Below are 60389 nucleotides of genomic sequence, written 5' to 3' on the forward strand. Positions count from 1 at the left end.
GGAGAAAATCCTCAAAGCTGCCAGGAGAAAGAAAACCATTACCTTCAAAGGCAAGAATATTAGAATGACTGCAGATCTCTCTGCTGAAACTTTTCAAGCCAGAAGAGGGTGGTCACCGACTTTTAATCTCCTAAAGCAAAATAACTTTCAACCCCAGATCTTGTATCCAGCTAAACTGAGTTTCATTTATGATGGAGAAATTAAATACTTTAATGACATTCATATGTTGAAGAAATTTGCCATAACCAAACCAGCTCTTCAGGATATTCTCAGACCTATCCTCCATAATGACCAACCCAATCCTATACCACAAAAGTAAACTCACTCAGAAACTTCGGATCAAACTCCAATTTCCACACTGGCGAAAGGATTAAAAATGCCCACTGGACTTTTGAAAAACTCGATACCCAAAACTTCACCAGACTTATCAATATTCTCCATTAATGTGAACGGCTTAAACTGTCCTCTAAAGAGGCATAGGTTAGCTGACTGGATACAAAAACTCAGGCCAGATACCTGTTGCATACAAGAGTCACATCTTAACCTAAAAGACAAATACAGACTCAGGGTGAAAGGATGGTCGTCCATATTTCAGGCAAATGGTAATCAGAAAAAAGCAGGTGTTGCAATTTTATTTGCAGATACAATAGGCTTTACACCAACAAAAGGAAGGAAGGACAAGAACCGTCACTTCATATTTGTTAAGGGTAATACTCACTATGATGAGATCTCAATTATTAATATCCATGCACCCAACCAGAATGCACCTCAATTTATAAGAGAAACTCTAACAGACATGAGCAACTTGATTTCCTCCAGCTCCATAATCGTCGGAGATTTCAACACTCCTTTGGCAGTGTTGGATCGATCCTCCAACAAGAAGCTGAGCAAAGAAATCTTAGATTTAAACCTAACCATCCAACATTTGGATTTAGCAGACATCTACAGAACATTTCATCCCAACAAAACTGAATACCCATGGAACTTACTCCAAAATCGATCACATCCTAGGTCACAAGTCTAACCTCAGTAAATTTAAAGGAATAGAAATTATTCCATGCATCTTCTTGGACCACCACGGAATAAAACAAGCTGAGTAACAACAGGAATCTATATACTCATACAAAAACATGGAAGTTAAATAACCTTATGCTGAATGATAGCTGGGTCAGAGATGAGATTAAGAAAGAAATCGCCAATTTTTTGGAACAAAACAACAATGAAGACACGAACTATCAGAACCTCTGGCACACCGCAAAGGCAGTTCTAAGAGGGAAATTTATAGCACTGCAAGCCTTCCTCAAGAGAACGGAAAGAGAGGAAGTTAACTTAATGGGACATCTCAAGCAACTGGAAAAGGAAGAATATTCCAACCCCAAACCCAGTAGAAGAAAAGAAATAACCAAAATTAGAGCAGAATTAAATGAAATTGAAAACAAAAGAATTATACAACAGATCAATAAATCAAAAAGCTGGTTTTTCGAAAAGGTCAATAAAATAGATAAACCTTTGGCCAACCTAATCAGGAAAAAAAGAGTAAAATCTCTAATCTCATCAATCAGAAACAACAAAGACGAAATAACAACAGACTCCTCAGAAATCCAAAAAATCCTTAATGAATATTACAAGAAACTTTATTCTCAGAAATATGAAAATCTGAAGGAAATTGACCAATACTTGGAAGCACGTCACCTTCCAAGACTTAGCTAGAATCAAGTGGAAATGTTGAACAGGCCCATATCAAGTTCGGAAATAGAATCAACCATACAAAACCTCCCTAAAAAGAAAAGCCCAGGACCAGATGGTTTCACGTCTGAATTCTACCAAACCTTTAAAGAGGAATTAGTACCTATATTACTTAACCTGTTCCAAAAGGTAGAAAAAGAAGGAAGACTACCCAACACGTTCTATGAAGCAAACATCACCCTGATCCCCAAACCAGGGAAAGACCCAACAAGAAAAGAAAATTATAGACTGATATCACTAATGAATATAGATGCAAAAATATTCAACAAGATCCTAACAAACAGAATCCAGCAACACATCAAACAAATTATAGATCATGACCAAGTCGGTTTTATCCCAGGATCTCAAGGCTGGTTCAATATACGTAAATCTATAAATGTAATCCGGCACATAAACAAATTAAAAAACAAAGACCATATGATTCTCTCAATCGATGCAGAAAAAGCTTTTGATAATATCCAGCATCCCTTCATGATCAGAACACTTAAGAAAATTGGTATAGAAGGGACATTTCTTAAACTGATAGAGACCATCTACAGCAAACCCACAGCCAATATCATATTGAATGGAGTTAAATTGGAATCATTTCCACTCAGATCAGGAACCAGACGAGGCTGCCCATTGTCTCCATTGCTTTTTAACATTGTAATGGAAGTTTTAGCCAGTGCAATTAGGGAAGAAAAGGCGATCAAGGGTATCCATATAGGGTCAGAAGAGATCAAACTTTCATTCTTCGCGGATGATATGATAGTATATCTGGAAAACACTAGGGACTCTACTATAAAACTCTTAGAAGTGATCAAGGAATACAGCAGCGTCTCAGGTTACAAAATCAACATTCATAAATTGGTAGCCTTTATATATACCAACAACAGTCAAGTTGAAAAAACAGTTAAGGAGTCTATCCCATTCACAGTAGTGCCAAAAAATATGAAATATTTGGGAATTTATCTAACAAAGGATGTGAAAGATCTCTATAAAGAGAACTATGAAACTCTAAGAAAAGAAATAGCTGAAAATATTAACAAATGGAAAAACATACCATGCTCATGGCTGGGAAGAATCAATATAGTTAAAATGTCTATACTACCCAAAGCAATATATAATTTCAATGCAATCCCTATTAAAGCTCCACTGTCATACTTTAAAGATCTGGAAAAAACAATACTTCGTTTTATATGGAATCAGAAAAAACCTCGAATAGCCAAGACATTACTCAGAAATAAAAACAAAACAGGAGGAATTACGCTACCAGACCTCAGACTATACTACAAATCAATAGTGATCAAAACAGCATGGTATTGGCACAAAAACAGAGAGGTAGATGTCTGGAATAGAATAGAGAATCAAGAGATGAATCCAGCTACTTACCGTTATTTAATCTTTGACAAGCCAATTAAAAACATTCAGTGGGGAAAGATTCCCTATTTAACAAATGGTGCTGGGTGAACTGGCTGGCAACCTGTAAAAGACTGAAAGTGGACCCACACCTTTCACCATTAACTAAGATAGACTCTCACTGGATCAAAGATTTAAACTTAAGACATGAAACTATAAAAATACTAGAGGAGAGGGCAGGGAAAACCCTTGAAGAAATCGGGATGGGCGAGTATTTTATGAGGAGGACCCCCCGGGCAATTGAAGCAGCTTCAAAAATACACTACTGGGACTTGATCAAACTAAAAACCTTCTGCACAGCCAAGAACACAGTAAATAAAGCAAGCAAACAGCCCTCAGAATGGGAGAAGATATTTGCAGGTTATGTCTCCGACAAAGGTTTAATAACCAGAATCCACAGAGAACTCAAACGCATTAGCAAGAATAGAACAAGGGATCCCATCACAGGCTGGGCAAGGGATTTGAAGAGAAACTTCTCTGAAGAAGACAGGCGCACGGCCTTCAGACATATGAAAAAATGCTCATCATCTTTAATCATCAGAGAAATGCAAATCAAAACTACTTTGAGATACCATCTAACTCCAGTGAGACTAGCCTGTATCACAAAATCCCAAGACCAGAGATGTTGGCGCGGATGTGGAGAAAAGGGAACACTTTTGCACTGCTGGTGGGAATGCAAATTAATACATTCCTTTTGGAAAGAGATATAGAGAACACTTAGAGATCTAAAAATAGATCTGCCATTCAATCCTGTAATCCCTCTACTGGGCATATATCCAGAAGACCAAAAATCACGTCATAACAAAGATATTTGTACCAGAATGTTTATTGCAGCCCAATTCATAATTGCTAAGTCATGGAAGAAGCCCAGGTGCCCATTGATCCACGAATGGATTAATAAATTGTGGTATATGTACACCATGGAATATTATGCAGCCTTAAAGAAAGATAGAGACTTTACCTCTTTCATGTTTACATGGATGGAGCTGGAACATATTCTTCTTAGCAAAGTATCTCAAGAATGGAAGAGAAAGTACCCAATGTACTCAGCCCTACTATGAGACTAATTTAGGGTTTTCACATGAAAGCTATAACCCAGTTACAACCTAAGAATAGGTGGAAGGGGGAAAGGGAGGGGAGAGAGGGGGGAGGTGGGTAGAGGGAAGGGGATTGGTGGGATTACACCAGGGGTGCATCTTACAAGGGTATATGTGAAACTTGGTAAACGGTCTGTGAAGCTAGTGAATGATGCCCCATGATTATATCAATGTACACAGCTATGATTCAATAAAAAAAAATAAATAAATAAAATAAAACAGATTAAAAAAAAAGAAAGAAAGAAAATTTCCTTTTCCTAAATAAGTTTCAATGAAAGGGCATCTCTTTCTCTCTTGAGTGAGAAACTGAAATTAAAGAGTGACCTTTAACCTGGCAGCACGTGTACTTTTCTGCAGACTTTCTGTTTTGATGGTAACCCATACTAAAAAACAAGGCTCACATTCTCATGTTGTAGCTAACAGAATCAGTTTGTGTTCACAGATGACACAATTAACTTGTTAATAGGGAATCCCAAGATATTTAAAGACTATGTGAATTGGATTTATGTCTTTTCATTCCCATTGGCTTCACATCACAGAGTTTCATCATCAGCTGGCTGCATAATGAAGCTTCTAATTCTTCAATCACATGTCTCAAAATATTAATTTTTAAAAGTCAGTCATCATGGAATAGATCATTTTCCTTTTATAGAAGCAGTCCTTTAATGTGCTTCCTGTTATTCAAACCATACACTATCTTGTCCATTGAGGGGGTATACTGCTTTTTATTGTTAGCTTTGTTGCTATCTTAAGACTAGATGGCTGCATCGTGGCAGATCAAATTTTGGTAAATTTTTGCCTTTTGAACTCCAGCCTCCTTTTCTTGAAAAAGATGCATACTGATGTATTTTTAGAATAAACCATATGAGATGTTACTTCAGCATTTTTTGCTTCATGCTCCCTCTGTTAGCAGGGAGTTATCCTACAGAAAGCACTTAGGTGTTGGAGTTTTATCATACACAGTGGAAAGCAAAGGCAAAGGCTATTTGGTATTTTTTCATTCTTTTCTTTGACATTGTCAAACTTAAGCTAATCCTAAAGTAAACAAAGACATCATCATAATGGCAAGAGACATTTTCATTGTTTCTGCTGGTGAGAAGCTGTTCTGACCTAGCATGACAACAACTCATGAATACACATATAGTGCAGGTCTACAGGAATAGTACATAATAGATATCGAAATAATGCACCAAGATGATTTAGAAAATCAAATAAGAAATTACTGTTGTGTGTGTCTGTTTCTATGTGTGTATACGTGTGCACCCACATACACATTCACATGTCTGATTCAGACCTCCCTCTGACACTCTTTCATGAACATCAAGTTAAGAGCCTTGGTGTAAAGCAGTGAATAGTACCTTGACCCAGTCTGAAATCCAATGTGGTGACAAGGATTGACGTAAGCCCCATGATAATAGAAGCTCAGTTTATTGGTAGTTTTAGAAATGGCTTTTCAAGGACCCAGTTGTAGATATCATTTGAGCTGTAATTTCGAAGTTAAGTGGATGTTTATTAAGTTGAAGAAAGGAGAGAAAATATTCCAGACATAAAGTAAAAAGGTGCCACAACTTGGGAAATATGATGAATGTGGGTGACTCTATGTTGGAAACAGTCAAAAATTAAGGCAGAGCAAACCACTCAGACTTGAATTTTAACTGTGTTATTTATCTAGGTGACCTGGACAAATTATTTAATCTCCTTTGCCTTAGTTTCTTCATTTGTAATGTGGAAAAAACAGTTGGAGGTCAACTTGTATTAGAAATCTGTTGTTTTTCTAGATAGAATTTTTAAAATCTTTCCTTGTCCCAACAAATAGAAGAACACCTTGTTACCCAATTTGTACCCAGAACAGTACAACTCCAAAGCTAAAGCTAAATCTTATTACAGTGACAGTGTGTAACTGCTTAATTTCATATCATGAATAAAGAAGGATCAGCACCTACAGCTGAATTAGTAATACCTGAGATGGAATTCTAGTCCCAAGAATAGATTGATTTAAAAAATAAAATCAGAGGCTGGGCATGGTGGGTCACGCCTGTAATCCCACCACTCTGGGAGGCCAAGGTAGGTAGATTGACTGAGTGCACAGGTTCGAGACCAGCCTGAGCCAGAGCCGAGACCCCATCTCTAGAAATCGCCATGCATTGTGATGGGGCACCTGTAGTCACAGCTACTTGGGAGTCAGAGGCAAGAGAATTGCTTGAGCCTAAGAGTTTGAGGTTGCTGTGAGCTATGACGTTACAGCACTCTACAGAGGGTGACAGAACGAGACTATGTCTCAATAAATAAATAACCAGAGGAAACTTTCTCTAGCACTTTCTCTCCAAAATGTCAATATATGATACCATATTGCCTTCTGACTTAGTATCTGGGGGTGGTGGTAAGTACAGAAGCCTCTGAGAAGACCAGGCTGAGGTAGAGAGGAGATGTTGTTTAGGACCTTTGTCAAGTTGACCCACTCCAAATGCAACGCCAGTAACAAAGGTAGAGGAAATGGGGTCAGAGAGAGGAACTGAGGTAGAAGCTTGTTAGGAGAGATTTAGGAAAACCTTTATATTAAAAAGAGGAGAAGGATGAGGCAACATGGCCAAATGGAAACCTCCAGTGGTCCTTACTCTGTACAAACTCCAAGTTCAACAGCTACTCATGCAAGTAAACACCTTTAGAAGGACCAGAAATCAGACAAAAAATTTAAAGTAGTTGTCCTGAAGAAGCTCGATGAACTTCAAGACAACGCAGAGAAGGAATTAAGAAGCCTATCAGAGAAGGGTAACAAAGAGACTGACATAATAAAAAAAAGAAAAACCGGAGTTCTGGAACCTAAGAATTAAATTGACAATCTGAGCAATGCATCAGATTCTGTCAACACCAGAACTGACCAAGTAGAGAAAAAAGAATAAGGGAGCTTAAAAATAGGTTATTTGAAAATACACAGCCAGAAAAGAAAATGGGAGAGAAAAATGTATGTAGCGTATCTACAGAATCGGGCAAAGAGCTGCAAAAGGGAAAATCTAAGAGTTAGTGGTCTTACAGAGAAGGCAGAGAGAGATCTTCAACTGAAGTTGTAAACACTGGTGAATTAGTGACAACACAGTATTATTTGTTCTCTCGTGCCAGGCACAAGTATAGTATTCACTGATTACCAAGTTGTGACTTCTCAGGAAGTAGTATAAGTGTAGCATGAACTCTCTATATGTCCACCAAAAAAAAAAAATATCGTGTTTAACTTACATTTTCAAGGCTAGGGGATAACTATTTGAAAGTGACTACACTATCTTAGAAAGAATGCTTGGCATTTACCAAGTCATTTCTGAAACTTTCTCTATGAGAAGGCCTGGTAAAAAATCACATGAAGATGCATGAGGTTCAACTAAGAAAAATAACAATTGAATAGTCATAAACATAAGCTACTTGAATGTATGAAAAGTCATTATACACGGCTCACCGGATCTGTCGATGCTGCTGGTAGGAGCTTTCACTGCCATGGGAAGTCGTTGTTCCCAGTTGTCCTAGTATCAGGAAACATAAACTCAATGTGATCTTCAGAGAAGAGCGAGAAACCTGTCACCTATGCAAACTGTCGCCTCAAATGTTAACAAAACATGAGCATTGATCTGCTTTCTCAGCGTGATATTTATAAGATAAAAATTTTACTTCAGAAGGAAATTAAGAAATACATTTCTTTAGTGGAGTCTGTGTATCCTTCAATAAAAAAAATACTTTGTGATGCTAATGAGAGTCACAATCAGGAAGTATTTTTCAGTTACACGATAAATATGGCAAGGATATTCTTTATGAGTGGTACTGCCAGACTAAATTCTATGTTCCTAGACCAGTATCAAGTGTCCCCTTTTCAATACATAATCTCTTTTCATAGATTCCCAAGATCTACATCTAAAGGTACTTATTGGCCTTCAACTTAAGGAAAACCGAATTTTTTAGTAATGCTGGCACCCTCAGTCCTGACTAATTAATAATTAATCACAAGTAAGAGGAGATTTCTACACAAATTCAATACTGAGTTTGAACTTCCCTGTTCTATCTTTACATTGACACTTGACCCATGCATTGTTCAGGGGCACTGTCAGTGCCCATATGGATCCCCCAAGGTCCCTTGGGCTCTTTGTTGTGCGTCCCTTCCTCAGATTCTGTGTGCTTCTTTCTCTTCTCCATCCCCCCTATTAAATGTAATGTCTCCTTCCTCAGTAGAATGCAAGCTACATGAGAACAAAGCCTGTTACTGTGATTTATTACAATATCCTCCATGTCTAGAACAGTGCTTGGCATATAATTAATGATCCACTGTTTGTTAAATTGTTCAATCAATGTAACAAGTCAGTTTAGCGTTGCCTCCCACACCCCTGATTGGATCCCCTGTGCCATCAGGATAGAGGTGCCCACGCAATGCCTTTTTATAATAGTACATGCTTTCTTGGTTTTACCCCTTTTTGTCTTGCTTCTCCCATTCTCTTGAGTTATTTTCCTGAGAAAACATTTCTAACAAATCACATGAAACCTCATCTTTGTATTTGCTCCTACTGAAACTGACCTAAGTCCCATATATTCTCTAAATATTAAGAAACAAATTATAAAAAAGAAAGGACATTGACTTTTTCATGGAAATGATATCAAACAAAATACAAATTAGAAAAGCAAATTGGGAACACGTATAAAGTACTAATTTCCCCTAATCTGTAAAGAGTTCTTAAGCAAAACAAAATGACTCAAGTCTAACTTGGGAAAAGGTTATGAACAGAAAATTACAGCAAAGAAAACATGAATGGAACAACTTCTCTCAAAATATAATTATAATTACAGTGATAATAGAATATTATGTTCACATTACTCATACAGGCAAAAACTTCACAATGTATTATACTACTGGGTTAGCTACAGTGTAGGGAAATTAGCATTATAAATTTTGAAGGAAGTGTTATAATATCTCTTTAAGAATTAGCAAAATCTTTTTCACTTTAGAATGGACAGGACCTACCTTTGCTACCCTGATTGCTCTCTTTCCATTAATTCTTTTGGAATTCTGCAATATCACTCAGAAATTACTTACTTGTTTATTGTCCCGTTCCTTCTACTAGAACGCCGGCTGCAAGAGAACACACCCTGTTTTCTGCGTTTTGTTACAGTATCCCCCATGCCTAGAATGTAATTAATGGTCCACATCCCCTAACATTTGTTAAAGTGTTGAATTAATAAATTAAGCGTCTGGCATCTATGGTATAGTTTGAAATGTTCCAGTGATCCCACAACACCTCCTCAGTATCCTTTAAAAATGTGAAATTTTCACCTAGTCAATCAATAAAAACAAATGAGGGAGTCCAGTCTAAATGCACAAATATATAGTAATACTTAAGTACACGTATGTTCTTATAAAAGTATAGATATGTAATAGAAACTCCTACAGCATAAAAACCTAAATGGAAGTAAATTAGCGAAAGAACAGGAGCAAGAGAGAAGTACGTTAGAAGTGAGTCTATGGGACAGGAATTTAACGCATTGCTAAAGAGTAGATGCCACCTTGGCTGTAGCGTTGGGAACCTTCCTGTGGGTTGTAGAAACCATGGCCAGGGGGTATTCCTACAGAGGACGAAGAAGAAGGTGGAATCAAACCAACAGAAGACCTACAGTGTACACCAGAACACGTCAAGCAGACCCAAGAACGCCAGGCCACTGAGGACACGTGAAGGCATCAGAGGAGACCGGGAACAAGGAGGGCTTCGGGGCAGGTGCCTGTCCCGCGAGCCCTGGAGCGCATGCGCGGGAGGAATTGTGGGAAACCGCCGCCGCGGTCCTTCTGGGGAGCGGAGGTGATTGAGGACTGGCCGGCCTATGCTGACCTGTGACTAAAGTAATGCGAGGTCTCTGACTTTAGGATTGTTAGGAATGTGCAATGGGGTGGTGCGAGGTGGGGAAGAGTCTGCCGCTCTGGAAGCAGCCTAGGTCTGGCTCAGTTGGGGCCAGGGCCGCACTTGGCCGTGGGCAGGGCGCTCCAAGAGAGCGAGGGCTCCAGGGCACCGTTGGCTTTTAGCCGAACCTCCGGATTGGGATCTTGGTTCCAGCACACCTCTTTGGCACTTTCTAGAGTTTTCTGTCCTTTAGATTCTAGACTTTATTCTCAAACCTTGCAGATAGCCAGAAACAACCCAGAAGCCAGCGTTTGGGTGGAAGGAATGGCTGGAGCTGAAGAACCCACGTGGCCTCACTCCATCTGGTTTATTTTCCTCACCTGAACTGCTGAGCTGAGACCACCGGGAGCTTTGCCAATGGATCAGATGTGGTTCTGAAACCTGTATCCAGGGGATGAGGCTGGAATTTGCTTGCTCTGAGGTAAAAGCTCTTAAGTGGTATCTGTAAAGTGGGGACAATACTTGTGCCAACCTCAAGGGGTTAGAATTAGATGAGTCAATATATGTAGAGTACCTAAAAGCAAGAGAAAAGGAGTAGGAAAGAAGGGAAAGTAGAAATGTTTGTCACTATTCAGCTCGCCTAGATTTAGGACTGAGTCTAGACTCAAGCTTTTGAGTTTGAACCTTTGTTCAGGTTCCTCACTATGCTTCATAGCCCAACATTTCTATGCCAGTACTAATGAACTCAGACTTCGCACGTTAATTATTGTGTTTTTCTGAGGAAGTTTTATAACACATGTGGCCTTCAGTTAATCACTGTTGGCAGTTATAATAAGGTGCTATACATCACCAGGAGGTATGACACCCCATAAATATTCAAAGTTATCTCTAATTTAAGTAAAATGTTTATTTCTTTATTTAAAGGTCTTATGTTCTTCATTCTCATAATATGGCAAGTTTTAAATAGGAAGAGAGCACGTCCATTTTCCTGAGTAAAACTTGAGTAAAGTAAGTATATGAAACATAACTTAATTACCAGTCTAACATCTCTAATCATTTGGAGTAAATAATTCTTGAGTTAGAAAATTTTAAGATATAAAGCAACCATTTTATAATAGTCATCTAAACCAAAAACAGGCAAATGGTTTTAAGGAAAGAAAAGTAGTGTGTAGTAAAGTGGGGAGGGGTACTTAAATGCATACCTTTGAAGATATTTAGATGATGAGCCTTAATTCTTTTTTAAAAAGTGATGTCAATTGTAACTGTGAAGTATGATGGCTTATTATACAAATATAAAGATTTTTCTCATCCACACACTGTACGAGATAATGAAAACATGCAGTATTCCTTCTCTAGAATATGTTTTGTGTTCGTTTCATATTTTTATTTGTAATGATAGTGACTTTCCACTAGATGGTAGGTGGGTAAAGAGCAAGAACCTTACAATTAGTTCAGACTGGATTTTCTAGCTTTGGGCTGGTGGGAAATTACTAAATTTTTTCATAATGTTTATATCCTCATTTGAGAAATGAGCATGATAGTTTTTACTGCAAGTATTGCTGTATTATTTAAATGTCATAATTGTTTACTGAAAATACATTGATGACTTCATAATCAAGTTTTGATTGTCTGATTTTAGAGATATGGTAGAAATTGTTTTCCTGGCAACACTCTCAATAAAATGATAATGAAAGATATACTGTGTTTATTTTAACATGTAAAATTGTAACAAATATCACATATTTGGTTAAAAGAGGTATGTTATTAATACATGTTATTTATAGCTTGGATTTTTGAAATTATAGTTATTGCATGTTAAGAATTAAAAGCAAATGACAAGCTGCACACAACTGAGTAATAGCAATATTTTTTTGTCAACCATGAATGTTAAATGGTTAAGATACTACTAATAGATGTAACCTTAGAACACTCAATGCTCTGTCATGTTTATACTGAGCATGTGTCTTTTGAAGTTTCTTAACACTTTGAAATTAGCTTACTGTCTGTCTTCTCTGAGTATTTTATTTTGTTTTTAAGCAGAAGAGTAAGTCTTGTCCCCATTCTCCAACCTCATACTTGGTCCATAGACTTATAAAATTTGATGCCAAACAGCCTTCATGCCTAATAAATATTCCTGGGTATTTTCACAGATAATTTCCCAGAGCCTCTCAGAGTTCCTTTCTTTCCTGTGTCTTTTGCTAGTTGGTGAGTTTCAGGGACACTCTCATTTTGTCATCAACAAGCCAGACGCTGCTCTTCTGTTGCTCTGCCCCTGAGTTCCTGTTCTATCTCCTGTGAGAATCCTAGAGTGCTCCAATTTTCCTGATTTTGGTGAGAAGACAATCACAACTGTCTGGTCTTCTCATCCCTAAGAGTAAATGTGCCTTGATTTTTAAGGAGTAATGTAGAGGGACAGAGAGACCCGTGAATATTAATGGATCTCTGTAATGCCATTAGAAAGTTGAAGTTGTAGATAATTTTTTTTTTTTGTAGAGACAGAGTCTCACTTTACCGCCTTCAGTAGAGTGCCATGATGTCATAGGACTCACAGCAACCTCCAGCTCTTGGGCTTCCGTGATTCTCCTGCCTCAGCCTCCCGAGCAGCTGGGATTATAGGAGCCTGCCACAACGCCCGGCTATTTTTTGGTTGCAGTTCAGCCGGGGCTGGGTTGAACCCGCCACCCTCGGTATATGGGGCGGGCGCCCTACTCACTGAGCCACAGGATAATTTTCTTTTTTTCTGGATAGCATTTGTCATTCATTTCTGATATTTGGTATATTCTAGATATACTCTTTATTTTGATGATAGCAATAACAGCAATAATGGCCATAATGATGACTTATATCTTGTGATGTATCAAACATGCCAAGTAAGTGGGTTTGACTTTGATACTAAGAAACAAACTTGTTAACCCTTACAGCCTTGATGTTTGGTAACTACTCTTCCTTCTCATTTATGAAATAGAAGCACAACAAATCCTTTTTGACCAGACTGATTTGTAACCACTAAACAGTGTTTTAAAAAAGTCTGTATTCTATATTAACAAAGTAAATGCTGGCCAGGTGCGGTGGCTCTTGCTTATGTTCTAGCACTTTGGAAGGCAGAGGAAGAAGGATTGCTTGAGGCTAGGAGTGTGAAAGAGAGAGAAAGAGGAAGAGAAAGATCTCATCCCTACCAATAAAAAAGAAAAAATTAGTCAGGATTGGTGGCCCATGCCTGTAGTTCCTCTTACTTAGGGGGCTGAGGCAGGAGGATCACTTAAGTCCAGGAGTTTGAAGTTGCAGTATGCTATGATGACACCACTGTACTCAAGCTCAGGCCACAGAGTGACACTCTTTCTCAATAATAATAATTATTGTTAGAGTGGCACCGTTACTCCAAAATAACAACAACAACAACAATAATAATAATGATGTAAATGCCATTTACTTATATGTCACTTACTTATTCTACTAATCCAGTTTACAAAACTGAAAACTCTTCAGAAAAGACACAGGTTACAAATCAGAAAAATATTTCGACTGGGCTGAGGGAAGGAATCTTAAAATCTGACCTTGAATAATGGAGTGTTTCCTTAGTGAACTCCATGACAAAAATGCAGAGATGCAGTTTAATGAAATATACGCTAAAGCTTGAGTCAGTGTGTCTGTCCTGACGAGACAGTCCTGACGAGACAGTCCTGATTCAGGGAGACTTCCTTGTGTCCGTCCCTTCTCAGAAGCACAGTGTGGGGTGACACCAGGAATGAGGCACAGCACCTTCATCAGACTTGGCTCCACTGCAGTAGGAATTTGCTGAGTATTTCAATTTCATGTTTTTTTTTTTAAATTTTTATTTTTTTAAGAGACAGGATTCTTAACTCTGTTGCCCAGGCTGGATTTCGTCTCCTTAGCTGAAGTAGCCTTCTTGTTTCAGCTCCCAGGTAGCTGAGATTATTGACTCTTGCTATCACCCCCAGCTGGTAGAGTATTTCATTTCCATCAGAACCATATCTTAAGGGCTCACATATTTCGATTGCTTTTTTTTATTTCTTAGGGAAGTTTGAATGCTAATACATCTGTGAATCATTAAGTAGTTTTGGGCTCGGTATGTTTTTCACTACCTTTCATACAGAAGGGGGTATACGCAAGGGACAATATTATTAATAATAATAATAGAATTGATATCTATTGGGTACTTTCTGTGTACCAGGTGTAAGAGCTAAAAAAAATGCCTTCCCTGGTTTGTGTTCTGTGGCTGGAGCCTATGCATTGACATAGCATAGATTCAAAGGAGAAAAGAATATGAATTTTTAAATATTTTTACAGGCACATGGAAGCCTTTATATGACAAATGAATTCCCTAAGAAACATTTATGACCAAGACCTTATGTACTTTTTTGACAAATGGTAGAAGTTACTACACAAAGGAAAAGTGGTTTAAGTTTTTAGGGGAAGTGATCTTTGGAAAAGTGACTAGGAAAATACATGGGAAAATCTGACAGTTGGGATTATTTTGGTAAGTTTGTACTGATCCCTTTCAGCATTGACTCCAAGTCCCCAAAGATAAGAATGTTCTTCTTTTCCTGATACAGGGAGGGAAACTTTCACATGGGAAATTTTATGTCTTGCTTCAGGCAGAAAGATGGCAGTCGGAGAGCCCTTCCTAAAGCTGCTGTTAATCAATCGTTTTTAGCTAAAAATAGTATGCCAACGTGGCATGTTTGGGGGTGGAATATTTGTGAATACCCTTTTTTCCTTGTCTGAAATTTCATTGTAAGTTTCTCCTGCTAGAAGCTGAATTGGTGGCGGTGGAGAAAAGAATCAGTTTGATAGATCAGTAGTAAAAAATCATGAAAGGGAAAGAAGAATGTACATATTTTTCCGTGTATAATGTGCTTCCCTGTGTAATGTTCTCCCACATTTTTGGCCAAAACATTCAGGAAAAAAACTCCTTTTAATTCTATAAGGGAGGGCAGAAGTGGCCATACAATGGCATCTCCTTCTCTCATGAGAGGCGGGAGGGGCAGAGCCAGATACTGCAGAGATGCTGGGAGCAAACCCAGGTGGCAGGTGAGCGTGCTTACATGACCTGAGCACCTGCCTCGCCCTCGGCCCCTCCTGGCCCACGTTGGTCCCCACATCTTCTCATTTTCTATTTTTGCCCATGTCTGTTGGTAAGAACTTGGCCATAGCCACTCTGCTGTGAACCCAGGAAGGCTTGCTTCCCAGGAAGCTGGTGTGAAGACCCTAGGCTGGCCTTGCCTGCCCTTGCCTCCTGACAGTACATCCTTGCACTTTCTGGACTGCCTCTTTCTATTCTGAGGCTCCTGGGACACCATGATGAGGAGAAAGATTCCTGAGGGGGCACCAAGAGGGGATGGTTGGGGAAGGTCAGGCACTCAGGTCATCCGGACCAATCTCGCCTGCTGCCTGAGTTTGATCCTGCCTTTTCCGCAGCAGCTGGCTCCGAACTTCATGCCTCTGGAGAGAGAAGCAGGTGCCACTCCATGGCCACTTCCACTCTCCTTTTGCTGAAGTCCCAATGCTAACTGTCATGGCTACAAGTGGCATGCCCATTTCCAGAATGGCAGTGGTGCCCAGCATGACCAACCGGGTGGGCGGGAGGATTCTACACCTATGGTGCCTGCCTAGTGAGGTGTGCTCAGGGAGGACAGTACCGTGGAGGGGGCACGATTACTGTATTCAAGAGTGTTATTATGTATACAGATAGTGCTATGACTTTCTAGAGTTATGTTTCTAAATAGAAGAATTAAAGACATTTATAGAGATATGGAATTCGTATTACCCATTTATAGGGCATATCTTTATTTTCCCTAACAAATTTGGATAAAGTATGTGCATTATACAAAGCAAAATGTGGGGTATATTAAAATGAAGATAAATAAACAGAAAAAGACATATCTAAACACATTTCTCCATATCCCATTCAGCTAATCTCCCACCTTGGAGAATAGGTCAGTCTAATAAAGTGGTTGAGCCTCATTTGTCTTACGTAGAGGGTTAATCTTCTCTGTTGAAAGGTATAAAAGAGACACTATTTGTTCCATCTTATTCACATGGAATCAGCATTTTTCATCAGCAATTGTACAAGCTTCTTGTTTGGCAGTCCTGTGTGAAGGGTGTGGTGATTTTGGAGTACAACACAAACTGAACTGGTAAGTCCTAATTAGACTGCTTCCATTATTTCTATAATGATATTAGACTCTTGTTCTATTACCTGGAAAAGATTTAGGATCACCCTTTCTAAGTCATAAGTTCCAAAACTTGGTAATAAAGTCCTTGCCACTGAAAAGAAGTTGGGATAGCAGCACACAGCAGGTTTCCTATGCAGTGGCATCACATATGTTTATGTGGCATGACCTTTTAAAGGTAAAGCCTAAGTTTGTAATTTGCTAGCATTTAAGATGGAATGAAGGAGCCAGTATCTCAGTGCACATTTCCCAGACCATTCTGGTAGGATTTTTTTTTTATTATGATACCTTGTTGCTATGTAAAATGAAAAGACCAGTGTTGTTCATGGACAAGATCAGAGTGGAGCAGCCCTTCCCCGGGTCCAGTGTGTCTCACAATGTTTATTATTGGTCACATGGGCATCTGCACATCTCCATGTTCATATGCTGCTGTTGGTTTGTACGCCACAACGCCCAGCTATTTTTTGGTTGTAGTTTGGCTGGGGCTGGGTTTGAACCCATCACCCTCGGTATATGGGGCCGGTGCCTTACGGACTGAGCCACAGGCGCCGCCCCCTGTTTTTCTTTTTCTTATGGAAATGTGGTATATACTTGACCCTGGCATATATGTTTTACTAAACTTTTTTTTTTTTTTGTGAGCAGCAAATTCAAAGCTAAAGTTTTATTGATTCACGTGATTCCTCCTTGGTAACATGTGCTGAGAAGTGGTGAGCAGCTCTTTATCTTTTTCTTATTTGTCTCTAGCTACTTTCTTTCCTTTTTTTTTTTTATTAAATCATAGCTGTGTACATTAATGTGATCATGGGGCACCATACACTGGTTTTATAGACCGTTTGACACATTTTCATCACACTGGTTAACATAGCCTTCCTAGTAAATGTAGAATGTAAATGTCTTAACACAGTAACAGACAAGGCTTTTTAAAAGGGAAGTTGTCGGTATTGGGGCTCGTAACAGAGAAAATGTCCTTAAAAAGGATAAAAGTGTTTAATGTCTCTTCAAAAACCTTTTTTGAGAACTAAAGCCTAACCCTCTGCCTTAGTCCAGTGGTTGAGAGGGACGGGGGTGGGGGGAGTGCTATTTGTTCTTTGTGCCCAGAAGATGAGATGAACCCAGGTTGAGGTCATGAGATTGTCTTAGTTGAAGATCAGATGAATCTGGGTGGAAGTCACAAGATTGTCATTTTAGATATATGTGTCACCAGTCTCCAGCTCCCATGAACAGACAGAAGACTCCAAAAGATAAAATGTAAAAGGTTAAAAGCAAAGGTGAGAAGGAGAGAGAGAAAAGCCATTGTGAAGACAATGACGTATGTGTCTAGTACTGCTGTGTGGCATAAATATGTTCTGATCTTGTACTATGTCATGTCATTAGCTAGAGAGAATCAGGAGCAAGACATTTTATTGCTTAAGGATTCATAGTTTTGTTTTCACAATATGCACATTTTTTCTTCCTTCCTTCCTTCCTTCCTTTCTTTTTTTTTTTTTTTTTTAAGAGATGAGAGTTTCTATATTTTTCCCAGAAGGTAGTTCAGTGGCTGGCTGTTCACTGTGAGATGTTGGCAACGACAGCCTCACACTCCTGGGCTCAAGTGATTCTCTGGACTCAGCTTCCCAGATAACTGGGAGTGTACCATCATGTTCAGCTTTTCAAAATGTGCATTTTTTTCACCTGTGAACTTGGGTAAAGAAATAAACTTGTGCATTCTTAAAGTACATGTTCTTTTAAAAACATAGATAATAAACTACTTAAAACTCTGACAAGATTTTTGACCCTATCATCTTTCCTAAAGAAAAATTCAGTCTTCATGTAATTACTCCAACTAAAGGTCTGGTATCTCTATAAGCTTGAGGTATCTTAATTATGTAAAAGGAAAAAATACTAGTTTATCTCTTAAAGGTGAGCTCAAGTATTTTTATTTAGTGGTATTTACTTTCAGCATTGGTTAATGTGCTTAGCTATATTTGATGAGACTGGGTCCTCTTTACCTTTGGACAAAGGAAATTTATAAATGGGTGGCTTCTCTTGTGTTTGACTGTTATGGTCACTTGGATCTTTATTATAATACCATATGTGGAAGATTTAGTAACTATGGCTTTGGCAAAGCAGAGAAATAAAAGTTCAAAGTTGTCTGATCAAAGGAAGAGGAACACCAGTTATTGCTGATAGAAAGCCAATGGCAGAATCACAGCCCATGTTATGGCTATTATAATTTTGTGAACTTGTGGGGCACAATTGTGAGAAAGACTTTAGCTAACAAATGCAATGAGTGTAATCTGGTTCTCTGTACCCTCAATGAATCTCTAACAATAAAAAGTTCATATAAAATAAAGAAATGTGAACCCTCCCCAAATAGTAATTTTGTGAACTTCTTTATACAATGCACCAGTAGCAATAGAGGTGTCTGTTATTCTTCTTAAACTTTGATTTGACTTAGTAGTAAGCCCCTTTGCCTATTAGTGCAGGCCGCTGAGCCACTGTAATTACAGAAGAACTGGATTGGATCTAGGTTTATGATGGAGGGATGCTGGGCTGACATCTTGTTCGAACACCTTGATTTTAAAGTGTCATAATTGGCCATAATTTTTAGTTGCTGAAATTCAAAGTACATCAACTTTATGTTTTTAATTAATACTAATTTAGCATGCACAAGAGGAGAGACTGACAAAGATTCTCTCCTCCTTGAGAATAAAACCAAACCACTTTTTAAAGGCTCATCTGTGTATTCTCATCTGTTTAGTGATCTCAAATCTTGTGCTTTTTCATCTTTCCTTTTAGAGTCTGGCTATAGCGAGAATCTCTTATCCTTCATATCAAAGTGTCACCATTGGTTATGAATTATGAGCTTGTTGAAATTCAAAGTATAAGTTCATACATTTAATTCACCAATTAACTCATTTAGTGAGTTCCAATTAAATGGCTTTGAAACCTCAAGCTGTTGTCCTGGGTAGAGTGCTGTGGCATCACAGCTCACAGCAACCTCCAACTCCTGGGCTCAAGTGATTCTTCTAGGCGCCTATCACAACGCTCGGCTAATTTTTGGTTGCAGCCGTTGTTGTTTTGGCAGGCCTAGGATGGATTCGAACCCACCAGCTCAGATGTATGTGGCTGGCACCTTAGCCATTTGAGCCACAGGCACCAAGCCCCCAGACTGTCTTGTTAAGGAACAATTACTACTTCCCCAGGCTTCTTTTGCACTCTACCTGGGCATTCAGTGACTAATACATATTTTCCCTACACACACACACAAAAAAAAATGGCTCTGAAAGTTGAACAATAACTTCATATTATAATTAAAGGTATACTATATACATTCAGTGAACTCTGAGGCCTACAAAGATACTTTGGACATGAAATATGATTCCATTTTTCCCAAGAGTAATCCTCTTCCGAGAATAAGATGAATTACCTTCTTCTTATTTTTTTGGTGTAAAAAGTTTTTTTTTTTTTAATTATGGCATTAAGCAAAATTAATAAATTTTTATTCAGGGAATTTCACATGTGATTCTCCTGTTATCCATCTCAAAGGCTGGAGTCACTGAAGATTTACCTTCAAGACAGCCCTTTTTAATAGAACAGATCCTCAATCCACAGCTGTCCTGTTAGCCCAAAAGTTGCTTGCCATTATTCTTTTTATTTTCACGTCTTTGATGAAAACTCAAAATTCCCCACTTTTTAGAATAGCTCCATCTGCCTGGTTCTCAGTTTGACACCTCCTGGAAAAACGAATGTATTCAAATCATACTGGCTCCTAAAGCCATCATATTCAAGACCAGTACAGATTAGTGGGTTATGACAACACCTAAGGTAAAGACAAATTAATTAGGTCTTTCATACTTTTACCAATTTTCTTGAAGTTCTTTCCCACAGACCTAACAAATAGTCCTGCGAGTAAAGCGCCACAATGTCACTCTATGAGGCGTTTCCAATGATGTGTGGCTACAGAAAGCCCCATCAGGATAGACCTCAACTACTTTCTTATTGTTAATAAAATATCCTTAGTATTAACCCATTATGCATTTTTAAAATCCAAAGTATTAATATTTTACACAACACGTCAATGTGATTTCCTTAAGGATTCAACATTTAGAATTCATCTTTAATTTCATCTGTGTTTTTCTAGCTTCTTAGATATATTATTTCTTAATTACATCATGCTACAGTAGGACAAATTTACTGCATGAAATGGATGCGTGTGAATTATATCTTATGTTCCACCACAGCAATTAGACAAAATTTGATTTGGGGAACTGCTCCTAAGGGATTTCATTATGTATTTGCTTCTTTTTCTCTTTTACCCTCGCCCCTCCCCATCTTTAAGAAATATTTTCTTATAATTACAAATATCAAACATGAACTTCTTTGTCATTATGAAAATAGTAAATATGATTCATGTTATTAACTAAAGGGAATTTACTTTTATTTTTAGTCAATGTTGCACTTTCTTGAAAATAATACCTTAAGGTTTATTCTTCATCTGTATTACATTCCAGAAGTATGTTATTAATTTAAAAAAATGCTTAGCAATGGGGACTTATTTGACCAACAAACTCCCCAACTCATTTTAAATGCTAATAAAAGAAATTATAGCACAGGCTTAGTCACTCACATCTATAATCATAGCCCTTTGGGAGATCAAGGTGGGAAGATCGCTTGAAGCCAGGAGTTTGAGAGCAGCTTGGGCTATAGCTAGACTCTGGGTAGAAAAAGTTTACAAGAATTAGCTGGGTATGGTGGCAGGGGCCTCTAGTCCCCATTACTTGGGAGGTTGAGGTTGGAGTATTGCTTGAGCCCAGAAGTATTAGGTTGCAGTGAACTATGATGACACTGCACTGTATCTTGAGCAACAGAGAAAAAAAAATTATAACATTCTTTTTTATTTTATTGAAAACTGGTTTTTTTTTTCTTCTTCCTCCTCCTCCTTTTCTTCATCTTCCTTTCCCACTTTTTTTCCTGGCAACTTCATCAGGACCCTTTGTGCCATCAAACTTTCCTGTAGACTTGCAGTCAGCAACATTCTTATAACTTCTCCTTTAGCTTTGCTGCATTAGTGAATGTAAGGCTGCCACTTAGGTTATTCCACGTCTCACCCAGTTTTGATGGCCGCATGTCCAGTGGAGATGGCAGGGTTTGTGGATTTGATCTTGGGGTATAATTCTGAACAGAACAGGAAGAATCCAGATGGTGGCTTTTTGACTGCACTGGGGTCCTTCTTCTTCTTTCTCTCCTTAGCAGGTTCATAATCCTTCATTTCCTAATCATAGCAGACTTTATCTGCCTTTGCCATTTCATCAAATGTCTTTCCCAGACATCGCCTTCCACCTCTCAGAGCACTTCTTGGAAAATTCTGCAAAATTGACTGGGATCTCTGGTTTGAGACCAATTGACTGGGACTTCTGTATTTTTCTGCTTATATTCTACTCTGCACAGCTGCACAAAGAAGGCAGAGGAGACCTTTTCCCCTTTGGTTTTTTGGAGTCACCTTCAGCCATCTTAATGGCATTGTTCACTAGTCTGGGCAATGCAGGGCACGACTCCCTCAGCCTCATGCTAACTGCCTTGGTGAGAGCTGCCTCAAGTTATGGCATCTTACATTAATTTACCATCCTTGCTAATCAGACACTTGAATTTGCTGGGATTAAAATACTGAACACATACACATACGAACACACAATCCTGAACAGGAGCACTCATAGATTTCCCTACCCCATCACACAGTAACTTCTCAAAAGATTAAGTTTGTCTCTAATTGCCTGGGAAAAGGGCTATCTTTCTGAAAGATGTAAACAGTGGCACCCAGAGACAGGCTATAGAGATGTTCAGGCCAGATTTATTGAAAGGGGAGGGTGAAGGACCTGGGCAAAGATGGAGTCTTGGGGGGCAGTTAGAGACCACTTTTGTATGAGGCCTTGGGTGTGGGCATATTCCACAGGTTGCCTCTCAGGTCAGGGTTTTGGGCTTTTGAACTTATGGGGGGTGGGCTAGCCAGATCCTTTGTGTCTTTGTCTTAGGAGGGGAGGAAAAGGCGGGGGAGGGGGAAAGTACCACTTTGCACTTTGTGTGTGACCACTTCTTCACCCAGCACTGCAAAGCAAACAGGTTGGAGCAACTTCTGACCTAATGACATCTTAGAGGAAAACTTTTCAATTTTTACTTCAAAATTAAGTTGGCTTTTACTCTTTCTACTACATAGTCTAGTAGGCAAAGTTAGGTATGACTTTATCAGTGGAAAAGAAGCCAAACTCTGTAAAATAAAAAGGTTTATTCTGAGCCCAATTTGAGGACCATGGCCTGGAGCCACACCCAAGAAGTCTTGAGCAAGTGAACTATAATCCACTGTGGTTGGGTTATAGTTCGTTTTTAGACATTTCAGGGAGCTAGGAATTATACTAAAGTCCTAAATCAATATATGGAAGGCCTACATTGGTTTGGCCCAGAAAGGTGGGACATCTCAAAGTGTGTGTGTGGTCTTGTTAGGGTTATAGGTGGATTTAAAGACACTCTGATTTGTAATTGTGAAAGAAAGAAAACTGTCTAAAGCAGCAGTTCTCAACCTGTGGGTTGCGACCTACAGGAACTGTATTAAAGGGCTGTAGCATTTGGAAGGTTGAGAACCTCTGGTCTAAAGGGTTGGAATATTTTAATATTTGAAGCTAAGGAAGTCTGTTAATCAGAGATAAGCCGCCAGACATAAACCTAGACTCAAGTGATTTATTATATAAATTGAGGACCTGTGGTTTTCTCTTGTATAGCCTTAGTTCACAAAGAGTATCTGTAAGAAAGGAGAGGAGAATGAAGGCTTGTCTAACCTTCCTTCTCATGGGGAACAGCTCAGATGTAGAGTAGCCCTTTGGCCAAAGGGGTCCATTAAGTAAGGGGACGGGGGCTTAATATTTATTTTAGTTCATAACTTTGTAAAGAAGGATTAGAAATTCTGTAATGTGCTACATTTTTAAGCATTTTGAGAATTTCTGGCCCATTCAAAACATATCTGGGATGATAATGAGAAAGTTAAGGTGAATGGTGATTGCAGTTTAAGGATGTGATCAGAAGGAGCCAAGGAAGAAGCATAATCTAATAGAAGCATTATCTAATAATAAAGGGAAAAGGAAAAGAAGCAATGGAATGCCACATAAAACGGGATTAACTTCTTGTTCAAGTTTATGATATCCGTTTCTATCCAACTTACTTATAAAATATCATAACTTAAAAAGAAATTTCCTCGGTTGGGCAGGGTGGCTTACTTAATACCTATAATCCTAACACTCTGGGAGGTTGTGATGGGTGGATTGCTTGAGTTCTGGAGTTTGAGACCAATCTGAGCAAGGGTGAGGCCCTCTTTCTATTAAGAATAGTAAAATTAGGTGGCACCCATAGCTCAGTGGGTAGGGCACCAGCCACATGCACCGAGGCTGGCAGGTTCAAACCCAGCCTGGGCCAGGTAAACAACAATGACAACTGCAACAACAACAACAACAAGAACAACAACAAATGGCCAGTTCGGGAGGCTGAGGCACGAGAATCACCTAAGCCCCAAGAGCTGGAGGTTGCTGTGAGTTGTGTGACACCACCACACTCTACTGAGGGTGATAAAGTGAGACTCTAAAAAAAAAAAAAGGCCAGATGTTATGGTGGGCTTCTGTAGTCCCAGTTGTTTGAGAGGCAAAAGAATCGCTTAAGCTCATGAGTTTGAGGTTGCTGTGAGCTGTGATGCCACGGCATTCTACCCAGGGTGACAGCTTGAGATTCTGTCTCAAAAAAAAAAATAGTAAAATTAGCTGGGTGTGTTGGCACGTACCTGTAGTCTTAGCTACCTGGGAGGCTGAAGAAATTTTACTCAAAGTCTTCTTTCTTTCCTAGAAATATGTAAATTTTTGCTTTAAAAGAAAATAACTTGTGTTTTTAAACCAAACTGTAGTCTACTGACTTGCACTAAAGCATAGTAAAGTGAGATACTTGAGCAGAGAGTCACAGTAGCAGAAAAAGACATTTTTATTGCAGGGTGCCAAGCAAGGAGAACTAGCAGCCAACGCTTAAAATTTAAACTCCCTAATAGCTTACAAGCCAGGGTTTTAAAAGAAAGCAGTATATTTCTGAAAGGTGTAAGCAGCAGCACCCAGAAACAAGACCGGAGCAGAGATGTTCAGGCCCAGTTTATTGAAAGGGGTGGATGATCAGCTGGGGCAGTGCAGATGTGGGAGCTGGAGGCAGTTAGAAAGCCTTTTCATATGGGGCTGGAATGGGTGGGTAATTCTATAGCTTGCCCAAAAGTTAGGGTTCTTTGGTGTGAACTTCATAGGGGGCGGGGCTTACTAGGTCCTTTGAGGAGGAGAAGGAGACGGAGGAATGGTTTGTGTCTGGCTGTGTTAGGTCACCCAGCCATTTCATACAGGCCTTGCCCCCCAAAGGGATACACTGAAGAGGGAGTTATATAGTTAGATTCAGAGATTTTTGGATTATGGAAAAGGACTTTTAAGATGAGTGTGGCAGGCTCTTAAGGGGAAATTTAGAACACAGAATGGCAATCAATTCCTTAATTCTTTTTTGTTTGCATTATCCATCTGGTGGGGATTTATGAAAAACAACTCAAGAACATATATTAAATTTTCATCTTTTAGTTTCGATAGGAAACCAAGACACCGGCTACCTTAGAGGGGCATTGTTTTTGTTAGGCTGCCCATTCACTTCTTAAGGCTAGCCAGCTGGCCAGGTAGTAACAGGGGGAATAGCGTAAAAAAGAATAACAACGTTTGCTGTCTCTCTAAAGCCTCTTCCACTCTTTTTTGAGAATTAAAACTTGCATCTCTGTCTCAGGCCAGTGGTGAGGAGGGGCAGGGGAGTGTCCTTTGTTCTTTGTACCACAAGTGATAGATAAAACAAATTGTCTGGGTGAAGATCATGAGATTGTCTTAGCTGAAAATGCAATAAATCAGAAGCAGTGGCTGAAGCTGAAAACACCCCCTTTAAAACTTTGTATTTCTGCTCAGAGAGAGGATGTTGGCACCTTATGATGGGAATCTGCCAACCTCCTCATTTGCTGCCCAGTTAATAAACTTCTCTTCCCTCCTCAAACCATTCATCCTTGTTGTTCTGATGCAGCCTCAGGGACAAGTGCTGAACTTTCAGTAACAAGTTCTTTCCCTGAAGGAACTCAAGATTTTCCTTTACTTCCAAGCTTATGGAGCCTGCCAAGGATTGTTTTGGTATTAAATAAGAAAACAAGTAGTTCTATACAAGGCATATAGTAGTAGATGCTAGTTAATACTGGCTGAATCAAAGTATCTTGCATTTGGTTGTGATAAGGCAGGACCTAACTGTAAGTGTTTTCTAGTAGGGAAACAAATTCAGTGAGATTAATTGAATTTCTCTCAGCTACATGATTATTAAATAGCAAAAACCAAGTTACAATACCAGTTTTCTGACATGGTGAATTATTAAGTCTCTTTTCCCTTATTTTTATTCTTGTTTCAGTCTCCATATCAGCTCTTCCCCATCTGTTCCATCCTCTTGACTCAATGCAAGAGTAAAGATGTTATATGGTCACTGATGAATTAAAACTGAACTTTTTCTTCTGTGATGAATGTGGAAGTTCTAAGGATAAACATGCCATAGATGATTTCAATTGAAGCTCATGGCCCAGAGGTCCTATCCTAGGACCTGAAAAGATGAGACTTTATACTCTAAGACCACAAGAGATCTTTTGAGAAGGAATATATGCATATTTTATCCTTCCAATAAAATAGCCATGTTCTTACTTTATTTAAAAATACAAGAAGTTACATTTGTGAAATTCTCCCAAGGTAATTTGAGCCCTTCTAGCTATTTTGAATAATTCTAATGTCTCTAGTGATCTTCAAGAAAGAGAAAAAAAACAGGAAATATAAGGTCAGAGAAAGGTGTATGTCCTTTGGCAAAATCTTTTATGTGTCAGAAAATTACATTAAAAATATAATTCTACTAAGTATATTCCCAATTTTTAATAGCAGTTTTTCCCAAATTCTTAAATTTCTTTACCAAGGATTCTATTATTAAAAAATCTATAAATACTTATAAAATCTACATATTTTTTTCTTTTTTGTGTGTTTTTAAAAGAACTGAGAGTGCCACTCTTACTCTGAGGAATGAATCGGATATTCTTCTAAGAGTAGGTTCATGTGACATATCATTTAAGTGTCATACTTTTTTTACTTATGCATGTTTTTTAATGTCACTTTAATCTTAGATTCACATTCTACTACCATGACTCCTAAGTCATCTTCAGTATTATTCATATTAGGTATAGTCCTTCAACTTTAATATGACATTCAAAAACAAGAAGTGATAGCTTCTCCACTTTATACAAAACAGGTCTAACAGACATTCACAGAACATTCAACTCCAAAACTATAGAATGTACACTCTCCTTATCAGTACATGGAATATTTTCTGAGATAGACTAAATGTTAGGCCATGAAGTAAGTGTCAGAAAATTTTAGAAATTGAGATCATCATTTATTTTCTCAGACCACAGAGAAATAAAAGTAGAAATTTATATAAAGAAGAATTCTTAAAATTATACAAATAGGAGAAAGTAAACAGTGTGCTGCTGAATTGAGTCAATGATGAATTCAAGATAGAAATGATAAAAATTTTAAAATTAAGTATCAGTGGTCAGGCAGCACCTGTAGCTCAGTGGGTAGGGTGCTGGCTCCATATATCAAGGGTTGAAAGTTCAAACCCAGCCCCAGCCAAACTGCAACAATAACAACAACAACAACAACAAAAATATCCAGGCATTGTGGTGGGCACCTGTGTTCTCAGCTACTCAGGAGGCTAAATATCAGGGGTGACAGAAGTCATCAAAATCACTGGTATACAGTAAAAGCAGTGCTCAAAGTGAAGTATATAGCAGTATATGCTTACATGAAAAAGAAAGATCACAAAGTAACAAATCATCAATGAAACAAAAAGTTGGTTGATTGACAAGATAAGCAAAATCAATAGACCATTAGTTAGATTAACCAAGAAAAAGGGGATTCAAGCAAGCTGAATCAGAAATGAAAAATGGGACATTATAACTGATACCGTAGAAATACAAAACATCATCTGAATGACAGTGAATTATTCTATCCATGCAAATTAGGAAATCTAGAGAAAATGGATACATTTTTTGGAAACATTCAACCTCCCAAGCTTGAAGTAGGAAGCACCAGAAATCCTGAACAGAATAAATACAAGTAGCATCACTAGTGACTGGAAATCATTTGGCTGGAAATCATTTGTTCAGGGAACTGCCTTCAAAATGTCTTTGCAGAAATTTTCCTGTTGAAAGAAAGAAGCTGGTCTGTCATTAGGTTGAATCACTAATGAAAACTTTCCCTGAAAACCAAATCCCTAGTGCCAAGGGATTCACAATTTGATTTTATTAACTTATTTACTTTTGCTACACCACCATTCAGTATACTGCATATTTTATTTATTCATCTTGTTTACTGTCCGTCTTCCCCAGAATCTAAGCCTGAGATTTCGTCTGTTTAGTTTACTGTTGTATTGTTCGTATCTAGAATGGGAGCCTGGTGCACGGACAGTGCTCAATAAACATTTCCTGAATTTATATATAAATGATCATTAAATACCCATGCCTTCACACAGGTGTCCCAAGATCACCAGGAGCACACCTGCAGTTGAAGGAGTTGGTTTCTTGCTTATTGTGGTGATGGAGAATGCAAACCATGGGGAAACATGAGGTGTCTCAATAAGAGAATGTTAGAAAGACCCTATCATCTGAGTTAGATTTTAGCGGGTGATTGGGGAAGAGTCTAAGAAAGAAGGGATTTGTCCCAGATTTCACATTGTCAGAAAGCAGAGGCATTTCTGTGATTAGGAAAAGAATAAATAGTCATTCATTTAGCAAGAGAGAGGGATATTTGGTATTTTGTGGATTTTATAGTGACATTTTTTGTGCGCTTGGACAAAATTCAAAAGTGACCTTGCTGTGTCTCATTCTTTTGTGGTCACAGAGTAAACCTGACCAAAGTAGATGTTCTCGGATTATCTAACAGGAGCACTGTACAGCTAGCTATGAGTACTGCCAGCTTCTGAACCCTGGAGGTTACTCTTCTTTTTTTTTTTTTAAATTTATCATAAGCAACTACACTGCTGCGGAGGAGTGACAGGAGAAAAAAGGAATAAGTAAGAGATAGAGGCTCCTTTGCGAACTGTGTGTCTGTACAAGGTTGGCCTGTCTCTCACAAGGCGACACTCCGCCCCCCCATTTCACTATCTCCTTCTCTGTCAGGAAGAGAGAACAGGAATGAGGTGAGGTCCTGGGCCCTACTTGAAATAGGGCCCTTTTTTGTGCTGCTTTGTCACATTCCCCTGTGTGGGGTTAAAAGACTAGAACTACGAAGCCAAGGTCAATGTAGAAGTGACCAAACTTCCCCACTGTGACTTTTCCTTCCACCAGAAACAATGTCTGAGGAGACAACTACTTCCCTTTACCCTGTGGCTTTCATAGATATGTCGTTTGGCTGGAAATCATTTGTCCAGGGCACTGCCTTCAAAATGTTTTTGCAGAAGTTTTCCTGTTGAAAGAAGGGAGCTGGTCTGTTATATATGTTCCCAGAATAGCCTTACTCCTAAGAAAGGAAAACTGGGAGATAAAATGTAAGGGACCAGTCCAAGTTAAACTTCTTACTCATCCATACCTTTAATATCTTGCCATCTCTTCCTAAAATTCTATATTCTAAGATTTGTTTAAAGGATAAAATATTTGCAGGAAGATTATGGAAGAGAGAAGGGAGAAGAAAAGCACATTTGCTACAGGTGGTGACACCTTTTTCACGTGGACAGTCGTACAGATTACTATGCTATAACTACTATTCAGATACAGGTAGAGCTCAGCAGATGTGCCTACATGTTGTGGGTGTGACACAGGAAAGTGGACTCCAGACTGGGGTCTTGCCGAAAGGCCAAGAGGGTTCTTCCCTTTGTGGATGAAAGGATTCAACCATGGGCCTCAAGTTGGAAATGAAAGCAACATTTAATAAATAAATAAACAACAACAAGACTACTCCATAGATAGAGTAGCACCTGTATGATGTTGATAAACTCTGTTTATGATGGTCTCTCATTTATATACCAATTAAGGTATGGAATATTCACAGATTTTTCTAGAACAAGGGAGGAGCGTTCCCAGAAATCCAGGGCTCCTCCAATGTGCATTCCATATAAGGTGACTTCCAGGCATTGTCATGGTGACTATAAACTGTCATGGTGTTGGTAAGAGGTTTTTTAGTATACTATCAATATTGCATTATGAGCAGGGTGTAATGAGCTCCAAGGGTGAGCAGAAGCAATTTTCCTCACTACCTTGGCTCTTACTGGCCTTAAACAGTTTCTTTACGGCATCTTGTTTTCCTGTTTCTGTCAGAGACCTTGGTTAGGGTCTTGCAACTTTTTAATGAGTTGGACCTGCTTTTTTCCTAACTCAGTGGGGGTGAGGAAAAGGGGTTTTGAGGAATTCTGAAGCCAAGGATGATTCTGGAAGGGCAGGCTTGGGGAGATTTCCTGCTTAAGGAGGCAGGTCAGGGCAGACAGCCAGGGATTGCATGGTGGGGGTAGGAAACTCAAAAAAAGAGTATGAGAGATGCCAGAGAAGGGAAATCTCCTACCAGCAAGCCAGGTTTAATTAGGAGAGGGACAGAGAGTGCACCAGCACCATGACCTGGCTATGTGGGAAACAGAAAGCTGAGACACACAGCAGGCAAAAGACAGAACTCTACTTACCTATTTTGCCCATCTTTATTATGTACCCACACATCTTATTAGGGGCTATGTCTGCCATCTGCCATTTACCAGGTACCCTGTAGTTCTAGGGAATAAGGAGAATAGTGATATTCCAGGGTAGGAGAAGAAAGTCACTTGGAAATCTTGTAATAAATGTATGAGGATGTTCTAGGGCAGTGAGAAGGGGGCCGACCAACGGGGAAATGATAACAGTAATCAACTGTGTTTTAAATAAAACCAAACCAAAATAAAGAAGCATTGGAGGAGATTATTTTTTGCCTCGAAATAGTCTTCTCTAATAAGAAGTAAATTTTAAACTTAAAGAAAAGCTTGTTCCCCTCCTATTAATTAACCCATATGCAAATGCACTTTTCTTACCCTGATGGAGAATATAATAAACAAAGAGATGGGGAAGTTTTGAGTACTTCAGTTCTTTTCATGATTGTAAAATAGACTCCAGTGACGATACTTCTATCTTCAAACCATAATTTAGACCTTCAGTGTAATATATTTTATTCTATGAAGTGGGATAATCTTATTTAACTTTGTGTTGTGGAAGAGTACAGATATTTATTCAATGAATGCAAGAAAATATCTACCTTGGCGGTGCCTGTGGCTCAGTGGGTAGGGCGCCAGCCCCTATACCGAGGGTGGCAGGTTCAAACCAAGCCCCGCCAAACTGCAACAAAAAAATAGCTGGGTGTTGTAGCAGGTGCCTGTAGTCTCAGCTACTTGGAAGGCTGAGGCAAGAGAATCGCCTAAGCTTAGGAACTGGAGGTTGCTGTGAGTTGTGTGATGCCATGGCACCCTACCAAGGGCAATAAAGTGAGACTCTGTCTCTACAAAAAGAAGAAAATATCTACCTCTACAGCACTTAAAAACTGATTTTTTGAGTATATCCATTTACTTAGTAGTTAAATGTCTTTGAATAAAGTTGTGTAAATTACTTAAAATTATTATTTTCCTCAGTGTCTTTGGCCTGAGAAATACTATGAGATTTGTCTGGGGACACCTGGTGGTTAACATGATAATGACTAATGACACTCAACACGCCCCCCCCCCCACACACGATGGTTTTGCGGGAGGAAACTCATAAAGCCACATATTACGTGTAAATAGCCTCTATCGATCAGAGTTCCTGGTTATGAACGACTAAGCCAAAACTTTACTCACTTAAGTAGAAAAGTTCTGTCCCATGAGGCCAGTAATACCATGGACATCAGGTTCCAGATGTCCCCAAAGGTCTGAGGCTCCTTCCTGGACCCTGGACCCCTGGGAACACCACCTTAGCCTCTTGAATCTCAAGAGCTCAGTTCAAAGTCTAGAGTAGGAAGCATCTGATTGGCCTGCCTATGGTCATATGCCAACTTCAAGAAAGGCTGGGACAGCATCTGGACATTTGGATTATTAAATTGGAATATGGAATCTGCTTTCTACAAAGACACGTACAGTGCAGAAGTCACTGCAGAGGTTCCTAACCTGAGCCCTCAGCCAAAGCATAAACGTCAACTATAGACCCTGGGCTCGCTAGGCATTAGGCATAACCACCATGCATTTTCATCTTCATAACAGAAGACTACAAAGGTTTTATGCCATCAAACTCTGATAAATTTTTTAAAAATAATAGTTTTGTAGTAGTTTTCCAAAGATTTGACTAAAAAGGAAACTTGATAAACAGATAACCATCTTCTTCTCTCTCCTACTGTTCAAGCACCTATCTATTTTCTGGGCTTAAGTGTTCGCTCTAAAATATTCTTTGCCACTCTATCATTTATCTTCTCACCTACTCCCTACTTCCAGGAGTAATTGATCTAATAAATTTTTGTGTAGTACTTAATAATGTGATATCAGGCAAGCCTCTTCTTTTCTCAAAGCCTCAGTTTCCACATTTATGAAATAAAATGTAATTATTGGCCTTCTACAATCATTACAAGATTAAACAAGATAAATATTTATAAATCACTTAAGCATAATATCTGTGATTTGATGGGTTTTACAATGTGGTAGTGAATATTACTTTACATCTTTATTTGATCATGGGCTCCTTAAAGTCAAGGAACACTTATTATTCATTTTGTTTTATGGACACACACAGCTATTGGTGCTCCATAAACATTGAATTGCGTTATATATCCCTGAAGACAAGCTGAGTCACTATACTTGCTTCTGTGTCTCAGTTTATAGGTGTTTTTAAGGCTTTTAAATAAAATACACTTCAAAATATGAATATATGATGATAATATCTATTTAATATTTGATTATTTTTCCTCAAAATTCTCACTAACAAAATTAAATCTCTTTGCAGGTTTTTTTAAAGTTCATTAAAGCAGATGATAACATGAAATTTTTATCTTTTCATGAAATATCTGAAGAAAAATTAAGGCTTTATGTTGTTCAACCAACATAAAGGAAAGTCTTTTATTCTGAAGCCTATCTCTTCTCTAAAACCTGCCCAGTTTCCGATTTATCATAGCAAACCCTTTACAGCTGCCTGGAATGCTCCCACAGCTCAGTATTTGATAACATATAACTTAAGACTAAATATGAAAATGTTTCATGTGATTGGACAAGGCCAGGGGGAAAAATGTCACAATATTTTATGTCAACAGATTGGGATACTATCCATGGTATACAGCAAAGGGGTTTCCCACTAATGAGAGATTTCACCTGAGCATAAATTTGAAACTACATCTGGAAAGAGCTGAGCAAGGACTTACTACTTCGCAGCTGAAGATTTCAGTGGCCTTGCTATTATAGCCTAGGAATATTGGTGACCACAGTAGGCCTGACATTGGAACACAATAGACAGTCTACAGACAAAAGTCAAAAAGCTTATTCCTAATAAGAATGCATCAGCTACTGATCACTGAATATTTAGCCAAAGCAACCTTTGAAGAAAGTGCAAAAGTGTTCATGAAGAAAACAATCAAATTGTTAAATTTACTTACAAAAAAAAAAAAAAAAGGAAAACCATCAAACTGGGAATTAAGAGCTGACCTAAAGGCTTATATCCTGATTGCCACAATTATATGTTTATGCCTCAAATTATACTGGGTCCTGCCTAGAAGAAGAAGTTTTGAGGAAAAATGAGCTCCCAGAGCAGGACTCAAAACTGGGCTGTGGAATAGCAGTGCTGCTTTGTACACTTGCATGGGTGTCAGGAACTCCCTCAGAGACAGGACAACATGTTGCGCTTCTCACAATTTCGTGCGCACTAATCTATGAGGGGCTCTGCCATGATGTGCCATCAGGGTAACTTCTAAAATTGCCTGTGTTTGTCTACACAAGGCTAGGGTACAGAGATGAGCCTTTGTTTTTTCTTTATAAGGTAAGAAGCTTCTTGCCCAGTGGTGGGGGATTTCCTCCCTATCTGTAAAAGAGACATTTCTTGGTTATTTATAGTCTTTGAAAAATCTATTCCAATTAATAGTCTGTTCATTAGGAACATAATTCTTTCTTGACCAGTCATCCATTTAGACTTTCTCATTTATCCAAACTAAATTTGATTTTCTTATATATATTCTTTTAAAGAATGAAACAAAAGGAGAAAGAGTTAAAGTGAGATAAACTGTGTACTTTCTGCTTCCTATCTTTGAGTGCGCCCTCACAACTGACAGTTTAGAAGGTTATTGAAATGAATGGCAGAGAATAGGTTAGAAAACGATAGGACAGAATGTTTTAAAATGGAGTTCTTTTTGCTCATCCATGTGTAAGTGGAATTGACAATATTTCTTTCTTTCTTTTTTTTTTTTTTGTAGAGACAGAGTCTCACTGTACGGCCCTCGGGTAGAGTGCCGTGGCGTCACACGGCTCACAGCAACCTCTAACTCTTGGGCTTACGCGATTCTCTTGCCTCAGCCTCCTGAGCAGCTGGGACTACAGGCGCCCGCCACAACGCCCGGCTATCTTTCTGTTGCAGTTTGACCGGGGCTGGGTCCCAACCCGCTACCCTCAGCATATGGGGCGGGCGCCCTACTCACTGAGCCACAGGCACCGCCCGGAATTGACAATATTTCTTCTTCTGGCCTTACTATCTCAAATATCAAGAAAAAAGTATTTTTCTAAGTGGATAATACTAATTTGGATAAAAGGTATGAAGAAGGTAAACAATGAATATACTTAAGGCTATTGAACTGTACACTTAAAATTGATTAAGATGGGAAATTTTATGTTATGTGTTTTTACTACAATTGATTTTTTTTAATTAAAGAGATGTGAAGGAGTTATAAATCTGTTAACAGTAGATATGTCTATGAAGTTAGTCATCTGGGTTATTCTTGCCTATATAACCACAACTAATGGAAAGCTGACAAAAGTGGTATGAATTTCTAAACTTAAATACTTAAAATCATGAGCAGAAAATTTTGTAACCCTAAATTAAAATTTACAGATAGAAGTTTTATTCCGCCTGTTTATTTTTACTAACATATATGCTGCCAGACACCTCATATCCATCAGAAGGGTAATTTTTATTTTTTATTTTTATTTATTTATTTTTTTTTGTGGTTTTTGGCCGGGGCTGGGTTTGAACCTGCCACCTCCGGCATATGGGACCGGCGCCCTACTCCTTGAGCCACAGGCGCCGCCCAGAAGGGTAATTTTTAAAATAGATAAACTTTCTACCCTGTTTTTCTTTGCTAATCTAGTCAGTTAAATGGAAAGTTGTAAGGGAAAGTAATTGTTACTCTAATCTTTAGATTTGCAAAATCCAAAGTTTATGTGTAAACTTTCTACATTGAAAAGACTGGAAACTTGTTTAGTTCAGGCCTTCACATTTGTGATGCAGTGATATGTTAAGATATTCTTGGATATAAGGGTTTTAGTATCTTTTGATGAAGGCATAGGTCTTTCTTCTCCATTGCAAATTTCAATCATTAGCTTGTGTTGGAATGCAAAGACATTTTAAGTGTAAGCCATGCTATGGGGGAGGCGTAGGAAACACACGGGTAGAGGTTCTGCCCTGACCAGAAGGTATCTGTGGAACATACATAAAGTAGAGTTTATTCATGAGGGGAGAAATGGCCCATGTGTACAACATGTGGTAAATACCAAGTCTCTCACGCCATCCGTGAGATGAAGAAGGAAAAAGTCTTCATTGTGAATATAGTCATGCCATCCAGAAAAATCAGAGATAAATAATTAAAAGAAAAATGATGGAAAATCAATACTATCTGGCATGTTTAAAAAAGTAATCTAAATACTTACAAAATAATCTTGACACTAGAATTGAAAGTTAAATATCAGCTTCTTTTATGAAACTTCTCCTTCTATCTTTGACCAAATATTTTACTTTCTTTAGTGATAATACATTTACTTTTAGAAGAAACAATAAGCTGTTCTTTTTTTTTCTTTTTTTTTTTTCAATAAGCTGTTCTTTTTTTTTCTTTTTTTTTTTTCAATAAGCTGTTCTTTTTTTCTTTTTGCTTTTCAAACAGGCCCTTGCTCTGCTGCTCAGGCCGGTGGTACAGTGGTGCACCCACAGCTCACTGTAACCTTGAACTCTTGGGCTCAAGTGCTACTTCTGCTTCAGCACTTTAAGTGAGATTAAAGCTACACGCATATGCCACCACATCTGGTTAATTTTTAAACATTTTATAGAGATGGGGTCTTACTATGTTGCTCGGGATAGTCTCCAACTCCTGGGCTCAAGAGATCCTCCTGCCTCAGCTTCTCAAACTGCTAAGTTGGCAGGTGTGAGCACCTGGACCTGGGCAGAAAAATAAACTTTGAGGGGCAAGATGTTCACTTGAAAAGACTAGATGACTGGCACATTGTGCACCTTCTAGCTTGGAATAAGCGTCTTTCTTTTATAGCTATAGCCTCAGAAATGCTTCTGTTTTCTCTCAGGAGAAAGGAACAACAGTTTGTTCTCATCCCATTCGCCACCCTTTCCCTTTCTGAATGACAAGTTATTTCCAAATCTTTAAACCGTCAGCATGATTGTATCCTGTCAACCATAAAAATCTGCTGCCCAATTTTTAAAAACTCGACATCCGTGTGTACCACACTCTAAATGATTGTTATTGGCTTCCATATTTTACTTTCCCAGGGACATCTGCATTTAGAATATGCACACTACAGTTAAGATTAGAAAAAAGATTTGTCAGTAAGTAGCAAATCTCTTAACTTCCTTGGACTTGAGTGCTTCACTGTCTTCATGTACAGTGCAACAGTATTACTTGCCGTATCTACCTAGCAGAAGTGTTTTGAAATCAAATGAGAAAATACATATGAAAATGTGAAGAATTACAGAAAGATGTGTGGTGAAGCTATCATTTTTGCCTCACCCTGTCCCACCCACCCCACCCCACTCCGCCATGCCCCATCCCGCCTCGCCTTGCCTTTTCTTTTCTTTCTTTTTTTTTTCTTTGAGACAGAGTCTTATTCTGTTGCCCAGGTTACAGTGAGGTGGTGTCAGCCTCACTCACAGCAGCCTCACATTCCTGGGCTCAAGTGATCATCCTGCCTCAGTGTCCTGAGTAACTGAGACCACGGGCACCTTCCATGATGCCTGGGTAGTTTTCTATTTTTAGTAGAGATGGGGTCTCACTCCTTCTCAGGTTGGTCTCAAATGCCTGAGCTCAAGGAATCCTCCCACCTCAGGCTCTCAGAGTGCTAGGATTACCTTGAGCCTGGCTGGCTATCACTTTTTTTTTTTTTTTTTTTTTTACAGAAATCATCACCTTCACTTTATTTTTTTTTTATTTTTTTCTTTCTTTTTTTTTTACTGTTAAATCATAGCTGTGTACATTAGTGCAATCACCTGTACCCATTCTAAGATGCACCATAGATGCGGCCCCACCCATTACCCTCCCTCCACCAAAACTTCCCCCCTTCCCTTCCCCTTCCTTGGCCCTTTCCCCATGGTCTTGTGCTATAGTTGGGTTATAGTCTTCATGTGAAAGCTATAATTTAGCTTCATAGTAGGGCTGAGTACATTGGATACTTTTTCTTCCATTCCTGAGATACTTTGCTAAGAAGAATATGTTCCAGCTCCATCCATGTAAACATGAAAGAGGTAAAGTCTCCATCTTTCTTTAAGGCTGCATAGTATTCCATGGTATACATGTACCACAATTTGCTAGTCCATTCGTGGGTCAATGGGTACTTGGGCTTCTTCCATGACTTAGCAATTATGAATTGGGCTGCAATAAACATTCTGGTACAGATGTCTTTGTTATATTGTGACTTTTTACTGTGACTTTATATTGTGACTTTATACTGGGTATAAACCTAGTAAAGGAATTGTAGGATCGAATGGCAGGTCTATTTTTAGGTCTCTAAGTATTCTCCAAACATCCTTCCAGAAGGAACGTATTAGTGGGCATTCCCACCAGCAGTGTAGAAGTGTGCCCTTTCCTCCACATCCATGCCAACATTTCTGGTTTTGGGATTTTGTTATGTGGGCTACTCTTACTGGGGTTAGGTGATATCTCAGAGTAGTTTTGATTTGCATTTCTCTGATGATTAAGGATGATGAGCTTTTTTTCATGTGTTTGTAGATTTTGCATCGGTCTTCTTTAGAGAAGTTTCTCTTCAAGTCCCTTGCCCACCCTGAGATGGGGTCATGTGTTCTTTTCTTGTTAATACATTTGAGTTCTCTGCGGATTCTGGTTATTAGACCTTTATCGGAGGTATAACCTGCAAATATTTTCTCCCATTATGAGGGCTGTCTGCTTGCTTTACTTACTATGTTCTTGGCTGTGCAGAAGCTTTTTAGTTTGATCAGGTCCCAGTAGTGTATTTTTGATACTGCTTCAATTGCCTGGGGAGTCCTCCTCAGAAAATATTCACCCAGGCCAATTCCTTCAAGAGTTTTCCCTGCACTTTCTTCAAGTATTTTTATAGTTTCATGTCTTAAGTTTAAATCTTTTATCCAGTGAGAGTCTTAGTTAATGGTGAAAGGTGTGGGTCCAGTTTCAATCTTCTACAGGTTGCCAGCCAGTTTACCCAGCACCATTTGTTAAATAGGGAATCTTTTCCCCACTGAATGTTTTTAATTGGCTTGTCAAAGATCAAATAACGGTAAGTAGCTGGATCCATCTCTTGGTTCTCTATTCTGTTCTAGACATCTACTTCTCTGCTTTTGTGCCAGTACCATGCTGTTTTGATCACTGTCGATTTATAGTACAGTCTCAGGTCTGGTAGCATGATTCCTCCTGCTTTGTTTTTATTGCTCAGTAATGTTTTGGCTATTCGAGGTTTTTTTCTGATTCCATATAAAATGAAGTATTATTTTTTCAAGATCTTTAAAGTATGACAATGGAGCTTTAATAGGAATTGCATTAAAGTTATATATTGCTTTGGGCAGTATGGACATTTTAACAATGTTGATTCTTCCCAGCCATGAGCATGGTATGTTTTTCTATCTGTTAACATCTTCGGCTATTTCTTTTCTTAGAGTTTCATAGTTCTCTTTGTAGAGATCTTTCACGTCCTTTGTTAGGTATACTCCCAAATATTTCATCTTCTTTGGCACTACTGTGAAAGGAATAGAGTCCTTGACTGTTTTTTCAACTTGACTGTTGTTGGTATATATAAAGGCTACAGATTTATGGGTGTTGATTTTGTAGCCTGAGACATTGCTATATTCCTTGATCACTTCTAAAAGTTCTGTAGTAGAATCCCTAGTGTTTTCCAGATATACAATCATATCATCTGTGAAGAGTGAAAGTTTGATCTCTTCTGACCCTATGTGGATACCTTTGATCGCCTTTTCTTCCCTAATTGCAATGGCTAAAACTTCCATTACAATGTTAAAGAGCAATGGAGACAATGGGCAACCTTGCCTGGTTCCTGATCTAAGTGGAAATGATTTCAATTTAACTCCATTCAATACGATATTGGCTGTGGGTTTGCTGTAGATGGCCTCTGTTAGTTTAAGAAATGTCCCTTCTATACCAATTTTCTTAAGTGCTCTGATCATGAAGCGATGCTGGATATTATCAAAAGCTTTTTCTGCATCAATTGAAAGAATCATATGGTCTTTATTTTTAAGTTTGTTTATGTGTTGAATTACATTTATAGATTTTCGTATATTGAACCAGCCTTGAGACCCTGGGATAAATCCGACTTGGTCATGGTGTATAATTTTTTTGATGTGTTGTTGGATTCTGTTTGTTAGGATCTTATTGAGTATTTTAGCATCTATATTCATTAGTGATATTGGTCTATAATTTTCTTTTCTTGTTGGGTCTTTCCCTGGTTTGGGGATCAAGGTGATGTTTGCTTCATAGAATGTGCTGGGTAATATTCCTTCTTTTTCTATATTTTGGAAGAGGTTTAGTAGTATAGGTACTAGTTCTTCTTTAAATGTTTGGTAGAATTCTGATGTAAAGCCATCTGGTCCTGGGCTTTTCTGTTTAGGGAGATTTTGTATAGTTGATGGTATTTCAGAACTTGATATAGGCCTGTTCAACATTTCCACTTCGTTCTGGCTAAGTCTTGGTAGGTGGTGTGCTTCCAGGTATTGGTCGATTTCTTTCAGATTTTCATATTTGTGAGAGTAGAGTTTCTTGTAGTATTCATTAAGGATTTTTTGAATTTCTGAGGGGTCTGTTGTTATTTCATCATTACCATTTCTGATTGATGAAATTAGAGATTTTACTCTTTTTTTCCTGGTTAGGTTGGCCAAAGGTTTATCTGTTTTATTGATCTTTTCAAAAAACAAGCTTTTGGATTTATTGATCTGTTGTATAATTCTTTTGTTTTCAATTTCATTTAATTCTGCTCTGATTTTGGTTATTTCTTTTCTTCTGCTGCATTTGGGGTTGAAGTGTTCTTCTTTCTCCAGTTGCTTGAGATGTTCCATTAAGTTATTGACTTCCTCTCTTTCCGTTTTCTTGAGGAAGGCTTGCAGTGGTATAAATTTCCCTCTTAGGACTGCCTTTGCAGTATCCCAGAGGTTCTGGTAATTCGTGTCTTGATTGTTGTTTTGTTCCAAAAATATGGTGATTTCCTTCTTAGTCTCGTTTTTGTATCCAGTCCACCAACCTATGCTTATTTGGAGGACAATTTAAACCATTCACATTAATTGAAAGTATTGATAAGCCTTTTGAGAGACTGGTGGACATTTTTAATCCTTTTGCGACTGTGGAAGTTGGAATTTGATCAAAAATTTTACTTTCCTTTTGGAAAGAGATATGGAGAACACTTAGAGATCTAAAAATAGATCTGCCATTCAATCCTGTAATCCCTCTACTGGGCATATACACAGAAGACCAAAAAGCACATCATAACAAAGATATTTGTACCAGAATGTTTATTGCAGCCCAATTCATAATTGCTAAGTCATGGAAGAAGCCCAAGTGCCCATCAATCCACGAATGGATTAATAAATTGTGGTACATGTACACCATGGAATATTATGCAGCCTTAAGGAAAGATGGAGACTTTACCTCTTTCATATTTACATGGATGGAGCTGGAACATATTCTTCTTAGTAAAGTATCTCAAGAATGGAAGAAAAAGTACCCAATGTACTCAGACTTACTATGAAACTAATTTAGGGTTTTCACATGAAAGCTATAACCCAGTTACAACCTAAGAATAGGGGGAAGGGGAAAGGGAGGGGAGGGAGGGGTGAGGTGGGTAGAGGGAAGGGGATTGGTGGGATTACACCAGCGGTGCATCTTACAAGGGTATATGTGAAACTTGGTAAACCATCTGTAAAGCTAGTGAATGATGCCCCATGATCATATCAATGTACACATCTATGATTTAATAAAAAAAAATTTTTGCGGGGGGTGGGTTTACTTTTGTGGTGGAGAATTACGCTGGTCTTTATGGAGGATAGGTCTAAGAATGTCCTGGAGAGCTGGTTTAGTTGTGGCAAATTTCTTCAACATGTGAAGGTCGTTGAAGTATTTAATTTCTCCGTCATAAATGAAGCTCAGTTTAGCTGGGTACAGGATCCTGGATTGAAAGTTATTTTGTTTTAGGAGATTAAAAGTCGATGACCATCCTCTTCTAGCTTGAAAGGTTTCAGCAGAGAGATCTGCAGTTATTCTGATATTTTTCCCCCTTGTAGGTAATGTTTTTCTTTCGTCTGGCAGCTTTCAGAATTTTCTCCTTCATATTAACTTTAGTGAAATTGATTATGATGTGTCTGGGGGATGTCTTATTTGGGTTGAATCATGCTGGAGTTCTGAAACTGTCTGCTATCTGAATTTCGGAATCTCTTGGCATGTCTCTAAAGTTCTCCTTCATAATCTCATGGAGAAGAGACTCTGTGCCTTGTGAAGCCACTTCGTCACAATTGGGGATCCCTGTAAGACAAATATTGGTTTTCTTCAAATTATCCAAGAGCTCTCTGAGAGAGTGGTCTGTTTTTGCTCTCCATTTCTCTTCTTCTTTGAGGGTTTGGGAGCGTTCGAAAGCTTTGTCTTCAATGTCAGAAATCCTTTCTTCTGCTTGCTCCATTCTGTTACTGAGGGATTCTACTGCGTTTCTCAGATCTTTGAGGTATGCAACTTCTTGTCTCAATGTGTCGAAATCTTTGGTCATTTGGTCTTTGAGTCTGTTGAATTCTTGAGATAACTTTTGGAATTCTAATTCGATCTTATTTGCTATCCAGATCCTGAATTCAATTTCTGACATCTCAGCTATTTGTTTGTGCATGGGATCTGGTGCTGTTTCTGCCCCATTGATCCTTGGGGGAGTTGATCTACTCTGATTATTCATATTGCCAGAGTTTTTCTGTTGATTTTGCCTCATGATTGTTTTTCACCATTGTCTCTGGCTGTCCTCAGAGTTGGGCAGGTGTCTGTCCAAGATTAGACCCCAGCGGGATCACTCTATTGTTGCTGGATCTTTGTAGGGAGTGACCCTGTGTAGTTCCTCTGGGGATACTCTAGCTAGGAAGTTCTGGTTGTGGAAGCAGCTCTGGTTTGTGACACACCCAGATCCAGCAACAGGGCTGGGGGTGGTGAACACGGTTCTGGGCGTGCCAGGCGCCTAGTGACTTTGGCACAGAGAGTCCAAGGCTCCAGCAGTCTCTGGTCAGGAGAAGAGCTCTGCACAGAGGCAGGGAGGGCTCCAAAGGGCACGCAGCTACCAGAGTCCCTGTCCAGATGAATGGGCTAGTGTGGAAGCTGGGAGGACACAGGAGGGAGGACGCAGGGTTGCGTGGCTCCCGCAGTTCCTGGTCAGGGAATGTGGAGGCCTGGTTGGTGCGGGTCACCGGTCGGGGGTCACTGCACAGCTCTTATGGAGGTCTGGGTGGCGCTAAGCCCAGGAGTTTGAGGTTGCTATGAGCTGTGACGTCACAGCACTCTACCCAGGGCAACAGCCCAAGGCTCCAGTGTGCCAAAACCGTCTCACTCTGCCCCTAAGGATTAAGGCTGTAAGGCAGCTCAGTCCTCGCCTTTAGGCTGCTCAGTCAGTAGGTTACTTTGACCCGCCCAATCCTTGCTCTGAGACCCTGAGGGTGGAGCTTGCCAGGGCAGTTCTTTCACAATGGCTTCCTGCGCCCAGCTCAGTGACTCAGTGTGGGGCCCCAGACAATGCCCAAAGTTCTCCACACTCCTGCTCAAGCTCTCCCCAAGGCAGTTCAACTGAGTGCCAAGTCCAAGAACACTGAAACAGGTAAGGCCTTTCCGGTTTGCAATCTCACTGCTGCTTGTACTTACGGTTGCTGGCATGATGAGGTCGATCGAACACATGCAACCACTTGCCAGTTTTCCACTGTTTTTATCCTCCTCTGGGGGTCCAGAAGTCCCTTGCTGGCTCCCTGTATCCTCAAAGGGATGATTATAGGCAGATCCCACCGGCCAGAAATGCCTGGAGTCTTGTCTCCCCAGACTTGCTGTTCCCAGTTGCAGGTAAGCTGTTACTCGGCCGCCATCTTTAATCCCCATCACCTTCACTTTAAACATGAGCTATCTAAGAAGGGAATCGCAGACAGCAGCCCTGGCTGGGGTAATAACACGAAGGCAGTAAAATCTTATGTCACACAAAACATGCCCACACTATCTGTGTATAAATTCAACCTCGATATAAATTGATGCTGTGCTTTTAAGAAGTAATAAAAGAAGTTTATTGGAGGAAAAGTTAGCTATGGATTCAAAGATGTTTATCCCTTTTATTGATTAATACTCTCTTTGGTAACAAAGGGAGCTCAGTAACTCTCTAGGTCTCCACAGTGGGCAGCTTGCTGACATGCAAGCATCAGGGACTGATCCCATGTGTGGAGAGTGAGTCCTCTGGGTATCCCCACCCTCTGCTTAGGAAACTCTGATTCCAGCCTGAGGGTCTTGGTTACAGGCCAGGCAGCCCTCCACCACACTGGGACCCGCTTTGTTCCTTTATCTCTCCTTTCATGCGTCACCACGCATGTAGCTTATGCTTTCAGGTGGTCCCAACCCAAACCTACAGGCATTTACTCTGTGACTTCCCTCACCGGGTAATGAATGTCATTGCTTTTCTGATCCCCAAAACATGGCTTTTGATTCTTTCAAATGTATGAATACTTTGTGATTCATTCAACACCCTGCACTCTGCCAGTGACAATGAACTAATTTGAAGAGAAACTAATTTGAGAACTAATTTAAAAGAAATGAATATCAACCTCAAAAGGTGTGGTTCTCTCCACAAACATCAGTAGCATTTATACTTCCTGAATATGTGTATAAATAACCTGTAAATATAAAATGTAAATGCTGTGTCCTCTACATTTTTGATGGCAATACCTTAACCCAAAGGAAGGCTGTTGAGGATTTCTGCCCCTCTATCCCAGCATGTGACTATCACCCCAGTGGATTCAGGGAAGTGTCAAAGTGATCAGAGTGAGGAGTTCTGCTCCCTTGTGTCTTTACCAAAAGAGGCAATGGACATGGACCTACCAGAGTCTTCAGTCTGGGTGTTGCAGGATGGCTCTTTCTCTGTCCCTATTCTTCAGACCTTTGATGATTTTCACAATTCTGTCATTTATATTAGCTTACTTGAGCCTCACAAAACCTCTGCCCCTTCCTGTCACTGTCAGTTTTGACCTGTTCAGCAGATACCATGGCCGTGGGGAATGAAAATGAATCTGAAAGGGAAATTAGTTAAATGAGAATCTCTTCCTGTCTTAAAGTTACCAGAAAATTGCCCAGTAAGCAAACTACAAACAAACAAAAACTTTGAACACTGAAATTGTAAAACTTCTGAGTGTTGGATGATAAAAGTGCCAAATAAAGGAATTTGTCTTTTAAGTATTGCTGTTAATGTAAAGTACCCCAGGCAAAACACAGTTTAAAGTTCTGCTTTTATTTCCCACCAAATCATTCAATTACATTTTCTAGAATATTATAATATATTCAATGTATTTTCCAGAATACTGGTGGAAATTCGTCCTTACAGTGGAAGAATATACAATAATTTAATGAACTTAACTTTTAATTTCCCCATAAAACAGCCTAGATCCATGTTGATCTTTGAACACTAACAGAATAATTCTTTAAGATTACATAACCAAAATTCCCACTGCTGAAATCTTCCTTTCATTTCTCTTCACCATATTGGGGAAAATCTCGGGATCTTTCTCATGGATGGATAAGTCATAAATGAAGCTCAGTAAGTCAGGTACTTTGAAATTAAACATAGATAGTTCCAGAAACTAAATCCTGGACCAAATTAGGACTTGCAAGCCCATAACACTGTTTGTTTACCTGGACTTGGGATGGAAATGGCTCAAACCTATCTGAGTCAACTGCAGAGAAGTTCCACAGCGTCATGCTGCAAAATGGAAGAGCACCCTAGTTAAAAGAATTGAATTTGGAGAAGGAAAACTTTCAGATTCTGTCTCATATGCCTAGGACCAGGTTAGTGGGTTTACACCTCTAATCAGTTTCAATTAAATAATTCATAACTATTTACAGGCTAATTGTCTTCAAAATAATATCCTGCAGGGCAAAAGTATAAGTTTTTCTTTAAAAATATTTATTTTTTTGTATGTGATCATAGAATGTGATTTGGGCATTGGTCATGCAACTTCTGTGTTACTCTAAAAAGGTAGAGGATAGACTCTGTTGGGGATATCTGTACACTTAGTCCCAGCCTTATTATTACTGAATTTAGTGTCTGATCATAATTTCTGGTGGGTTGTCTTACATTAAAATTAACAATGCACTTTACTCTCTTCTATCAGCACCATAGGAGAATGTGCTGCCTTGGGTGCTGCAGGTTTCATTATTAGGCAGGAGTGAATTTAACTCTATTTAAAGTAAGCTGGTACTTTGTAGGGATATTTAATATTTTTTAAAGTGTTTGCTCTTATACAGCTCACTCTGCTCAAAGGCCTCCATGGTAAACCAGGTTTAGAATAAAAGTTCAAATTAGTGAGGGCTCAATAAACATTCCTAACTTTCATAAAGATAGCAATCATAACGCTGACACTTGCTGAATACTTAACTATGTGCTAAGATTATGCTAAAAGATGTTTTGGTTTAGGATTTTCTCAACTACTGCTCCTGTGAGGTAGTGACTTATCATTCTCATTTATAGATGAGAAAACAAGAGAGGGAACCTAACTAGGGTCATAGCTACTTAGCACAGCTTGCAGAGGAGCTGGAATGGACAGTTTGACACTGAAGTTCTTGAGCTTAATCTCTCCATAAAACATTGACCACATCCTTAAGTTAACCTAATTTTCATAGACCAGACATACACGACACGTACATATGAGTACAGGAGGCCTAATTCCTTATGAAAACCACCTCTGTCTGTTGACCAGTTTGTCATAGTCTCTTGGGTGATCAACTTACAGAGTTTCTCCTGTATATCCTATCTTGAGAAGTAGAAACAGATGGTAACTTTTTAATTTTCACATTGAAGTTGTTTTTTGTCTACAGGGAAATCAGCTGAGAATTAAAATCATTTAAAATAAGATTTATAGGTCTCTTCAAATTTCTCCCAGCTGAGATATTTACTCTACGAAGTCTTCCTAGTTTTCCCCAATCTACATTAATCACAATCTCTTTTGTATTTCCAGATGTTGTTTGTTTATATATTTATGGTACAGCACATTTTGCCTTGAATATAAAACACGTACACTTAATGTTTTTAAGTTGAATTTTTTGCAAGTCCATGATGAGTTGATATTACTCTTAGAATTTCACAGGCTCAGTTCCACTGAAAGGTCATTCATGAAACTATTTGTGACTAAGTCCATCTAGAAGAATGACGTAGAAATGGATAAAATCAATTTATGACTTTCTCAATGTGACATTGACTCTTTGGTCTCTATGTGGCTCATGAGAATAGCAGCATCAGGAAGTTGGGTGCAAACCTAGGTGACCTCTATTTAGAAGACATAATGGGAACCACACACAAGAATTACCTAATCAGCCTTCTAGGCTTTCTTGTGTTTGAATTATACAGGGAAGACATAAAGGTCTTGTACAATTTGCTATATTAAACTATTATAAGTGTAGGTTCCAGGAAAGTTGACATTTTTACATAATTATCAGAAAAATGGAGATTACAGGTTGATGTTCAATAAATGATAGAACATGATGATTCAGGGTCTAACACAACCACAAATGGCACAATATACAAAGTGCCTCAAGGACAGCAGCCCTGGGATGATTTTTAATTTGGTTTGTTCCTTTCATTTTCATACACATTAACCTGGGAGCTAGAAGTGGAGAAAAGTTGCTAATCAGAGGAAGGCAAGGTCTCCTATGTTGACTCTGGGCCCGTTTGCAAGTGCAGCTGCTTAGCCTCACTGTAACAAATCCTCCTTCCCTTGTCCCTTACCCTTCTCCCTTTCTGGTCTGGGCACCCTGGGTTATAGTGCCCAGGAACGTAAGAGTTCACTAATTGGAACCAAACTGTTAGGTTTTATTCAAGTCCAAATTGCTCCCTTGTGGGCCTGGAAACTCTAATCTTATCCAGAGTAACACTAAAATCCATTTGTTTCTACATCTCTAGGCCAACTGTACAAAGCTGAAGCAATTTGTGAGTTCTGATTTAGGGAGCTACATTGTCAACGTGACCAGAGCCGCAGAGGTGTGCAGCCTTCACCTGTGCAGGAATAATGGCAGGTGCATAAGGAAGATGTGGACAGCTCCCAGTTACCTCCACCTGAACCCTGCAAGTTACCACATAGAGGCCTCTGTGGACGGGGATTTTACTGTGAAAGGAAAAGCATCTGATACAGACTTGGCAGTGATGGCTGAGAAATTTTCCTGTCATTGTTATCAGGGATACGAAGGAGCTGATTGCAGAGAAATGAAGATGGCTGATGGCTGCTCTGGGGTTTACCCTTTTTCTGGCTCACTAATAACACTATGTCTGCTGGTTTTGGCAGTCTATGGGAGCATTCAGTTATGGAATAATTGATTTTAAAGGGAATTGTGTGACTTCTAGTACTCACTTAGGAAGGACATGAAATTTATAATGATATTTTCCGTTATGAATTCCACTGAGAGGTACTCCAAGTGGACATTATTAATGTCACTTAACACAGATGGAAGCCTATTTTTTTTTTTTGCTTCCAGTTTGGCTAAGAAGATCCGGGAGTAAAATCAATGCACTCTTCCTTACTGGATTGTTTTAGTTGTAGTTAACTAAAATAATATATTTTAACCTCTGTAAGAACATACACACATGAAAGTGTACATATAAATATTGTTATTGATTTCAAGGTTGTTTTTTGCAGCATGCAGTTTATTTAAGGACAGATAACTAAGTTATCATCTGATTCAACAGAAGAGATCTATTACCTGGTCAATCAGTCCACCAAAGTGGACCAAATCAGAAGCTCCCAAAAAACAGATACTGGTGCTGGTGTGGAGAAAAGGGAACACTCATTCACTGTTGGTGGGACTGCAATCTTGTTCAGCCTCTGTGGAAAGAAGTAAGGAGAATCCTCAAAGAAAGGTACACCTATCATTTGATCCTGTAATCCCTATTATTAGTTACCTACCCAAAAGAAAAAGAAAAGACATTTTACCATAAAGACATTTTTGCATTCGAATATTTATACACACAATTCAAAATGGCATAGATGTGGGAACAACCCAAGTGTCCTTCAACATATGAATAGATTAACAGATTGTGGTGTATATATATATATATATGCACCATGGAATACTATTCAGCCATAAAAATATAGAGGTTTTGTATCTTGTTATGACCTGGATGGCTTTGGGGAATAGTCTCCTAAACAAAGCATCACAAAAATGGGAAAAGAAGCATCACATTTACTCAGTTCCAATTTGAAACCAGAGGATTAACAAATACATGTTCACCACATAGAAAAACTAAATTCCAATAGGAGAGAGAGAAGACGGTTCAGTAAGTTCCCACCCAAGGCATACATTGCATGGGTGTATGACATACTTTATGGGTGAAATACACAATTACAATGCAGACTTTAACCTTACAACAGAAATTTACACAATCTAATTGTATGTATCCTCAACATGGTTCACTACGAAAGTTTTGAGACAGACTTGTGTTATGGTCCATTTTTTCACTTCCAAGAAACATAGTTGACAGCATCCTTTCTGATTCACCCAGGCAAGTTTTAACTTGCTTGGCTTGTTGGTGTTGCTGGGACGGTTTCATTTGTTTCTGTCCCAATGAATATTATGTGTCTTGATTTTTGTTTATCTCAAAACTTTCATAATGACCACTGTATTAACTTGAAATAAGAAAATAAAAATAGTTACTGCAAAGTCATTCACAAGCATTATTGTTCTATTTTTATCCTCGCACGTTTGCCTATGAAATCACTCAGTCCAAGTTGCCTGTGAAGAGTTAATGGGTTAGAGTGAATAAATCACATGGCAAACTCAAATAGCCAGTTTGTAAAAGAGCCCAACCTGGAGTTCCAGATGCTGAATTTTCGTTCCATCATAATTTTGTCTTACTCTTATAATCGAATCTAAATATATCTGTTTTGCTTTTGACCATGAATTTAAAGCATTTTTAACTTTTCTCAACTTGAGCTGCTGCTACAGGTCATATTCAATCTCCAGATCTTCCAGCTGCACATTATGTGTGGATTTAATTTAGTTCGCTGCTTCTGCATAGGAAACCCACTTCCTGTTTTTTTATTTTTGGGGATTCATTGAGGGTACAGGTTACACTGATTGCATTTGTTAGGTAAAATCCCTCTTAAAATCATGTCTTGCCCCCAAAAGGTGTGGTACACACCAAGGTCCCACCCCCCCTTTCCCTCGCTCTCCTCTTCCTTTCTCCACCTCTCCCTCCTTCTTTCTCTCTCTGCTCTCCCCTTCCCCCACCTCCACCGTGTCCTTAATTGTCCTCATATTAAAGTTGAGTACATAGGATTCATGTTTCTCCATTCTTATGAAGCTTAACTAAGAATAATGTGTTCCACTTCCATCCAGGTTAATACAAAGGATGTAAAGTCACCATTTTAAAAATGGCTGAATAGTATTCCATGGTGTACATACACCACAGCTTGTTAATCCATTCCTGGGTTGGTGGGCATTTAGGCTGTTTCTGCATTTTAGCGATTGTAAATTGAGCTGCAAGAAACAGTCTAGTACAAGTGTCCTTATGATGAAAGGATTATTTTTTCCTTCTGGGTAGATGGCCCAGTAATGGGATTGCAGCATCAAATTGGAGGTCTAGTTTGAGTTCTTTGAGATTTCTCCTTACTTCCTTCCAAAAAGGTTGTATAAGCTTGCAGTCCCACCAGCAGTGTAAAAGTGTTCTCTTTTGTCCACATCCATGCCAGCATCTGCAGTTTTGAGATTTTGTGATGTGAGCCATTCTCACTAGGGTTAGCTGGTATCTCAGGGTGGTTTTGATTTGCATTTCTATAATAAATAAGGATGATGAGCATTTTTTCATATGTTTGTTAGTCATTCATCTGTCTTCTTTAGAGAAGGCTCTTTTCATGTCTCTTGCCCAATGATATATGGGATTGTTGACTTTTTTCATGTAGATTAATTTGAGTTCTCTATAGATTCTAGTTATCAAGCTTTTGTCTGATTCAAAATATGCAAATATCCTTCCCCATTGTGTAGGTTGTCTATTTGCTTTGATTTTTGTCTCTTTAGCTATACAGAAGCTTTTCAGTTTAATGAAATCCCATTTTTTTATTTTTGTTGTTGTCGCAATTGCCACAGCAGTCTTCTGCATGAAGTCTTTCCCCAGGCCAATATCTTCCAGTGGTTTTCCTATTCTTTCTTTGAGGATTTTTATTGTTTCATGCCTTAAATTTAAGTCCTTTATCCATCTTGAATCAATTTTTGTGAGTGGAGAAAGGTGTAGGTCCAGTTTCAGTCTTTTACATATGGATATCCAGTTCTCCCAGCACCATTTATTGAATAGGGAGTCTTTCCCCAAGGTATGATCTTGTTAGCTTTATCAAAGATGAGGTGGTTGTAAGATGTTAGTTTCATTTCCTAGTTTTCTATTCGATTCCGAAAGTCTATGTCTCTATTTTTGTGCCAGTACCATGCTGTCTTGACCACTGTGGCTTGTAGTACAGCCTAAAATCTGGTATGGTGATGCCTTCAGCTTTATTTTTATTATCAAGAACTGCCTTAGCTGTACGGCATTTTTTTCTGGTTCCATACAAAACGCAGAATCATTTTTTCCAAATCTTGAAAGTACGATGTTGGTATTTTAATAGGAATGGCATTGAATAGGTAGATTACTTTGGGAAGTATAGACATTTTAACAATGTTGATTCTTCCCAGCCATGAGCATGGTATGTTCTTCCATTTTTTAATATCCTCTGCTATTTCCTTTCTTAGGATTTTATAATTTTCTTTTTTTTTGTAGAGACAGAGTATAATTTTCTTTTTAGAGGTCCTTCACCTCCTTTGTTAGGTATATTCCTAGGTATTTCATTTTCTTTGAAGCTATAGTGAAGGGAGTTGTGTCCTTAATTAGCCTCTCATCTTGACTGTTATTGGCGTATACAAAGGCAACTGTTTTGTGGATGTTGATTTTATATCCTGAGACATTAGTGTATTTTTTGATGACTTCCAGGAGTCTTGTGGTTGAGTCTTTGGGGTTCTCTAAGTATAAGATCATGTCGTCAGCAAAGAGGGAGAGTTTGACCTCCTCTGCTCCCATTTGGATTCCCTTTATTTCCTTGTCTTGCCTAATTGTATTGGCTAAAACTTCCAGCACTATGTTGAAAAGTAATGGTGACAGAGGACAACCTTGTCTGGTTCCAGTTCTGAGAGGAAAAGCTTTCAGTTTTACTCCATTCAATAAAATATTAGTTGTGGGTATGTCATAGATAACTTCAGTCAGTTTCAGAAATGCCATTTGATAACATCCAGCATCCTTTTGTAATTAAAACATTGACGAGTATAGGCATATGCTCTTCATATATGCTGAAGTGTATATGCCTATACTCTTCAATGTTCTAATTACAAAAGGATGCTGGATTTTATCGGATGCTTTTTCTGCATCTATTGAGAGGATCACGTGATATTTATTTTTGCCTCTGTTAATATGGTGGATAACGTTTATGGACTTGCGTGTGTTAAACCAGCTTTGCATCCCTGGCATAAGACCTACTTGATCATGATGTATGACTTTTTTGATGATAAGCTGTAATCTATTGGCTAGGATTTTTTTGGGAATTTTTGTATCTATATTCATTAATGAAATAGGTCTGAAATTTTCTTTTTTAGTTGGGTCTTTTCTGGTTTTGGTATCAGAGTGATGTTTGCTTCATAGAATGTATTGGGGGAAGATTCCTTCCTCCTCAATTTTTTGGAATAGTTTCTGCAGTACAGGAATAAGCTATTCCTTGAAGGTTTAATAGAATTCTGGTGTGAAGCCATCTGGACCAGGGCATTTTTTTTTTTTTTTGGAAGCTTTTTTATTATTTCTTTAATCTCAGTGCATGAAATTGGTCTGTTCAGAAGCTCTATTTCTTCCTGGCTAAGTCTAGGGAGAGGGTGTGATTTCAAATATTGATCCATTTCTTCACAAATTTCTGGTAGTATTTATTTTATTTTATTTTATTTTATTTTGAGACAGAGCCTCAAGCTGTCACCCTGGGTAGAGTGCAGTGGCATCATAGCTCACAGCAACCTCCAACTCCTGGGCTCAAGTGATTCTCCTGCCTAGCCTCCCAAGTAGCTGGGACTATAGGCGTCCACCACAACGCCCGGCTATTTCTGGTAGTATTTAGAGATGATCTTTTGCGTATCTGTGGTATCAGTTGTTATTTCCCCTTCGTCATTTCTGATTGAGGTTACTAGAGATTTTACTTTACTATTTCTAGTTAGTCTGGCCAATGGTTTATATATTTTATTTATTTTTTCAAAAAACTAACTCCTTGTTTTATTAATTTTCTGAATGATTCTTTTGTTTTCTCTTTTTTTTTTTTTTTTTGATTTTGGCCAGGGCTAGGTTTGAACCCGCCACCTCTGGCATATGGGACCGGCGCCCTACTCCTTAAGCCACAGGCACCACCCGATTCTTTTGTTTTCAATTTCATTGATCTCTGATTTGATTTTGAAGATATCTTTTCTTCTACTGGGTTTAGGCTTAGATTGTTTTTCTTTTTCCAATTCCCTAAGATGGCTTGTGAGTTTGTTGATGTGCTCTCTTTCTGTTTTTTGAATGTAGGCATCTAAAGTGATAATTTTTCCTCCCAAAACTGCTTTAGCAGTATCCCACAGGTTTTGGTAGCTTGTGTCATCATTGTTGTTCAAGGAAGTTAGTGATTTCCTGTTTTATTTCTTCCTGCACCCATCTGTCATTCAACAGAAGGTTGTTTCCATGCCTTTGTGTGGGGCTGAACATTTTTGTTGGAGTTGTTTTCCACTTTTGGTGCCTTGTGGTCTGAGAAGATACAATGTAAAATTTCAATTTTTGTGATTCTGTTGAGGTTTGTTTTGTGGCCAAGGATATGACCAATTTTGGAGAATGTTCCATGGGGCGATGAGAAGAATGTATATTCTTTATGTTTGGGATGGAGCGTTTAATATGCATCTATCAAGCACAGTTGTTCTAGGGGCTCATTTAAGTCCCTTATATCTTTGTTTAATTTCTGTTTAGAGGATCTGTCCAGCTCTGTAACAGGAGTGCTAAAGTCCCCTGTTGTTATGGTATTATAGGATATCATATTGCTCAAACTGAGTAAGGTCTGTTTCAAGAATCTGGGAGCATTTAAATTGGGTGCATACATATTTACAATTGAAACATCTTTTTGTTGTATTTTTCCCTTGACCAATATAAAGCAACCATCTTTGTCTTTTTTGACTTTAGTTGCTTTAAATCCACATGTATCTGAAAATAAGATTGCAACTCCTCTTTTCTTCTGAATTCCATTTGCCTGAAAAATAGTCTTCCAACCCTTAAGTTTTAATTTGTCTTTTGAAGGTCGGTGTGTTTTCTGCAGACAGCAAATGGATGGCCTGTATTTTTTAATCCAGTCAGCCAATCTATGCCTCTTTAGTGGGGAATTTGAGCCATTAACATTTATTGAGATAATTGATAAGTATGATAGTGTTCTATTCATCTTATCTTGTGAGAGTCCATTATTTAGTTTTATCTTTTGCATCAGTGTGGAAGCTAGGTTCTGTCCTTTAATTGCTGAGTTCTTACTTTGCTGTTGATCCATTGTGATGGTCAGTGTGTAGAACAGGTTGAAGTATTTCCTGTAGAGCTGGTCTTGTTGTGGCAAATTTCTTCAATGTTTGTATGTCAGTAAGTGATTTGATTTCTCCATTAATTTTAAAGCTTAACTTAGCAGGATATAGTATTCTGGGCTGGAAATTGTTCTGTTTAAGTAGACTAAAGGTAGATGACCATTATCTTCTTGCTTAGAAAGTTTCATTAGAGAAGTCTGCAGTCACCCTGATGGACTTTCCCTTGTAGGTCAACTGGCGCTTACTCCTGGCAGCTTGCAGAATCTTTTCTTTTGTTTTGACTTTGGACAGGTTCATCACAATGTGTCTTGGAGAAGCTTGGTTAGAGTTGAGATGACCTGGGGTCCGATATCCCTCTGAAAGCAGTGTGTCAGAATCTTTGGTGATATTTGGGAAATTTTCATTTATAATATTGTCTAGTATGGCTTCTATTCTCCTGGGGCATTCTTCTTCCCCTTCTGGGATACCTATCGCTCGTATGTTTGAATGCTTCATAAAATCCCATAATTCTGTCAGTGACTGACCATTCTGCTTTCTCTCTCTTCTTTTCTGTCTCTTTAACTATCTGAGTTATCTCAAGAGCTTTGTCCTCTACCTCTGAGATTTTTTTCTTCTGCATGGTCTAATCTGTGGGAAACCCACTTCCTAAACTGCTTGACACTCTCAGCCTCTTAGGATCATTTTAACTTCTCTTTGTGCAAATGGTGAGATAATCAGCCATCATAACCTTTTGTGTTTTCCCCTAAAAAGAGAGATAATAATGGTGTCTTTTAGATTTCATAATGTATACTTAAAAACTGGCGGATAAAAAACCCCTAGCAAACTATAGCCATTATCAAGTGTTTTTGATATTGGTCCTCATAAAAGTTGTGATAGGTAATGTTATCTCTATTTTGTGGTGTAAAATTTGTATGAGTCAGTGCAGTGAAAAGTGACTTACTTAACCTCGCACAAATGTTCCTAGGCTTTGAACCTTTTCAATTACATTAACCATGTTTCAATCAGATTTTAGCAGAAAAGACAGAAGGTAAAGTTGGTCTTTCTTTTTCTTTTCTTTCTTTTATTCTTACTTTTCTATCTTTTGTTCTTTCTTTTGTTTTCTTTTTTCTTTCTTTCTTTTTTTACCAATTCACAGAGAAATATAACCCACAGATATACTGATTCTTGTATAAGGCAGTCAGTAGTTTTTTTTTTTTTTTTTTTTACTTCATGGAAGAAAAACTGTTCAACTGTCTACTAATAATACACTTATCTGACATGCTCTAAATATTTAAATATATCCATAAAAGGAACCAGGACCCATTAGAAAAATATCCAATTCCAAGCCAGGAAATATGTACAAGGTGGACCTGGAATATGTTGTAATGCCAGAAAGCAAGGAAGCTGTCAAGGGTTATTAGAAATGTATCAAAAGTACTCATAAGGCAATTTAAAGAGTCTTCCACTCCAAAAGGCAGGAAAATTTGAAAAACACTAAAAAAAACTAACTGTAATGGATTAAAATGCATCAGGTATGTTTATATCCAAGAAGTCAAAATGATGCAAAAATGAAAACCTTCATTGGCCATCTTTGAAGGATAGTAAGGAACCAACTCATTATCCTGAAAACTGACAAATAAAGAGAAAGTATCAAATATTTGTTCTGCATTTCCTACATGAAATATACCTAAGGATAACCAAACAGTGAAGGAGCATGAGTTTCTTTTTATTCAACGAATAAGTGGAAGAAAGTATGATAGAATTAGAATATAACCATTTTGTAATTCCTAACAAATTAAGGGAGAGAGGCACTGATCCTCAGTGGCTGGTGACATCACACAAAGAGACTCAACCAGACATTATATGTCACCTACTTGAAGCATGAAACATCAGCTAAGAAAAATGTCTTGAGAAATCAAACTGATCTGGTCTCTGAAATCGCTACTTCCAATGTTTTTCAACATGGTTTGAAAAAGATATCTAGCCACTAATTCACAGGAAACATAAAAAGCATGGGGAAAAGCTGAACAAGTCTGGGATGTGATCATGAAAATTCAGACCCTAGGGAACACTAGAGAACAAATATCCTGATTTTATTAACAAACAAATAATAAAAAAAATAGAGAAAAAATTCATATGTATATCAACTTGGGGCTTTAAAGCAGAGTATATTTGTCCAATGGGACAGCACATAGTTTTAGAGAGGAATAAGAATAGGCATTTTTATGCTAATATCAAAATATATCTAATACAAATTATCTTTTTTAGAATTTACCTTGACTGTTACCTGTTACTGTTACCAAGCAGTCCATGGGTTCACTGCCAATGCACATAGAAGCCAATAACAGGAGAAAGGAGGAAATGCTCCAATCTGTCTACTCAAGCTGGGGGCTTGGTCAGGTTTCATAAGCATAGGATAATGAAGTGTGATCTTTTTGGATGTCAGAACATAGTTATGCCAGGAGTTGTGCTCTGACTAGAACATGCCAGAGGGTGATGGGCTCCATCTGCTTGCATTCTGGATTCTGCCATATGGTGTCTTAATTCAGTTCTTGTTGAAAAAAATTATGGATGATGTAAGTAAAAGGACAACCATTCCTTGCTAATGGACAATTTAATATTGTTAAAATGTACACACTGCCCATAGTAATCCACATAGTAAATGTAATTTCTAACAAAATAAAATTATTTTGCACAGAAACAGGAAAGACAACCATAAAATTTATATGGAATTAATAAAGAACACAAATAACTAATGCAATCCTTGGCAAAAGAGAACATTACCTTACCCAACAACAAATTATACTGCAAGGATGTAGTAATCCAAATAGCATGGTACTAGTATAAAAGTAGACACTTAGGCCAAGCGAACAGGAAAGAGAAGAAAGACATACAGATAAACACCTACAACCAACTCATCTTTGACAAAGCTGACAAAAGCAGACAATAAATGGTGTTGGCAACATTTAATAGCCTCATGTGGAAGAATGGATCCCTATTTCTCACCATATTAAAAATTAATTCAAGGTGGATTAAAGATTCAAATGTAGGACTCTAAACCATAAAAATATTATGAGAGAAAAACTATCCTTGGTAAAGAATTTATGACTAAGATTCTAAAAGCAAATACAATGAAAAGAAAAATAAATAGGATTGATTAAGCTAAAAGCTTCTTATGACAAAAGATAGAATCAACAGAGAAAATAACCAGAATAGGAGAAAATATTCACAATCTATATGTCTGTGAACAGCTTAATATCTACAATCTATCAGGAACTCAAACAATCAGCAAGAAGAAAATAACTCCATTAAAAAGTGGGCAGAAGATATGAAAAGATACTTTTCAAAGGAAGAAAAACAAATGGCCAAAAAACACGAAAAAATGCTGAACTTCACTAACAATTAGAAAAGTGCAAATTAAAACCACAATGAGAAACCACCTTACCTGTAATAATGGCCACTATCAAAAAGTTATAAAAGAATAAATGCTGGTACAGATGTGCTGAAAAGGGGATGCTTCTATACTGTTCATGGGAATGTAATTATGTAGTACAACATTTGTGGAAAACAACATGGAGATTTCTTAGGAACTAAAAGTATACCTACCATTAGACCCAGGAATACCACTACTGGGTATCTACACACAAAAAAAGACATTAGAAATAAAAAGAAAAGTCCCCTGCACTTGCATGTTTATTGCAGCATAATTCACAATTGTGCAGATATGGAACCAACCTAATGACCACCAAATGATAAATGGATAAGAAAATGCAGTGTGTGTGTGTGTGTGTGTCAGGAATATTAGTCATCATTAAGATTGAAAATTTCTTTTGCAGAAATTTGGATAGAACTGGAAGCCATTATTTTAACTGAAGTGACCCAAAGAATAAACCTCAAATTCTGCATGTTCTTGCTTTTAAGTGGAAGCTAAACAATGGGTAGTGGTTATACACAGTGAATTCATGCATATTAGAGACTCAGAAGGGAGAAAGTGTGGGATCAAAAATATCTATTAGTGCAATGTACACTATTTAGGTGAAAATATATTAAAAGCATAGACTTCTTCAATATGCAATTTACCCATTCACAAAAAAAAGACTTGTCCCTTCTAAATCTAATTAAAATTTAAAAAAAGAGGGAGGCAAGATGGCCAACTGGAGCTAGCTTTCCACAAAGCCTCCCTTAACTTCTGTTAAAGGACAGAAGTTTAGCAGGTAAGCCGATGGTTTGGAGCTGAGCCAAGAGAGAAGGTTGAAGAACACACATCAACCCTGCTGGGGTGAGCTGCAACCCCAAGGAAACAATAGGTACAAAATCCATCACAAAGTGGACAGGAGTCCCCTCCCCCATGAGAATGGCTCACAGTATATTTTCTACATAAAAACAAGCAAACAGAGTTTAGATATCCTCCCATTTTATCCCATGGGAGAGATCCTAGACAACTGGAACTCCTTCCCCAGAGAGGACCTACCAGTGTGCCATGGCACTCTCCTCCCAGGCATAAAACTGTATAAAACTGTATATATTCTCTACCTGCAATTCTGAATTCCCAGCACTCCCCTCCACTCTCACCCAGAGGTCTGGAAGCCTGTTCCCCATGGAGTCCAGATTCTTGGGCATTTTCTCCAGAGGTATGGATAAGGCATGGGCTATTGTTGGTCTGTGCTAATTCTGTGGCATGGGAGTAAGGAGAAGATGGTGAACTGAGGGAACCATATGAGAGAGGGAGAGGTGGTGCACCACAGCACAGAACAGCAGCAGCAATAGCAGGAACACTAGGGCTCATACCCTTGGGGATATTTTGGAAAGACACTCCCTGCTTCTCTCGGGAACCAGAGGAAGCTGGGCATCTTCTCCAGTGGCAGCCACTGGAGGAACAGATCTGGGATGGAAATTCAGCTCCCATGAGTAAGGGGGAGTATGCCTGAGGCAGTACCTGCCTGGGTGGAATGTGGTGGGTCCTGAGACTAGAATACATGAGTGCAGATACGGCAGACTTCCAGGCTCCCAGAGTGGAGCCAGAACGACTGCTTTTTTGAGCTTAAGAAGCACCCGGCTCTCAGGGCATCATAGCTGAGACAAAAGCAGGCAGGGAGAGGCAGAAACTGAGAGCTAAGTGTGAGCTCTAACCACACCTGCCCCAACACAGTGCAATGGAGACAGACAGGCCAGCTCTGGGCAGTGGTATGGACTGGGGCTAAGTCACAGTTTCTGTGAACTCAAACAGCACCTGGTCTGCAGGGGAATATAGCCGGGACAGAAACAAATTCTGCCAAAATGTGTCAGCAACATCAATCAGGGGCAGGGCTGGAACTGAGAGAACTGCCCCAGCTTCCATTAAGCACCCGAGGTTTTCAGGCCTCAGCACCCTCTGCTGGACAGTGGCAGAGAGCGGCAGCCTGGCCGAGGAGATGTAGACCTCCCTGTGACTCAGGCAGGCGCAAACCCCTGGAGCATCTGCTCATTGGAGGGAACTGGATCACAGCCCTGTGGGGTTACCAGTGATTGGGTGTGACAGAGGTGCAAGGTTGGGAAGGAGACATCAACCTTCCCAGACTAATTCATTTGCTGGGTGGGTCCTTCTGACCTCACGAAGCACTGGAGTGAGTCATACTTGAGCTGCCAGCAGACCTCTGCTATCTAGTTGCCAGAGACATTTTTAACTCTCCCACCTGAGACTTGTGCTGACTGGGACAATTGATTTGGGCCTCTTGAACTGGGCCACTCACCCGAGAACTATCCAAGGTGGTACCCTGAGTGTGTGGTTGTGGGAAGGTTTGATTTTCCTTTTCCAGTTATTGCCCAAGGGGGGCAGGGTGATTTAATTGCTAGTATTTCTCCATAGCTGAGACTTCAACCCAGAGTAACTGATTCACTAAGGTAGGACAGAGAGCAGCTGCAAATAAGACAGAGCCACTTAGCCCCGCCACACCAAGCAGGTCCCCAGTGTCTCAGGCCATAGCTCTGTATGGATCCTTTGAAAAGCTCTAGGGGAAAAGGTACAGTCACCAGTCCCAGCTCTTAGGCAAAGGGCTGGTTAATCCTTATTCTAGGAGCCCCCAACCCAACTTCACCTTATGTGCTTATCTAGCCAATCAGTGTAAAATAATCATGGGGTGGAATCAGCAGAAAAAGTCTGGTAACATGAATAACCAGAGTAGATCAACTCCACCAAGGAACAATATGGCAGACACAACTGAAGATCCCATTCATAAACAAATGGCTGAGATGTCAGAAATCGAATTCAGAATTTGGATTGCAAATAAGATTAATAGAATGGAGGTAAAGTTAGAATTAGAAATTCAAGGAGCATTTCAAAACTCGTCTCAAGAATTCAGTGAATTCAAAGACAAAATCACCAAAGATTTTGACACATTGAGACAAGAATCTGCAGCCTGCAAAGATCTGAGAAAACAGTAGAAGCCTCAGTAACAGAATGGAGCAAGCAGAAGAAAGGATTTCTGACAGTGAAGGCAAAGCTTTTGAATGTTCCCAAACGCTCAAAGAAGAAGAGAAGTGGAGAGTAAAAACAGATCATTCTCTCAGAGAACACTGAGATAATTTGGAGAAAACTAATATTTGCCTTATAGAAATTCCTGAAGGTGAAGAGGTGGCTTTGAAAGGCACAGATGCCCTCCTTCAAGAGATAATGAAGGATAACTTCCCAGGCACTCTGAAATTCAGATAGCAGACAGTTTCAGAATCCCAGCATGACTCAACCCAAATAAAACATCCCCTACACACATTATAATTAACTGCACC

The 60389-nt window shown here is 38.8% G+C and overlaps 1 non-coding gene and 1 pseudogene across 1 annotated transcript; one reads left to right on the forward strand and one right to left on the reverse strand.

The window, feature by feature from the left end:
- Positions 1 to 20140: 20140 nt before the first annotated feature.
- LOC128560624 (small nucleolar RNA SNORA18) lies at positions 20141 to 20267 on the reverse strand. The gene has a single exon (XR_008373100.1). It is a non-coding gene; the product is annotated as a small nucleolar RNA SNORA18 (small nucleolar RNA).
- Positions 20268 to 32450: 12183 nt separating this feature from the next.
- Positions 32451 to 47385, forward strand: LOC128598368 (hyaluronidase-4-like; annotated as a pseudogene).
- Positions 47386 to 60389: the final 13004 nt, after the last annotated feature.

This window comes from Nycticebus coucang, chromosome 11 (assembly GCF_027406575.1).
Source record: "Nycticebus coucang isolate mNycCou1 chromosome 11, mNycCou1.pri, whole genome shotgun sequence".
Classification (NCBI taxonomy): domain Eukaryota; kingdom Metazoa; phylum Chordata; class Mammalia; order Primates; family Lorisidae; genus Nycticebus; species Nycticebus coucang.